The sequence below is a fragment of the Anopheles marshallii genome, chromosome 2, assembly GCF_943734725.1.
Source record: "Anopheles marshallii chromosome 2, idAnoMarsDA_429_01, whole genome shotgun sequence".
Taxonomy (NCBI): Eukaryota; Metazoa; Arthropoda; class Insecta; order Diptera; family Culicidae; genus Anopheles; species Anopheles marshallii.
The window spans coordinates 43,333,545-43,405,032 of NC_071326.1; the positions used below are offsets into that span (position 1 = coordinate 43,333,545).

The window sequence follows — 71,488 nt, forward strand, 5'->3', positions numbered from 1 at the left end:
CACGGTGACAAATTAAACCACTAAACGGAGTGACAAATAGAATAACATTCACGTTTTCGCTTTATTTACATTTTTTCATTCACAACTCTTAGGGTGTTTTATGTCGTAGTGAGTTATATTTAATAGTCATTTGGTGTAGTTTGCACTAAAACATATAATTTATTAGTGAGAATGATTACCGTTGTTGCTAAAACCCTTAATCTGAATCCGGTTTTAGTTTGAAAAGTTTGATTTTTTTTATTTAAACTATGCAAAGATTTGCCTCATGCGATGGCCCTTTCCTCTTCTTTGTTTATCTCATCCCTTTAACACAACTTAAACTCGGTCAAATAGTTGTATTAATTGAATAATTAAAAGCAGTCTTTTCAAGCCACCGTGCTTTACATACACTAAAAATTAATTCTACCGTCAATTACCTCTACACCACGCTGAATGCCTGTCGAGGCTAAGCAATTTCCTCGCATCTCATCCACCTGTCTTTTCAGTCCACATGCGTTACGATTTTGTTGCTTGTTCTCGTTGGTTTGTATCGCATTTGGCTTACTAACATTCCTACTTGGCCGGCCGTTCCGTTAGGTTGTATGTCTTTGACCCATTCGCTATCACCCCGCTATCTCCTAACAGGCGCTATACGCATTCTACGAATGAAAGGATGAAAGTGCTGGTCGTACTGAAAGGATAGGTCGGTTTATTGCATTTTTGTTTGCTCCTCTTTTTTGGCGGCTTCTTTGTCTCTCACGTGCGGAAGATGTAGTTCTGCTTTTCTGCTGCATGTTCGAGAGGAATAAATTTTGATAGTTGCGTGCAATTGTCCAACCAATTGTAATAGGTTATCCATTGCGATGGGTTCTATTCAGGCGACCATTGTCCACTGATTCGTTTGCTGTGGTGGAATGCTTTAAATGGTTACAGTACCACTTCACTATAATTCTCCTACTAGTTCGCATTCTAGTTTGTTTCAGGTATAAACTAGATATGAAAAACCTTGCAAAGCATAGTGTCGCCATAATTAATTAAATTTTATTTAATTACATATAATTAAAGTTTTTTCGATGGATTGGAATGGGTTTATGTGGATATGCTACAAATATTAGTCTTAGTGTACGATATGTTAACTACTGGGCCGGTCTAGTTGTAGTGACGTCGATATTAACAAGATAGTACTGGTACCATCCTTTTCGGACCAATCATCTGAAAGAATGAATGATGAAGTAGAGTGAGAGAGAGTTGCAAGAACGTTTAAAAGTTTGCAAAAATTAGGAAATTGTTCAATTTTCTTTACATGAAGCATGTGAAAGAGTTATTTATTGTGTTTAGCAATTTGTGATAAAACACAAAAAAACCCAACTAACTAGTGAAACATTTTCTCTCGTGGTCTTCACCACTTCACTGCTTATTGTCAGAGCGAAACGAACCATTTTTACTGATTTTAAAAAGCGAGAACAATTGAACTCTGGCAATATTATCCATGCAGATATAAACCGCTATTGCCCGATGGAACATGAAGCATATAACAAGCGGATATTCATCCATGAACCCTCGCCATCAGATGGAAAGAGTATTTATTCGCGCCTCAAGTGCAGTGCTCTTAACTCGGCGCAGTTCACATTCCGCGATGTCATTTGCGATGCTCGACGACATATAACGTTTTATGTCGTACTCACGCCTTACCGTCGTTCGGGAAAAAAGATGCGTGTCGTTGGAGCGCCAAGTGTTTGATTACAGTCGCCATATAGCGTTATCCCGATGTATGCGGCGCACAAGCATTCGGGACGACTGAAGGCCTGGAACCCGTTTGACGAGACACGATGACGGTGCTCCACGTGTGTGTGTGCGTGTACAGGAGTAGAATGGGCCATTCAGCGATTGAAAAGTTTATGTGCTGTAATGTGAATTCGTTGATTCGCAGAGTTGCGGGGCGACATAAACGAATGCGTTTCTTTACAATGCAAAGCTATTTGAAAAAAAAAATCATATAAGTTGACAGTTGACTACATAAACATTTGTTTTATAGCTAAATCATAAAACAGCTTAAATTGAAACAGAGGTTAGACCAAAGTCACAATGGTTATCAATACGTTTTTGTTTAAATGTTTCGTTTTTAATATTTATTTTATTTAACGAACTTAAAAAAAAATTATAACTTTTTTTATAATAATTGCAACTAACACTCTTCAAACTAACCGAGGAGTACGGTGCTTTTCCTTCAACTTATCATTTATTCCAACGTCATCCTTCAGATTACTTGGTATCGAGGCCCTTTCATCGTACTTCCGACAAGGGAACAATTTTTGGCTTGCCACTTATTCACGTTGTACGTTGGCCAAATGCCTGTGGGAAGCGAAAAGAAGGGTCGAAGGAGTACCGGGTGATGGAATGCGTCTCGTTCACCAAGTTTACCGAGCACTAGACGAGCGCCGAAACAGATACAGGCGGGACCAGCAGGTGGTTGGTGGTGGAGTTCAAGTCTGTTCGAAAAATCTCGACATTTCGGAAATGGAGTCGTCCTAGAAATAGCCCTTTTCGATGGGCTCTGGAAGCGTACGGGGGGCCTTGGGCCAACATGTATCCAGACGGACGCGCGTCCGTGTGCCTGTGTGTTTTTCAAATATGTTTCCCATACGTCCCCGTAGAAGGTGGAAACCATTCATGTGGGTGGGTGTTTTGTGAGTATGTGTGTTTTGTGTAGGATTTGATATGACTACCGTCCGTACAAAGGTAGAGGGAAACAGCCCCATTGATAGGGGGTGACTTTGGTGGTCCTCGGAGTCTACCCGTCGCTCTCTCCCGGCACCGCTCGGAACCCCTCTTCTTGCGGGAATGGGGGTTTGGAAATTAGATTTTCCAAACGGCACTTTTTGGACAGTTTAGCAAAATATTTACATTTCCTGGCACCGGGCAAACTGGATAACCGGTGGCAGTGTCCGTTGATGAATATCCTGTGCGCTCATCACAGTGAATGCTTTGGTTCTGACTGCATGAATATCGTTCGTCTGTGGCGAATGTAATAAAACTCTAACCACCCGTGCACACCTTTCGTAGTTGGGGAGGTAGATATTTCCAACTGGTTCGTTTAAAATAGTAGACTACGGCATACTAAATATTCTCGTAAAGCTACAATAATTTTAGAAGTTTTCAGTTCAGTTAAAAATGTTTACAAAGTTATGCGACTCTAAAAAATCTGAGTCAGCTTTTGAAAGTGTCGTTTATATTCAACTCATATTACAATATTCTCCTGTTATCCAACTCATATACATCCATCTGAAAAGCATATTTAAAAAAAATCTACCGTTCACGGAAGAAAGGCGCAACGTTCGCAAAAGAGAGAAGAAAAAAAACACAAACAAACGTATAAACACTTTTCATGCTACTGCGAACAACAAGATCACTCTACCGGTCAAACACACAGTGACAACGAAATCGACACGATAAGTCTCGGTAATTAATCAAGTGTCACTGCACGAACGCGTATCGTGCGGTACGGTACGGTACGGGACGAATGGCAGGGAAGAACGGCAGCAGGCTTTACGTCATAAATCATCAAACCGTTGCCCGGCCCGGTGCCGATGGAGAGTGTTAGTGGCGTAAACGAGGCGCTAGCAAGCGCTTCAGGAGCTTTCACACGATACGTTCGTTCCTTCGGAGGATGTGCAACTGCTTGTGTATGTGTGTGTTTGTGTGTAACTGTTTGTGTGTTGAGCTCAGCTAGACAAATGAGAATGTGTTTTTCCACACAAACACACTTACACGCATGGGGGATCGCTTGTGGATTAATGGGGATCCAATTTGGCTCGGTTTGAAGTTCATGTTTTACAGTTACGCTTGCGACCATATTAACTCTTGCGTGCCTTTCCACTTAAATGTATATGTGTATGTAAAATTAGCTACCTTTGATTTTTGAATCCATACCGCACTGCCAAATGATATTCGCTAATTGTTTTTTTTCTGTACGCGTCATTTACCATTTTCAATGGATTTGATGGAGACGCCTGGTTGTTGGTGAAAAATACTTGACAGTCAAGATAAACAATTCACCTTTTACGATTACCAGTGCTTTCGCTACACAAAGCAAAGCTCACACTATTCGTAAGCCTATTTAACACCTGAAGTATGCTACTATACACACCCGGTTCGGTTCAGCTTCCGTGTTTTTCGCACTTTTCGCAATGGGTTTAAAAGTGGGTGCGCTTCATTTATCGCTGGCTCCATGGGAAAGGATCAAACGCTATTGCTTCACAGAACGAGAGAAAGAGTGGGAGAGTCACGTTCTCTCTCGGTCTAACAAACGCCGCTGAAACGATCGGGAATCGTTGGGTGTGCGGCGGGGAAAACACGACGGATTGCGGATAATAAATCATTGATTTTTGCCCCCCTCCATTCAGTTCTCGCTCGCTTTGTGACGGCGTGTGGCTATTGCGTGCGGGAGTAAGTGGAAGTTAGGCTGGGAGGTGGGTGGTGGTCTTTCCCGTCTGTGAAACCCGTACCGGTAATGTCCGGTGACTAGCCTTGATGCTTGATGCTGGGAGATTGATCCCCGAGCGTACGACGGGACACGCTGTACATATCATCGACGAGTCAGATCGATTTTGTAGCAATTTGAACTGCACTTGATGAGGTTTTATTATTTTTTTTTGTGTGCTATTCATTGTGAGTTTGTTTTTTTTCGTTCTCGTACGAATATTACGTTTACAGCAGTTCGGTAATCTTCAACTTCTACCCACCAGCAATACGGAAAAAACACACAGTTCGCTCTATTTTCAGCTCAACTCGTTTGTATATGTTTCGTTTTTTTTTTGTATGTTACACCGTTCGTTTCAATATTTTTCATCGATAAAGTAAGGTGCTCGAGAAAATGGAACACCAAACGTGTGTCCCTTGGGTGGGCGGATGGCGCGTGTGTGTGTGGGTTCGAAGCGCATAAACCGAACCGGAATGAATATGTAATGCAGCAGCACTTGGAAAAGTGTATGAAATGGAAATTGCTTTTTTTTACTGCTATTGCTCCTGTCCGTCGCTTTCCGTCTGTGTCGTGCCGTTTCTGTGTGTTTCTCGCCCTAATCGCTATCCACAATTTGCATTCCGTTGAAGGTGTGCACACCGGGTACGATGGTTCCTTTCTGACGGCTTGGCTACGGTCACGGTTTAGCTTTGACAAACTTTTCCCATACGGCTACTGTCCCGTGCTGTGTGGGAGCAGTGAACGTAAAGTTGACCGTGTCCTTATTGAGTTGATATTCGATGACTTTATAATCGGATAAAATCAATATTCAATATAAACTAAGTAGCAACAAGTCATGGAGTATTAGTGTGCTCTACTCTGAACTGTAATTAAGTACGTGCAGATAACAATAATATTTCTTTTTTTTCATGTATCAATCGAAGCTTTAGGTTCGATTCTTCATAAAATGCATGAGTTCCGTAGTCTGCTGTGTTGCACATTCACATATATTGTTGGAGTACCACGACATAATTAAAACCCATTAATCGGAACTCGGCTAACACCACCAATAGCATCTACAACCGTCAGTCGAACCCGTCAGATCCCAATAAAACCTGCAAAGTTAAACTAGTTTCCATCTGGCTGGTAATGGTGTTGATAAAACTCTACTTATTAGCGTCCTTCTGTTCAGGGTGGCTACTACTCGTTCCCAGCTGGAAGGACCAAATAGCCAAAATGGCACAAGCAAGCAAGCAAGCAGAAAAAAAAGTCCCAAACACGTACGAACGAACGATAAAAGATCATCTCTAGCTGCTGCCCCAGCGCCTACGGTACGGTTTGAGTTTTCCCACTTTCCATGCAGCGACCAAACCACAATCACATTTCACAAAGCTTTTCTCTCTCATTTTTCATCTCTTTTCATTAATCTCTTTCTCTTTTACGCGTTCTCTATCACTCTCTTTCTTTGTACTAACATAATCTATCCTTCTCGGTTAGCCTCAGGCAAACTTTCTTCTCGTCGGATTCTTTCCATGTCACACTCTCACTCACCTTCTACCGCTCGTCGTACCCGCTGTATCCCTTATTTCCTTAGCTTTATGGTGAAAAGTTTTCCCTATTTCCCCCCCTACTCCCCCATGCATTTCCCATTCTGTACCTTCGTCGTTTACACCGGCAAACGTTCTCCCGCGCGGCGGCGATCGTCTCTTCAACTGATTTGTATAATTTCATCGGCCCATTCTCGGCTTGTTCTCGGCAAATTTTGCATCCTTTTGCGCCGTCCTTCGAGTGGGAAAATGGAACGCTGTGCCACCGGGACGCCACCGGATCCTTTGTGTGCGGAAACGGAACACAACACGCAATACCTTTCCTCTTGACGGTGTCTGTGTGCCGCTTCGCTTCGGGTATGCGTGTTTGTGTGCATGCCGTGTATCAATCCGTACTTGGAGCATTCTTCGAACCCGTAACACGAGACGGTTGCCTTGCCGTTGCAGGTGGTTCAATATTTGTTTGAAGTTGGCTTTCCATTTGGTGGCTGTACCGTCGTTTCAATCAGTTGTATGTCAGGGTTTGTTATTTTAGTATCACCTAATGTGATTGGTTAAAATACTAAAATAAAGTTAGTGAGTTTGTCTCTGCACTTGTCATCATGATTTATAGAAAACAAAAATACATGCAAAATAATCAAATCAAACGTTAATAAAAAGAAAGTGTCAGTCTCATAATCGGGTGCGAATACATTTGCTTCTTCCAACGATGTATGTAATTCCTAATTATTCAGCGTCGAAATTGGATCATGATTGATTACTTGATTTTAATCACTAAATTACGCTGAGCAAACCGAATATGCCCGGGATATGGCAATATGCAAGGAGGAAATGCCGTGTAAAATTTGTAAAAACTCAATACTATGTTGATAATACGGCAAATGCCGTCATATTAGAGTAAATAAATAAATAAATGAATAATGAATAAATAAATTACGCTGAACGGTTTCTTCGGGGCGGGACGGTCGCATGATAGTAGTGGCGCCGGTCTTCACACGAACGGACCGGATCAAAATCCCATCCCCCGTACGTAGGACTTGACTATTCAGCTTACGGGTAAATAAAGTCACCGAAAGTAAAAAATGACAGGACTTAGATCCCTTGCGGGTTGTTGTGTCGATAAAGAAGAAGGTTTCTTCGGGTAAACATCCGGGGACGGTCATTGTTTAATTATTGCCTTCGGCTCCAAACTTGTTACGATGTTTCCTCAGTTCTACTGCCAATGCGAAGCGTTTAGGTATTTTTTCGTTCAGTAAGAGGTATTTAATTTCTTTAAGCAGGTTACTATTACCTTTGTCTGTATTTTTTAATACGTGTAAAAGTATCATCTTGTGACATAAAGTAGTTATATCGAGAAACGATATCTATGTATGGATAGTGCTACACCTGAAGTGCTCCATTCAACTCTGGCATACACAATTTTGAGGCGGATTAGGGCACATGATCTAAAGCAAAGAGAATCAAAGCATTCCGTTGAAAAGCCGTTTGATGAATGCTAGAGACTGTGGCAAGGGACTCAGAAACAGGTTTGCAGTTCAGACTCACGCTCAGACCACGAACTAAATAGATTCGTCCAATCGGGCACCCATTAATGGTAGAGTTGAAGTTCCAGGAAGGAACGATTAAAAGAAAAGAAGGAAGGAAGATAAAAGTAGTGCGCTGTTTCTTAACAATTCAGAGCATTGCTACACTGCGCCCGCTATTAAATTAGCCAGTCTTGCATGAGAAACATTCCATTTCAAGTGAAGATGATCCCAACAACCTAAGCCTTTCCCATATAGGCTGACCGTGGTCTAAAATCCGCCGGTCCAAGAAATTGTGCAATTTGAAAACAGTCTGGTACTCAGGCCATTACTCCATACTTCGGCCTGTAACGCCATCAGGAAAGCAAAGCTTTTCACGGAGAGCATCAGGAATACGCACTTTAAAAGATAACGATCGTTGAGAGGCTGCATCAATTCGTTCTTGAAGCAAACATTAGGCGAACATCTTTGCTTGTGTTTGATCATTTGTTTGTGAAAAAGTTAAGCAAAAATGGGGATAAATGTTTGAACTAACAATACAACTCACACATAGTAAACAATTTGGTTTGAAGCAAAAACGCAGGGAGATCCCTGTTAAGCTTGCAATTAATTAACGAATTATTCTGTTTGATTGGAAATACGAAGCCAACTGACAGTTTAATCACAGAAAGATGTCCTAGGCCGGGTTTCTAATGATCAAATACTAAAACCCCATGTATATTTTACTGGGTTGGCACTTTTTTCTTTATTCCAACCAACATGACATGACGGTACATATCGTCTTTCTTAGCCTGAAGTGAACGAATTGCTATTATTGGGACACATTTGGGTAATTTTTATTACAACTTTCCACTTAGCAAATACCAAAACGGTACCGATTTTCCGATCGTCTTTCGTACACGCTTCGTACGTTCACGGAACGCGTTTTTCATCCCAACTGACTGAAGCTATGGGTCATGAATGGAAGTTTGCTTAAACGTGTGTTTTTGTGAAGGAGAATTGTTTTTATTATGCTGGCGTTATACCACCAACGCGCGTCTCAGGAGGGTGGAAAATAACGCAAGGTAAAGCGAGAAAAACTCATTTTGTGGGAAAGCTTTCCAACCAAATGTCATGCCGGAGCGCGCGCGCGTGTGTGTGTGTGGGTGGTAAAGGGTGAACCGAAACAAAAAGTAAAATAAAAAAAAATAACAGTCGGGCGAGCTTTTCGTGCCAGTATCGTGTCCGGCAAAAGGGTCACAAAGTTGCTGACAAAGTAACTTCACCTATCTCTCTCTGTCTCCCTCAGTTTTGCGGGGTACCGTTCTCGGTTTCGCTGTTATATATCTGTTCACAGTATCTTTATGCCCACGTTGAAGTGGCGTACCGTGCCAAGCATAGTTAAATTATGTTCTATGCTCTCTTTCCACCGAGCGAAAATAGAAAACCGAACAACCAATATACTATTATGTTTCAGTGCTTTCGTTTTCCTTCATCATTTGCTGCAGAAGGTGGCTGCGTTGGCTTGCGCCTACCTTCTTACAGTCTGTGGTGGGTGGCCAACCTATTGAAGCATGGAAAAGAAATAGCGAACCCCATTTAGGTATCGCGTTAAATTTGCTTCGTAGGCGTTTATTAGGCAGCGATCGCTCTGGTGGTAATTTTTCAGCAAAAAACGTTTCATTAGACGAGAAATGGTTATTTATATTTAGCTTTAGTATCTTCATTCCGCCTTTATTAACCAGGAAGAAAATCTATGGAATGATGAACCACGTAATTACACCTACTGCCGTCTGTATTGAAATTGGCTACATTTTAGATGTGTGTATACTATTTATAGTAATGTTAGATAAATACAAATATATCGACACATGTTTGGAAATGTTAAATGTGTGTTAGTGTTTTTAGTTCAGTTGGTTTGAATAAAATAGGTTTTAAGAATCAACGTCAACGCTTGCCATTTGATTTCTTTCGCACTGGATAATTGGATGTGTCCTTTTCTAAGTGTATGTGCCTCAAAGCATTTGATACCGATTACCACCAATACAAGAATCATACGAACAAATCACATCCCCTTAAAAAAAGGGTCAAACGGGAATCCGTCTCCACCGGTCACCTACCATTTACTGCCTGCCTTAAACATCCTACCATACCAACGTTATGCTTCGGTGGTCATCTTGCCCACATTTCATGGCTTGTGGAATAGAATAGTGAAAAACAAACCTCGTTTCCACACACACACACACACACACTAGACGATAGGAATGGAAAACTTCCTCCGTCTGTAAAAGATTGCCTTCGCACTCGGACGGGGCTTAGGTTCGGTTCGTATAGCCGCTTGTCGAATGTTCGAATAGTGTGTATGGTCCCGCTTCACACGCTTTCCCGGCCAAAACAGTCCACCACAAGCGGGAAGCAGGAAGCAAAATTGGATTCCAAGATGTCCTTTACGAGGGATAACTGGCGAAGAAGGAGCACGCGCAAAAAAAACCGAGGAGGAAAACGCAATGAAATAAGACATATGACGCCACAGAACTGAGTTCACCTCTCGAGGGGAATAACGGTTGGAAATAGGGTTCACGTAGAAAATCGAAGTGACTGTTTTCTGGTTTTTTTTTGTGTGCTCTCGCTCCTATCGATGGTAATGGTATGCCATAGGGTTTCTGCAAGGGGAAAGATGAAACTAGTAAAATCACCCCTCCCGCGCTCTGCCTCCATTGCCGCGTTCCGCCCCAGCCTGTATGGTGATCTTGTGTGTGCCCACGAAGGTAATGAAGATTTATGATGCCTAGTAGTGCAGGCCTTATTGGGTTGGAGTTTTCAGTATAGGCCGCAAGAATTGTAGCCATTTGTTTGTACTCCACTCGGCAGAAAAAAACAACCTCGTGGACCTAGCGCGATGATAGTGTCGAGCGCCGCGGTAGTGTAATGGTTGGCACACGCGACCACATACACGTGCGGGGAGAGAAAAAGAACTGTTTGTGGTCATATTTTTTACCACCACTTTGCCCGCCTCAAAATGATATGGGTCGGATGGGTTTTCTCTTTTGGGATCTCTGCGTTAAACGTGATGATTTCCTCTAGAGCGTGGGGAATTCGTTTCTAATGGAAGTTTACTGCTGTAAACTTGTTCAAGTTTACAATGAGTGGTAATGTTTCGGGATGTAAAGTTATACTGATTAGCAGTCACTTTCTGTTACTGTAAACCTTTCTTTTGGCTTCTTGATGCACTAAGCTGCAATCTACATACTTCCCTGTCATAAGTAACTTATATAAGTGTGGCATATGGAAGGAGCAGCTCGGCGGTATATGTCGTAGCGGCGCCGGTCTCACACCGCCGGACCGAGGCACAATCCCATCCGAACCGTTCCCCCCTGCAGCAAGGAGTGACTATTCGGCTACGTGATAAAATAATTCTAGTAAAGTCAGATATGACAGGCTCGTCCATCTAGTAGCTCGTTGCGTCAAAAAAAGAGAAGCGAAATAACTGACGAGAACTCTTAATTGTACCACGTAGTACCGATTCGTAATGGGAGTTTGTATCCGTCCTGTCTTGTGAATGATCAGTGATGCTACTAACTTGACCTAAACTGACAACTTTACTCTTAAAAGCTTATTTGAGTTGCAGGTGTAAGATGTATGATTCACAAAAATCAACAATCATGCAACACTTGCAATCATACGTACAAAATGGACTTCCCACATATAATACAACCACTTATGGGTCTAGTTAAGTGAAGAAATATTTCCCCCCGGGCAACAAGTTCGCTGCCCAGACAGCACCGTCTCAATCGGGTGCAACTAGCTGGATACAAACTGTAGAAGGGTGTAGGGCAGAATGCTTCGGCCCCAAGATGTTCACGTCCGTCTCGGTAGCGAACCATAGCAAGTGGACAAAGAAAAGACTTCAGATTCAATTTTGCACGACGGTTCAAAAGGGCACAAACTCGTTCGCATGGAGTGGCGGGAAAATCTATCGACCGAAGAGTTTCTAACTACCAACACACACTGTGGGTAAGCTTACAAGGAAAGGTTGGTCTAAAAATAACACAAAACATAATTTTATATCTGTTCGTGTCTGTTGCACGTAGGAGTTGTAAAATGAAGCTGCTTTCTAATTAATGTTATGTTTTTCATTCCTTTGGAGTTAAATGATTTCTGCTCGGTCGAGTCTGTCCATAAAACTTTGAAATTCTCATTCTTGATGAATAAATTTCGGCTACCTGCGATCCACGTGAGATTTGATCTACAATCTTCGATGTATTAGACTTTGGAGAGAGACTCGACCTCAAAGGGCATCAATAAACGTAATGTTTATTTCTACTTTAAACACCTCTGCATTACAAGAGCGACATTATTAAAGTTAAATCATTTTGTATCGAATGCTAGAAAATGATAGGAACAATCATCACCTAATTTGACACCATTGCACTCTCACAAATGTGCAAAATATCCTCTCTTTTTCTTCGAGGAAACTGACTAGCTCACTGTGCTTGTCTATTCAACCCGCAAGGCATACCAGTTTGCAATTCCTTTTCTTCGCTGTTTCCCATTGCAAAGAGTAGCTAATGCTTTTCCCCATGCGATTTGACACCGAGTTTCAAGCTCTTTTGTGTTTTGGTGAAGAGATTTTTAGTTTTCCCTTGGCGTGGTATCAGTGGGTGTGTTTCTTCACCCCCATTGCATTGTATCTAATCGATCGGTTTTTTTTTGTTTTCCTATCATTTTTCCGGTTTCGTATATTGTGATTCGATTAGAAGAGGAAAGCAGACGGCTTTCATTTCGCCACAGCAACGCAAAGTTGCTGATGGTGATGCATGATTTTAATCGAAGCAATTCTGATGGACCTGTGAAGCACCCTTATGAATGGTTGCTAAACTACTTGTGAGTTTACTTACAGCTTTCATAATTAATTTATTGTTGATAAATTAATGTGATTGGGAGAAGGAGTGGTTGCTATAACAATTATTCGATTGATAGCTATTGCTATTCTTAACCGAGCATGCTCGGGATAAAACAAAAGGCAAGGAGGAAATGCCTTGAGGAATTTATATTCTCCAGAGTCAATATATGGTTGATAATATTGCTAAGAGCCGTCATGAGTTTAATAAATAAACAAATGAATAAATAAATTGTAATTAACACAGTTATTCTTTTATCTTGTGCTTTAATTAATTAATCATAGATTTAATCTTTATTTAGCTACAATATTTATTATTATTATCTTTATGTTGCTAGTAATTCTATTATTTTTCTTGATTTGTTAAGTAAGTTTTACTTGCCTGTACTTACGTACTTCGGAAGCTTGTATTCCTCTGGAGATTAAATCAACTTTCTTCTTCGTAAAAAAGCAATAAATATTATAAGTTTGGACCTAAAATTATCTGTTTTTCTGCATTGCAATAGATGTCTTACACCGAAAAACTATCTTATCCTTAACTTCTTCGCCATCAACCGTTCCATCAACGACCGGGCGCCTCCATGGTTCCACTGTCTCGCAAGCACCTAGCTGATGTCTGTGCTTAAATAAATGTAGCATTTTTAACGTTACAGTAATCATAATTAATTATAATGAAAGTTCAGCGACTGTTTACAAGCCCGACTGTTAGAAAGCTCCAAACACGAACATCAACGATACGTTACTAATTTGATTTATTTCAGGGACTTTTTCTGAAGGTATTCCTTGGAAGTAAAAGCGCACCGACGGACGGGAACGGGCCCGTTTGCAGCGGGCGCGCTAGGTACCTACACGCACATCCGTGCTTTACTGCCAGCAGCACGCTACGTTAACGTGAAACCATAATCAACAAGCCGATATCGGACAAGGACTCCCCTGTCGGGGTTGCTGCTGCTGCTGCTGTCGCCCCGTACACTGCCGGACGTAGAGGGCGTAAACGTGCTCGTGAAATAAGCGAGCAATATTGGCACGGAACAAGAAAGGATCACACGCAAAAAACGCTTTCAGAATGTTACACTGCTGCTCTATCTTCGCGCCTGTTCTTTCATTCTCTTTCTCTCTCTATCCCTATCTCCCTCTCTCGCTCTCTGTTTGTGATATCCTTCTCGTTTCGTCCACCTGTAAGATGCTCACGCGCTGTTACGGGATCCATTCATTGTCGGCTGTTGTATCGCATCCTCAAAACCCTCCACTGCTTTGTTGCGTAAACTTCCCTCCATGCAGCAGCGTAATGGGGAGAGTGGAGAGTGAAGTTAGGGGGGGGGGGGGGGGTGTACGGATGGTGAAGTGTGGAAATTTTGTACGGTTCCTTTGTCGTTCTGGTCGGAGCAGGAATCTCTCAATATGATGAAAATGATTTTCTCAGCCCCCCCCCGTAAACTTGTGTATAGCAATAGCTTATTTTCTCGCTCTCTTTCACTCACTACAGGTGGTGGGAGCATCGATTGTGCTTCCCTTTTCTGTTTCTCACGTTGGCGCCCATTTGTAGCTCTCTTTCTTTCTCACCTGCAGAACGATAATACGCGGTTCATTCGTTCGTTTTTGTGTGCCTATGTGCCGGGTTAGCCATTTCGGGTGAACTTCCTGATTTCGGGGAAAGGGGTAGTACGGTGCTTTTCATGTGTGTTAACAAAATCAAGCTCATTTCCGCAAATTGACGCTTCTGGTTGTGTGGTGTTTTGGATACTGTTGTCCAAAGCATACCAGTGTGCGAAAGAGAGCGGTTTTAAAGCACTACTCGTCAGGCGAATACAGACAGGATCACGAAGAAACGACCGACTTGCTTGTTTTCGCTTCTCTTTTTATTGCCCACCTTGCCTGGCATACCCCAACAAAATGTTTGGGTGTGTGTGTGTTTGTGTGTGCATATTTAATGTTCCTAAAACATTCTTGCCAGCTCTTTGTGTCGGGTCCGTGCTGCACCACTGTATGGTGCTTACACTTTTGGAGCTTGCCCGACCGTACGGATAACTCTTTGCTCCACGAGCTAACCACCCGTAGTCGCCATTTTGTGTCCAAAATCTTCTTGTGACCTTCTTCAAACGACTTTCAATCCCATGAGCTTGCGGTTCCTGGTATATGCGGGCACCGGGGTGTAGCTCCCTTTACGAGGGAAGAGCTTGTGCTTCGAGTTCCGAAGGGTGTTATGATCCACCTTGCAAGAGCAGGCGACCCGTGCTGACGCTCGATGGGTGAAAGCAGGGAAAAAGCGCGAGGAGCAAGCGAGTCAAGTAATTTATTTTGCACGAGAAATGGAAGTCAATCTTTGTTGGGATGGCCCAGGTTGTCTTTCCATGGTTTGTGTCCGTTTGTTTGTTTGTTTTTGTTTTTTGTACAAAAAGGATTCAACACGCTACGGGTAAACCGCAGAGAGTGCATGAACCAAGTGAACGATGCGGAAGGATGCGACGGTTTGTTGGGTTGTTCCCATGAAATGGAACCGACGGGAGGGGAGGTCAATGTCAATGTGTGAGCATCATTCAACCGTAGGAGTTTAAAGTACTTGGTGACTAAGTCGTGCTGTCATTGATTAATTAATGATCATTTGTTGAGTTTGGACCTTGTTGGGCTTGTTTGATTTCAACGATCTTTTGCTTGCTTATTGGCAGTTGGGTGTAATTACAAGAGAATGGTAATGTTTTCCAGCACTTCTCCAGGTTGATTTTCAAAGAAAATATTGTATTAACACGGCAATAAGAACAACTAAAGGACTATTAATTTGTTAAATTGAAATGGAAATATTTATTTAATGATGATTGATGAATACGGTGATATGATTAATTTGGGAACAAGTTAAAGTAATTAATTAGAGGATTTCTTTGCTTTTTTTTACTTTTTAGTCTTTAAATACTTACAAGGTTTAACAACAAGATTAAATTATCTCTCATGTTGGTTGATAACGATACCATAACGATAACCAGAGGTATTATAATTTAGGCCATACAATACTTAGCCGAAATGCCTAACCAAATATGTAAAAATCAGCCTTAGCCAGTTGCTCAAAGCACTAGATAAAGTAGTTGTGCCGTTATGGTATTTAATCCTTCTAATACTAAACATGTTAATATATTACAACAAAATGAAGCGTTCTTTGAACCTGATTATAGTCAAAGGGGATTTATTACAATAGAGAATAGTCAAAGGGGTTAATAAAGTAAAAGAAAGTCAAAATTGACAGGCCTAACCATCTTGAGGTTGTTGTTCATAGCCAGAAGGAGAATTACTAGACCACAAGTCAATGCACAAGGCCACGAAACCGCCTCTGAATCATTGTGTTGGGAACATTAGTTTAGGCACTAATCTAGAATAAAAAAATAACAGTAATTGTTTACAGTTAACGATTAGTATAGCATTTGAAATCGTTTGCTTAGTCTTTTCCATTTTCTATAACTTGCCATCAATATAGAAAGCAAACACTTTGAACTATTTTAATATGTTAAAAAATAAAAGAGTATGCAATGGAAAAATACATGGTACTTTAACAATTGTTAATGCAAATAAACCATTTCTCGTTCGCCTAGCAGTGCGTGCTTCAAAAGCTCATCCGCCATTCCGCTGCAAATCCATCTCTTTCTTATTATGCTAATCTTGTGCTCCGGGAAAGTGCACGTATCACGTTGTCAAATAATAGACTGCAGCATTTGCTAGCGGGAGCGAAAGCTTCATCTAAACTTCTGCAACTACAGTACAGCGCAAAACGTGTTGTGTATGCATTGTGATTCCTTCGGTTTCCAGCAGTGAACCCAAAATAGGAACCTCCCAGTGGACATCGGCGGCTCCTTCGGTTAGCGCATGAGTTCGGCGAGGTAATTGTGCAATGTGCAACCATGTGTCGTGGGTTATTTTAGTCGCCAGAACATTAGCAGCAGGATCTGACGGGTTTTCCGTTTACCTGCGCCCCACCCAGCGGCGCCACGGCTGCGGTTTGCTGCTGCTCAGTAATGGCCCCGATGGCCTTCTAATTTGTGTCCATGCGTATGGTGTTCACTTGTGTCTGCCTCTTTGCTTCGAACCGCTTAGCACTAATCCTTTTCGGCTTCATTGTTCGATCTGGCGATCCGTACGGTCCCGTGCACACGGTGCGCTGTATGACATGAAGCCAGCATCTGGCGGATTTGGTGCTTGGCACATTCGCACACCCGGGTTCAGAGGAGATGGTCTAGAGCTGGGAAGCTTGTTAATTCCCCATCGTTGCGGAATGCTGCAATGGTTGGATTTGAGGTGTTAACGTATGTAGCTGGCGCTCGACCGTGTGTGTGTTTTCATGTTGTCGTCCTATTGATAGTGTTCGGACATCGGCTTTTCGATATCAAATGATATATTTGTAGAACTCTGGAACGTAGATTTTAATATTGTACATAGATCTTGAAATAGTCGCAATGATGCAATCATTTGCCTCTTTCTTTCCACTCTGTTAAAATATTTTCGGCAATGGTGAACTGTGCAATGCTTCGAATTAAAATGAATGTCAATATTAAATTCCTGACATCACGCATCGCTAACCAAATCGTGCTCTGTGGTGAGAAAATGTATGCCCCTTTACAAAGCCCTCCCTTGCTTGTTCCCTGCTTGTGTGTTGAGCCACTGAGAGTGAGAATTATTGAGAAGCCGATGCCGGTTGACTATTTAGCACAATAGTGGCGCTTCCGACAGGGGTGTGTCTATATTTTCTTTTCCAATTAGCATAGAGGTGGTGTTGGATTTTGAGTTTGGGACAGGCCCCTTCGAAATATTAGTCTATTAATGTTGCTCACGTCAACCGTGAATTGATTGTTCCAAAATTTAGTTAGAAATGTTAGTTGTACAGTCGTTTATTGAGAATTTTTTGAAAATGAAAAAGATTATATATTTCATATCTAAGTTCCTATTTCAAGTTACAACTTAATTTAAACAAGTTGAATAAAATTGAGTTAAACCAGAATGTAACAAGAAATTGGGTTGGCTACAATTAGTTTGTAAATTAGAAAACACTGCAAAATAATCCAGCAAACCTGTCGATTACATGGGCATTAACGACGCCACCACTTTCCGCTGCCAAAGGACACATTCCGAAACGAATTCTAAAATGCTTTTATTCACCTTCCGTTCGCGGTGTGTTTGAAGCGGATGATAAAAAAAAAACAGTTAATCACAGTAATCTACCACCACTGGGCGGCAGAAAAACCATCGAGCGTTGGAATCGTACAGAAGGAAAGGGAGAATGGTCGCGGTGAACCACCGCCAACTGTAGTGGTGGTGCACATCATCATTATCATCATCATCTGGTCGCGCGTTGTACATCTTCGCGTGTGAGCTTTTTTCTTTAGCCTGTTTTGCTGTCCTTCTTTCTCTCTCTCTCTCTCTCTCTCTGTCTCATTCGTGTGGATATTAGCTCTCTCTTTCTCGGGCAAGTTAAAAAAAAACCCCGGTAGCGTGCGGTAACTATGACGACATTCATTGAAGGTAGCGCGACGCGAAATGCGGAACAACACACAAAAGGCGGCAACAAATGGGAATGTGAGTCCGCACGGTTAACATCTTCGCCGGGGTTAAAGTCATCTGTCAGATAGGAAAAGAGCGGAAAAGAGAAGACAAAGAGTGAGCGAGAAAGCGAATGTGTATGAAAGGGTTGAATAGAGAAAGAGGGGAAAAACAAGGCTAGAAAAGAAAGGTAATCATGGAGAGTTATTACATCGCAAGCATTAAGTACAGTTAGCATTATATTTTTTATTATTATTTAGTTTTCCGCAGTCCCCTTGCACTACCGTATTTATGTTGGGGTGTGTGTTTGTACGAATGTTGCTCTTATCCCCCCGGTAGAGTTTGGTAGATCTTTTACCACCCCCCCCCCCCCCCCCCCCCTCCGTACCCTCTAGCAAGTAAACAAGATAGTGTGGATCACAACGTGAGAGATTGTTACGTTTGGGGTTTGGGATTTTGCTTTGCGAAGATCGAAATTCCTCTCTGCACGATCTTCGCGATCGGTTCAACACTCAACGCGCGCGCCTTCACATGTTGCGGTCCCGTTTTTTCCCCGTTCGGACGATATTTGGATTCGTTTGCATATTTTTGCTCGTGTTTTTTTTTTGTGTTCGCTGCTGGACACTTTTTATCAAGACACGAACAACAACAACACCCAAACACGGCTCAACGCGACAAGGGTGAATTTCATCACGGCATTAAACTTAGCTCAGAGTGGTGCCAAAACGCCCGTTACTGCAAATTAGCAAGATGCTAAATGATGAAGGCCTTGCTCGATGGTTAAAAAAAGCCACGCTTTATTAAAGCAATCGATTGTTATTTTGTTTGTTTACATCCGGCCAGAAATGGGAGGAATGCTGCTTAATTCGTTCTTTTACAGTTTATGGAAACCTGCAAAAAGGGTGCACACAGTTAAATTACAGTGAGCATGTAGGACAATTCTTTGACGCTTTCAGGTGTGGGCCAAGTCAGATGGATGCGAGGCATGTGTCACGTATATGTTTCTTTTTATACTTATGTTTTTTTTATGTTTTTTTGATACGACAGATGTTTCTACTATAAAGATAATTTTATTGGAAATTTACATTTATTTTACAGTTAAGAAATTGCCAATTTACAGTTGTTGCGTTGACATGTTGCCAGATAGAATGGATGAAATGTCAGACCCCTGTTGGGGGTATTTTTTGTTGCAAGAGTAATAAATCAATTTGTTTTAAGTCCACATGTTGCCAGATATTTAGATATTTAAACATCGGGGCATTTATTCTCGTGCTTTTGGCTTATTTTTTGACATAACAATGTTCTAATTTTGATAACCGTAGAACATGTCAGTCAGTAGCCATGAAACAAATGTAGCCGCAACATTTTGAAAGACCCGAAATGAGATGTTCTTAATCCACTGCATCTTTGTTTCGTTATAATAATATTTTTATTAGCTTTCGTATTTTAAATAATACTTATCTTTCTTTTAATATTGTTTTGATTGTGTTTAGCACCTCCATATTAAATCTCAAACACAAATAACTTATCAGTAAAATTAATGTAAATTCCAATTTCAAACGATATGTTCCAGCTTTACGCGGCAAATTATATTAACGAACAATTACATGCTTTGTTCCTATTTTCTCTATGGGAACTGTGAAATAAACTTCAAACTCGCTGTGTGAATTAAAATTGATCCCGTGCTTTTTTTTATACAAACCCAGATTTCACCCAGACCTTCAAACCATTTTATGTTCTACACTCCTACATCGTCCTTTTAATCGTTTGATCCAGTTTGATATGCACAGTTTCCCGATTTCGGCAAACTGCTACAGCTTATCTCGATCAGGTTTCAATTCGCGTGATTAATATTTTCCATGCTACAAACAGTGCTCCGCTCCATTCCAACATGTTGGCGTGGAAACATGGCAAAACTAATTTTTCATCACCACCTCAACGGAACGGGATCGTGCATCCTTCCGGGAAAGGTGGTTCCCAAAGTTGAAAAGAGAACTACCGCCGCACGATGAGCACGGGTGAAGACTCCGTGCTCCGTTTGTCAAAATGTTAAACCAAAATTAATGAGTTTCACTTCACAAATCAAAATTAACTCCCCGAACGAAAATGGTGTGGCCGATCGGTGGCTGGGTGGTTGTTGGAAGATTGCGAAGCGCACTCGTACAGCGTCTGCACAACCTACCGTTGCGAACGCCAGCATCAGCAACGGCATCATCATCATCATGGAATATCGTTGGCTTCCACACGGAAGGAAGCGTAAAGTTTTGAAAAAGGGGGAAAAAAAACCCCGGTGAAATATCAATTCTCCACTGCTGCTACTGCTTTAGCCGGTCGTGCGCTTGCTCTCCCATGCGTCCCTTCATTTGCGCCGAGGCTACGCTCATGGATGCCTTGTGCGAAGGGTCAATTCAGTGCATAAAAAATGGTGCCCTCATTTCCGTCGAATATGCTTGCTGCGCTGCGAGAGAAATTCCAACCCTCCAATCCAGAGTGGCCAGTAACGGCGGCGCGCTGATGGGATGCGCTAACATGAAGACGATGTTGTACAATTCTTGCCGATGTTGAAACCAAAGAACGAACGTATGAACGAACGAAATACGTTCCACCGGTCCATTCCTTTCGGTCCCCGCACCCGGTCGTGGCATGTGTACGTGCTGCTGCGAGCATCAACAGCTCCTATATGCCGTTGAGAGCGCGCACCAACACGACGCGCGTCTCGGCCGATATGAGATGTGAGTGAGACGCCATTTGATGGGGACCGTATATAGGGGTGGGCACTGCAAGGAGAAGGACGCTGCCGATTCCAGATCAGCATGGAAAAAGATGCGAGCCCGAAAGTAGAGTGGGATTTGTGTGCCCTGCTCTTCACTCTTTGCCTATTTTTCCACCTCACCGTATTTCACCACCGTCAACGGTGCCTCCGTGTACAAGTACGATGAACCTCTCCGAGTCTTTTCCCTTCTGCCCTTATCCGCTTCTCACCAGGTGGTGTGGTGATGGTGGTAGTCGGTGTCTTTTATCGCTTCATCGGTACATCGGTGGGTGAAGGAGGATTGCCACGCAAGGGGGTAGCGGAGAACCGTGCACTACAGCTGCTGATAAACGGTAAATATGCTTAGGTTTGGTCGGTGGGTGGTTAAAGTAATGTTTAATGTAAAAAGCCGACGCCAGAGTACATGAGTACAGCACTGGTACATGAGTACATGGAGCAAGGTTTTATAGGACGTGAATACGGCGGGCAAGAGACATGGGGATGTAGCTCAGATGGTAGAGCGCTCGCTTAGCATGTGAGAGGTACCGGGATCGATACCCGGCATCTCCAGAGAGGTTTTTTTTGGTGGGTGGGCAGCACCTCTCATATCAATGGAAGAGTTTTTGATTGCTATCAAGGTACTTGGCCATTTTGAGATATTTGATATTACTACATTTTTATCTATTCAAACGTCATCAAATCGCAGGTAAATACAAACATGTATTCATAGCGTGCACGGTTTTGTCATCTATAAATATAGTTTTGCAAGAATGGTAAAATTCTAAAATGTAACAAACATTACAGTGAATCATTTATTCTGCTCCTATTTATTGAATACCTGAACGACTGAGATAAATTCACTTTATTTATCAACCCGCTTTAAATCCTATAATATCCGGCATTGACATCAATTTAGCTAGTGACTAATCTGATTGGCCACCATCGATGAGATTGTGCGTGTGTCTTTTAACGTTGTGTAAGTTTGGCTTCACGGCATCACTAAGGGAGGCGGAGATTGTCCCCATTTTAAGAAATGGTTTCGCGTTAAAAAGGTGCTTGGGGTTGCTTCAGTCACGTGGCTCAATGGTCTAGGGGTATGATTCTCGCTTTGGGTGCGAGAGGTCCCGGGTTCAAATCCCGGTTGAGCCCGAAATAGTTTTTTGCTAACCATAATTTGCGAAGAGTACCGGTGTATTACTATTTTTTAAGGACTTGAATTGAAGTAAAATTGGTTAATATTGTAGTAGTTTTTTTTCATGTTCGTGTAGTCTTTTTAAAACGAGAAGTATGTGTTATTCCACCTAACATCTATGCGTTTCGGAAATGTATCCCTTAAATATTGCGCATATCCCTTAAATATAACCTTTGGGAAGCGACAAACATTTTCACCGCGGTGTCGTCTTTTCAAACATGTTGATACGTTCTTGTGTCTTTAATACTGTCATGATTTCCATCGACAAAATTCCGGTCAACCGAGCATTCCCGCTAATATGCAAATTGCAAGGAATTGTTAAAAATTCAGCACAAACCGTGTTGAAAATTCGGTTAATACCGTATTCAAAAAAATCATAAAATTAACATTCCCAGTAACATCAATTTGAGAGATGCTTTTCCGTCGACTGTCAACGCGCAAAGCATTAACTGTAATTGATTGGCTATGGTGTTATAGGTCACATCCCGGAAAACACGATGAACAACCCTGGTATGACGCAGTGCAGGAAATGAGATCGACTGGATGACTGCCGATTATGGTACTAGTACCTTTTTAAATAATAATTAATTGTTAACCATTAAAAGTAAGTTGTTAGTAGTAGGTTTAGTAAGATACATTAGGTAACCATGCGCGGATAAACATGAGTTAAACACATTAGTTATGTAGGGTTAGTGATATGCAAGCAATTGTGTAGATGCAATTGATCAACCAAATGTTTCAGTCGTACACAACAATATGATAATATTATATCGTACATATGCATGCAATAAAAACATTGAAGCTTTAGGTTACCTGACCAAGTTAGCAAGACGTACTTAATGTGATCCGGTTAAATGAAAAGAAGAAGTAAATTACAGATGTTTGCATTGTGCATTGGCGCTTAATTGATGAGTTTTTAATTAGGCTTGATTTATTTCTAATCAAAACATATTTAAAACACAAAGCAGAGCGTATAACACTCTGAAGTGCGATTTTCCTATGTAAAAGCGTAAGAAGAATGAACTGTTAATCTTAGCATGTGGCTCAATGGTCTAGGGGTATGATTCTCGCTTTGGGTGCGAGAGGTCCCGGGTTCAAATCCCGGTTGAGCCCGGTATGTTTTTTTTTTGAAAAAAAAAAGTTTCAGCTGGATTTCTGAATATGATATTTTCTTCTGTGGTTGGCATATCTTTCTTCTCATAAAATGCAGACATGTTCGAAATTAATCAAGAATTGGTAAGAAATAATTTAGTACAAAGTGATACAACAAGCATTATACATTATTTTTGTTCAATGAATGTAGAAATTGCCAAGATTATGAATACTTGACTGTAAAAAGATGTTTGTAAATAAATGAAAAAAGAGTTCTCTGGAGATGCCGGGTATCGATCCCGGTACCTCTCACATGCTAAGCGAGCGCTCTACCATCTGAGCTACATCCCCTTGTCGAAGAGAGTGTGCTTAACGACCTTTATAGACTGTTGTAACCCTACATAGCGTTTTCATTCGCCGTCGCAAACATATATTCCAACACTGAATGCCAACCATACCGGATGCTTCTGCTTTAATCCGTCATTTAACTCAACCGTCCCTGCGCCCCCAAAGGATGGGGGAAGACGACACAAAATACAGACTGATTGCATGCTGTACACCGGTAGCGCGAGTAGTAGTGCTATTACGTATGATCCGTTTGATGCGCTGTCGACAATTCTGCTACACGATCTGTTAATTAATGTATTCAACCAGACGGGCGCGGGTTGTTGTGTTGTGATTACTGTCATTTGAAAATGAGACTGTCATAAGAAGACTTTGTGCAAATGCAGACAACACCGGGAGACGACAAACAGTGGTTTCCTTCGCATGGCCACCGCTGTGCTTGCAACCGTGTCCACGGGCTACGTACTCCCCGCCTCCCGCATTATAGCAATCGCGCATACTTATTTATGCTTCACATTGTCTATTTTTGCCCATTATTAGTTCCTCCCGTTCGGTGGCTGTTATTCTCACGGTGAGAAGAATGTCCGGGGCACAACGCATCGTCGATAACGGCACAGTAATGGAAGCAAGTGTGTATCGTGCAAGAATTGAAGCATCATTATCGATGCCGCCCAGCGTGCGTGTGTGTGCGGCGTACCGGAAGGCCAGAAGGTACAGATCCATCGAATAGCTGAAGGAATAAAGTCAATCTTTACCCGGCACTTCTTCCATGCCCTGGCGAACTAGTACGCGCGGTCAACAGCATTTGGCTTCCCGCTTCTCATCATCACGGTCCAAAAACGGCCAATTCGAGGCATCTTCATCGATTGGTATAAAAGAAATAAATTACAAACAGAGAAATCCCACCGATTTTGTGCGCATTCCTTCTGTTTCTGCCGCCGCGGCATGTATATGCGGAAGAGGCCAGAGGGTAAGCGCCGTAAGTCGTAAGTTGAACGTTGAAATATTTCATTGAACCTGTTTGAAGCGGGGGCCTGCTTCGTGTGTGTGTGTGTGGTGCTATGGCGAAATATACTTGCTACTTCTTCGCTACCCTTGAATTGAGCCCCAAACCACCACCACCTGAGCCAAACGGTAAATGGGACTCTCGCGCTGTTGCTGGGGATGATGGGCCACAATTTTTCGGAGCGCTTCTTCAACGCTTTTCCGACACGGTCAAAGTGAAAAGAACGAAACCGCGTAAAAAAAAAGTAACAGCCACACGATGGGGATGGAATGAAATTAAGGTTCTTTTGGCGGGCGAGAGCTTTGGAGTTGCTCTCAAGATTTAAGCAAGCTTCTGTTCTGTGGATTTTTTTTTTCCAGCGGATGGAAGATGGTAAAGACTTTTTTCCCGTTAACGGACCCACTTTGCAGGGTTGCGGTAGGAAGTGGTTTTTGTGTTTATTCTTGTGTGTGTTTTTTGTGTTCCATTTTGGTGAAGGTGTTCAAGGTGTAGAGGGTGCCATGCCGATGAACACTAATCAAACGCACTTAATGAAGAATCCGATATGGTGAAGCTATGTGGCACCTTAAAAGTGTTTTTTTTTCTCATATTTCGTTAGAAATAATTATTTACTCATTTATTTTTGTTATGTTTTAGTTTACTATTATCTTTATCTGTTTATTATATGTTTTAATTAATTGTATTTAATGAGTATTGCTTGCTCACTGTAAGTTAGAGCATAAAAAATGAATCCTACAGCATTCTATTGGACGCTTCCTTGCGATATCCGTCCCGTGCAGCGAAGTGACCTTTTCAATGTCCCCGCTTTGTTTTGCATATTTCTATCCGACGGCTGTGCCATTTGCTTCCTTTTGATCTAATCATAATTACAGAAAATCGCTAAATGGCAGAGAAGAATAGTAACAATAAAAGAAACACATTCCCCCGAAGCGTCCGGGGCCTTACATACACGCACCCACACAATGTATGTGGGCTGTGTGGTGTCGCAAAACCACATTCAGTCGCCCACTCAATTTCCGGAGTTTTCCATCACACCCCCGTTCCACATGCCGTGGGTCCGCTGCCAACAATCCGCTTCACTTAGTGTCCGATTATGGCCCATAATCAGTTGATAAGATCCGTGAGCGTTTGGGAAAATGTCACTTCCCACACACACACACTCGCACACACATAATTGTGGTACGTACTGTTCCACAACGCATGTGTTTCTACTCCGGTCGAAGGGGATCAATAAATTAACGCCCAATCGAAACGGATTCACATTTCAACGGCATTCGGTGGCGCGGTATTGTGAGGCAAGGATGCAAGAGGAACGGAATGGACGCAAAAGCGGTAAAGTATCCTTAAAACCGGAAAACCCGCCTGGATTACCAGGCAGCAGAGCACACTGCCGCGCGTTGTACTACAAGCATAAGCAGTGGAAAAGCTAATAAAACGATACTGTGCGAGAGACAGAGAAGGAGCGATAGTGGGAGACAAAAAGAGAGAGAGTGAGCGTGAGTGTTAGTGAGAGCGGGAACACCGAACAAAGAAAGAATGAGATAAATGTGGTTGGTGCTTTGTCGCTGGCGCTTGAAGCTAAAGCCATACGCACACACGAAGCAACACGCCACGGATGGGAGTATGAATTTTCACACCGTAATGGAGCCGCCTGGTGGTGGTCGTTTCGGAACAGGGAGGGACCGAAACTGCCGCCGAATGGGGGGCGGCACGGTGTGACGTTTGGATAACTTGATTTTCTTCTCTTCCGGTTCGGTAGGTCAAACGGGGACTACTACGATGTACACCGGAAGCATCACCAATTTTTATGGATGTGTGTGAATGTGATTCGAGTGGCTGTTTCATTTACGGGTGAAATGTGTGAAGAGGTTCATTTTTCGATGTTGCGTATTTTACAACCATTAACTCAGCATTTGTTAAGTTGTCTGCTACCATTGATTTGTTGCCCATTGTTTAAAACATTATGTAAATGTTTCGTGTGTAATTTTTTAATTTTTTAACATTTTTTCACAATTTACGAGAAGCATCGAAATTGTTTTAGTGTTTATAATATTTCTTGTAGCATTGTAACACGGAAGCTCTTTTGACAATTCTTCTGTGTTCACTTGCTGATTAACAGTAGCTGTATGCTTTTTTACGTTCAACATAATTTTCGTTAGCTGTTATGTTGTGTAGACATAATTTGTCGGATGACTTGATAACAATCAATCAATATTACTTTACTTTTCTTAATGATCAATAAAATAAATAAAATTTAAAAGTATTCTTACAAATATTTTAGTATTTCTCTTACATTTCATTTGTTTGAAAACAAATAAATCCTATGTTCTATTGTTTCGTAAGAGAAATGTAATTTAGTGAAACCATTAAAGGATGCAATAAATTTCATTAAAATTTTAAACAAAACATAACTGCCATAGCATTGGACCGCTAAGCGGAAAATAATTTTATATTTATTTGTTAACTAACTAAATTGTTGGCAACAGCAATGCTACAATCTATGTAGATATTCTTCGTTTATTTTGCTTTAACCAATTGCAGCCAGTTCTCAAGATACACGGTACCTCATGCTGATTTGGAGACACGTGGTTTTTCAGATTTAACAACTGGGTAAGTTTATAGCACAAAACTGAAGTTAAATGAAAAAAATGGGTCAATATGGGCTTATAGTTATATCAAAACTTTGTGTTATCGTTGAAGGTTAGTAGATGTTATCTTTCCTTGGATGAATGGATGAATAAATAAGGAACCAAGAAGAATGTTGACTCTGTACCAATAAAATATGAGCGATATTGTTCCAGGATTGGACATACGCGAAAATCCGACACATGTTCCTTGCGGATTATTGCGGTGTATGTATGTAGTAGTGTTGTGTATTCTATTACTTGTATATTGGTACATTCCTGAGTGTGAAATTTCACACGCAGAAATACTCCATTTATAAGTTTTGGTTATCAAACTAAGTTGTATGGCGTGTTTTAAACTTTACTCGCTGATAAATTAAGAGTGCCTTTAGCGCTAGTAAGAGTTATTGGGTGACTTTTGCTCGTTTTTGTTGTGTTTTGTAGTGTACAAAGTACGAATAAAATCGTGTTTAAAAAGTGAGCATGAAAAAAATTATAAACTAGCAACGAGAAGGATTTGATATTGTTTTATTTTATTTGTTACTTGATTGAGATTTTTCCAAGCGATGTTTCTGTGGTATTCACCACATGATATAACTCTAGATTTACAGGACAAGTCATTTTTAACGCAATACTTATTGAAGTACAATCCAGCTTTTCGATATAGATCGTAAAATAACGTTCAATTAAACATCACTTTTTTGTTTTCAATGTGTTAGTTACGAAACTTAATTGGTATACATACAATCACAGCCTTTGTTTCAAACCACATGGTCAAATGCAAGGATGAAAGAAGCTTTTATATTTTATGTAATTCATGAAATAAATAACCTTGAAATATTAGCTATGAATTTATCAAGTTATGAATGATGATTGATACCCAACCCACTAGTAAAGTCGACAACAATGAATGATGCCAAACCCCTCAACAATAGAGATATATTTTCCTCCAAGGGGTGGTGAGAAGAAGCTGGGGCGCGATTCGAGACGTGAAATTTGCATTTTCTCCGCGTTTTTACTTAAAAATTAAGTGTTTACTGGGCTCAACCGGGATTTGAACCCGGGACCTCTCGCACCCAAAGCGAGAATCATACCCCTAGACCATTGAGCCGCTTGCAGTGAAGAAACAATAGACCCCAACAGATACTGATTTTCGATCACATGTTGACACACTTTCACCATGACCAGATAGTGATTTCAGCCCCACCACCGCTGGCGAGCAGAGCACCACTCAGCTTCAACCCATTGGCAAACTTTTGTGTGTTGCCATCTGGCCAATCAGTCATGGTTAAGTTAATGAGCAGCACGATAAAACAATAGACTACCCATTGCACGGTCCTCGGGCAGTAGTGAAGCATCTAATTGGAATGCCCCTGCGTCCAGAACCTATTGACACTGTTGTGCTCGGTGCTCACTCTGAACTTTGCCGTTCAAAAGTGAACGAGGGTGGCAATGGTTAATTTAAATGAAGCAATAGTACGGCAGCAGCTTACCACGGCCAAAGAAATTGACGGAAGCTGCGATGTGCCGTATCGCACCTAATCTCTCCACCCGCGATGACGTTTCCCGGCCGTGTCGTGTTCGTTAATTTTCCGTTAAATAAAATTACCCTTCGCGCTCGATGTTGACGCCGGTGATGTTCTGGCTGCTGTGTGGCAGAAACGTGCAGCAAAAAATCGTTTTGCTTGGAACCGTGTGGAAGTGGAAGATGCGCGTAGGTACGCAAAAGAAGGGAACGGAAAATATTGTTGTTGTGCTACAACTGAAGACGATTCATGCCCCGGAACAAGTACAAGACAGGGCAAAGATAAACGATAAAATGAGATCGTACGGCAAGGGTGGAATGACGACGACGGGGAACGACGAAACGCGATGCTGGTGTTGTGTTGTGTTGGTTGGTTGCTTATACGGTGGGTCACCGTAGAAAGCCGTAGCAGCAGTACTAGCCGGCCGCGCGCCTGGTGGTGGTGAAATAGATAACTCGAGAAAGTGGCGTCTGGTACGGTCGTTTTGGAGCCACGGCCTCCCCCCGCCGTTTGTGTGTTGGTGCCCTTCGAATCGAAACAGAGAAACGACCAAAATGAAGGAAAAGATATTATTAAACACGTTTGCAAGAAAAAGCTTCTCCCCGCCAAATGGTACACGGTAGCGGTTTATTTATTGTGGAATTGGGGTGAATCTGTGTTGCGGGAGAGATTTGTCTTGTTTTCGGTAAATCACAATATGATTGGAATCGTAAGCCTGTTGGTTTTCCGCCGAATGGTGTTGTTTTGCATTCTATGCGTAAAATAGCATTAGTAAAAATGCTTACATTAAATAAAGTTGCAGTATTATTTAATAAATGGGAAAATGTTCTCAACTAGTTTTTTTATTTTAAACAATTGAATCAGAATAACTACTCAGCTGACACTTTTAAGAGTCTTGCAACACGGTTATGATTAATTTGGTTGTTGTTTCTCTACACTAACTCAAAACGAAAAATGTATGAAAAATGTAGCTCATAATTCGCATGCCAATAAACAATATTGTCTTTGTTTGTAGAACTAAAATATTGATTAACCGGGTCCTGACTAACCAGTGTCTGAATTACAGGGTTACGCAATAGATACCGAGCACACTGCACTGAATCGTGCAAACGAATAAGATAAATGCGGTAATTGAAATTGAAAGGGGAGCAGAGTTTTGTTTTTATGAAATTCATAAATTAACAAATGATACACAACATAAAAAATTCAAAATAATATTCAATTTTAACAAACAACAAATAAGTATTCTTCTGCCGTTTGTTAAAAAATGAAGTAAACCAGCAATCAAACAAACAAACGCACAACAACAATGGTTCGAGTCTTTGACATTCACTAAGCTGTGCACGCGATTCTATATGAATTGTTGCGTTAAACTTTTTCCAACATAGCTGCTTAATATCTGGTGCTTTCTTAATAATGGTAATATTCTTGTCCTAAACACTAATAATTCCTTATATATTATGCTATATTATTTATCCTTAATTCACATATCTAATGTATGCAAGGCTATGCAACATATTCGGAAATAATTTGGGAAATAGTTTTTTTATGTTGGGAAATGTTTCCTTCCGCAAAGCTTGAATTGGATACTGATTCTTGCATGTATTGAAATTTATTGCTTTCTTTTCCCTGTTGTATGGAAGGTTCCCTGATAAATGGATTATAATGCCAGTTTAAATGTATTTGTGATTTTGTTTATTATTGAATCATATATAAGCACTGAGCTCGTATAAGATAACCTTATTAAACATGCAAGCATTGGAAGCTTATTAACATAAATAAATGAACAATATAAATTAACAGTTTTTGCTCTGTCTGTTATGATCCATATCAAGCCTTGTTTAAAGCCCAGCATCCTTCTCAATCTCAACCACCAACTGTTTATTTATCGCTGCTTTCAATGCCCAGTCAGCGGTCCAGTACCAACATTGCGCAACTGTCTGAACGGAACAGAGTCGTGTGCTCTTCGTACATTCTTCTCAAGCTGCAAATATTAATTACACCAAGCGCAGTGAACGAAACTGCAAGAAGCATACACGACCAGGCTGATCTACCACTGTTTCACCACTAAATCACCCACCCACCCACGGTCGGGTTGCATCATCTGTACCAGTGCGATCTAAAGTGTGATCTCTCACCTACTTTCACCGGCCGGCCGGTTGGAATTCATTTTCATTTCTACGTTTTCATTCCCGTTACGTTGCGCACTACAGTGCTGCTCTTCGTTGGAAAGCGAAAACAACTCCTTAAAGAGGGTAGTAGCATGTTTAGTGTGGCATACTGCTACGGAAGTGTGAGTGTATTAGATAGAAGATGGTAACCGTACACGCGAAATGGGAAAACAAAGCCGTATAAAAAAAATGTTTAAAATTGTTGCTTCTTTTTATTGTGCTCCAGTGGAGGATGAAAATGATTAATATTTCCCCTTTGTCGATGCACTTGCTGATGCACACATTCACAACATGTGGCTCCAACTGTGCGACACTGCAACGGACACGCAACCGACAGTGGCAGTTGCATTCGAACATGTTGTTTATCATGCACGGAAGTATGATATTTTCCAAACAAACCTGATCGCGGGTAGTCCGGCATAGGAAAGCGCTCGATCTATCATTATTAGCGGGGGTCATGTCTTCGCGTGTTTCATAAAGAAATATCAAACACCTCATGCGGGGTAACTGTTTGATTTGTTGCCGCTGCACGCGTTAAAAGTAGGCCAACCAAAGTGTACACCCCACGCTAAGTAAGTTGTGTGGTGTTGGTGTATAGTGTGCTGTGCATGAGAGAGAGACGATGGCGACAGTCACCGAATGACATGCATTGTGTTGTTTTTTAGCCACATTTATATCGGGCTGGGTTGGTGAAAGGACAACAACTGTGTGGTTGGTTTGCAAAAGATGAAGGTTTCTGGGAGATTTTTCGGGATAAATATGTGTTTCTCACATGTGTAAGGCGCCGTGGCTTAGTTGGTTAAAGCGCCTGTCTAGTAAACAGGAGATCGTGAGTTCGAATCTCGCCGGAGCCTAGGAAACTCGTCCTTGTTGTTCTTCAGAGAGAGAAGTTCAGGAAGTTTCTGTGTAGATACATTTTTATATACATAAAGAGTAATTAAGGTTTATATACGCGCTTAGTGCAATTACGATGTGTTTGCTACCTTCGTACCTTGGAATGCAGAATTTAATTTTTATATATTCAAACCACTCATGTTTACTGATTTTACTGTCAGACTGTTAAAATTGATTGCTTTAAACATCAACCTGACGACCCCGATTTCACTCCAGACGTAGTACGTCATAATAGCTGTGGTGTCCGAGCGGTTAAGGAGATGGACTTGAAATCCATTGGGTTCTACCCGCACAGGTTCGAATCCTGTCTACAGCGTTCCTAACTAAGCTATGCCTTGCACTTGACTTGTGAAAGAGCAATCGGTATGAAGCTTTTTTTATAAGAAAATAATCTTTTCCAGAATGTCCACATACAAAATATGAGGTAATCCTCCTACGCTAATGATAATTAATGAATAAACTGGAATGTAACACGAATGTTTTTTCGACACTTTAATCCTATTGATAAGAAGTATGATTAACGCTCTCACCTACACCACTATGCAAATCAATCAAAATCTCCTCAAAGTACACTCGATAACTTCAAGACGAGAGAGCATCCATGGTGTTCATTCAATCGTCCTCAAGGCGACCCAATTTCCACAAGTAATAAAAAGTTGAAGACACAACCGTATTGACATTTCCGGAAGGTTCATCCTTCCCGTGCTGAAACAACCTACGCGTACCTTCTACCCTGACTCCTGACAACGGCGCCATCGCACCGTAATGCTGACGCCCAACCAGCGTTACAACGACAGTGAGCCTCGTTCATGTTGTTTTTTGCACATTGGCCAAACTTCTGCACCATAAGTCTATCATCCCACGCACATCCCACCATAATTCGCACGAAATCGTAGCAGTTTGGAAGAATATTTGAAGAGTCCATGATTCGCTAGTAACACGTTGCTTGCGGGTTCCAGCGTGGGCTAAATGGGTTCATAGATCCTTACGCATCGGGTGTCCCGTTCTTAATAAGGTGGTCTTTGAAGGTCTTTGAACAAACCAGCGTATGATAGCGAGCTATTTCCCCTGATGCACTAAGATTCACTGGAACACGAATACGCGGAACCGAAAGGCCTGGGAATCACCGGGAATGGCTTCAGCTATCTCGAAGTGAAGAAACTGTGATGAACGAATCGCTGGAACAATCACCATTAAAAAGTTTCGGTGAAGTCTATCAAGGGCAAGCTATCGAATGCAATGCAATTTTGTTTTTTGACAGCTTCGTGTTAAATGGCTACTCTGCTGGAACAAAATTACGGTGTCGGAAAACAGTCCCAGGAATTCGACGGAATGGTGTTTTAGATGGCCGGGTTTCCTTACTCATCTACATTGGTGTGTTAGCCTTTTTGGGGGAAATTTCATGATGGAAGCTTACTAGAATTTTTTAGAAATTCTGTGAACTCTGATCACGGCACCGAGCCTTTTCCGAAAGTCTTGTGGGAATTTTACAATTTCTCATAGATTTTGATGTCTTTCAAAGATATTTTAAAATGTTGATTATCTATTGTTTGTTTGTTAGTGTCGTGCAATATATTTCAGTGCAGCAGTCAAAGCTGCAAAGTCGACAAAAAACGCACACAAAGCGCAAGGATTTAACTCCTGCTTATCACAGTATCAGGTTCTGGTGTTTTCAGATTCTGATCCGATGTTTAAGAAACATTTAATGGGTTTGACCGTGAATAAGATAAGTAAAAATGCATCTGCATCTCGGTGAGGTCTTCTCACCAACCATCCAACGCGGAGAAAAAGGTCAACGAACGGGAAAGCGATAAACAGAAGGAAAAAGTGTATGGGCCCGTTTGAAAACGGGACCCCTCCTGGCAGAGAGGATGTCTTTTTTCTTCCAACCCCGTACCGTACTTATAATGTTGAGCTGTGTGTCCCCTACCGTGTCATCGCATTCGCATATGTTTATTTGTGTGTAGATACATTTTGTGGCCTCGGTGCGCATCCGTCGACGTCGTCGGGTAGTTCTTGTGGGTGCATCCGCTTGGTCATGTGAGCACAGGCGGAGGATGGACGGTAGAAATCTGCTTAGAGTGAGAATCCAACAAGCCGATACGGTTACTACCACCTGCTACAGTTCCCTGCACACCGCGCTTGCCTCTGTGGCTCTTTACCTATCGAGTCCTTCAGTCCTTAATTTCTGGTGGTGTACGTGCTTTAGAACGAGAGAGAGAAAGTGAAAGGTGTGATGGAGATAGTATGCGAGTGTACATTTTACTCTGTGCGTCAGGAAGGCTTCTCGACTCGTCGGCATGCTGCGAAAGGATGACATCGAAGCGTCCTTTGCATAACGTAAAGAAGAGAGAGAGATGGAGAGAAGGAACACAGTATAGTGAGAGCGAGAGAAGTAGCGAAAGAGTGAGAAAAAGAGGCCACTGTTTCTCACTCATGCAACGATCCAATACGGGTAGACATTAAAGAATGAAGTTTATTGAAAAATCGCTCGTCCGTTGTACAAGTACGACAATGAAAGGGAAAATGAATGAACAGCGGAGGGTGAAAAGTCTCTCTATGCCCGTCATCAGCACACGGCAGTGGGCCGTAGCAGCATATGGATCGATGTGAAACGAATGAAAGAGAAGCAAACAGAATCTATCATGCGCTCTTTATCGCTCGCTTATTTTCCTCCTCATCCGCCGAACCATTCTCCACTCACCGTGGAAGATTGTTGAAATGCAATGCAAACGTGATTTCCATCACGTACGAGCATAAATGCCGCATATACCGACCAGCAGAGGACACACAGCCCGGCTTGGAAATGATGGCATATTATGTTGTGTTTTATTGTGGGTCGATTTTCTAAAGCCGCTTGAAACTGCTGGTGGTTTTCGGTACGTTTTCGTGCCCGGACGGACCATCTCGTGGATGGTGTGGTAGTTTTGGGATTTTCGGTATTCATTACACTTTTTCCAATTAAAGCTAAAAGCACCCTTACACACTACCCCGCGGGTGGTGAAGGGCTCTCGTTGGGAAGCTCTGGGGGCAATTTGTTGCCACCGCGATGGATTTAAACGGTGCGATTGTGACGGCCTTTGGGGTGGGTTTCGGTACCGTTCGAACGAGCTTTACAAATGATTGCCTGACTATTTGCCCTAACGTCTAATAAGTCTATTATTATTGTTTTATTAATTATTTGTGCATGAGAAAGTCGAAAACACGCGTGCTCTGTGGAGTTTACTGTCCTTTCGTTATGCATACAGCATTAGACTAACATTATAGAATATATGTGGTTGCTCTATTCAACTTTAAACATTCGTTCAACAAGTTTAGAAGCCATGAGCACACCTTTCTGGCCAGTGACAACGTGTCAAGTGACTACCGGTGAGGTGCATTTGCTGAAGTATACAATCAATTCGACACCTTATGGAGAGTCACCGTCATCGCAATCCTCACCATCATCATCATCAAGAGGCTGCCCATTAACAAGGGAGGAGGTTGTTTAACATACCACCGAATGGCCTCTGATACATTCGCTTTTATGTTTTTTTTTTGCTTGGTGGCAGCGTTAGTACTCGCTTCGATCCCTTCACACTTTTCGTACACGCTCGCCGTGTTGGTTTACATACGTCGACCCGGGAGGATAAACTCGATTATAGCAGCCGGATTTTATGGTATTTGCCATCGTCGGCATCGTCACAGTGCCGATTCGGTGCACCTTTACCAAAACTGTACCTTCCATTGATAAAGGACGAAACGGGGCCCCTTTTTCACCGTGATTCTTCGAAACAGTTCCCAGCGAAAAGGAGGAGAAAGAATGGTTCCTTCACGTGTCGGTTTTGTTTTGTTTTTTTTTTGGTTTGGTTTGAATTGTCGACGGTGTTATCCGCTTGTGCATGATTGTTAAATTCGGGCGAATGTTGTAGAAATTATTTTTTTAAACGTATTTTTTTTTTGCTTCTTGCTTAACTTACTTTTACAAGGGTAACGCTGTGTTTAGTGTTAGGGTGTATGAATTCTCCTAATTCAACTGCATATTTAGCGGAAATCGCACTGTATACATTTTTCAATTAATCTTGAATATGTGACCTTCCGGACCACTTTTAAAAGATTCCGACTGTAAGTCTCTAAATAATAATGTTTACTCAGGTCTTGCGTTACTGGATTATGATCATTTTTATCGCGTAATCGATCATACTTTAATCATGTTAATGAAAAGTTATCGTCTTTAGTTAAGCTAATTAGTGGAAGCATTCATTTGTTTTAATATTCCTTACTTGACCCTGCCATTAGTACCCAGTTTTACTTCAACCCTTGTATTGCTTTATACGACTCTATTTTATCGCGTGTTTCGATGCGAAAACTGTTTAATCAACAATCTACACGGTGGAACAACGAAACAACTGTAGCAATTGGTGCACTTTGATAAATTGAGTTGCGCTGCGTTTACGTGTGCAATGGGGGCCATTGTTTGTATCAACAGGTGCTGGAAGATTCCGAACGCTGGAAAGATCGAACGGGTTCCATGGTGTAATGGTTAGCACTCAGGACTTTGAATCCTGCGATCCGAGTTCAAATCTCGGTGGAACCTTTGCGGTTGCGCATCTCTCTCCCTTGTAGTATCTCTCTCATTGCTGAGAAACAACAGAGGTTTTTGATTTGTGCGTGAATGGAACGATTTTGCTGCTGTTGTACTCGAATGTGCCTATTTTATTAACTATGGTCGCAGTAGTAGTGGGGCAATTTAGTTTGTTCGTGCGAGAGGGATAAAAAGAAGGAAGAGGACGGGAGGGAGGGAAGAGTTGTTATTGATGGAAAAGCGCAACCAAAACCCGTCGCACTTAAACCTCTCAATATATTATTGCTTTCTTTCTGTATGTTTCGCTTTTTTATGAGATGTAATTATAACTTCGCTGCGATTATGTTGTAAAAATTATCACTGAAAATTAGTTTGAAATCATCATGAATTCAATTAAACAAAGTTTAGCTGTGCTCTACACTGGTTGATCTAACAATACACAAACAAACAAATGATAAGTATTGGTTGCTTCTGTGATAATATTTTATGTACAATTTTAAATGTTTTAAATGTTTTTATCATTGGTTGATAGTGACGGTAGAATTGGATCATGCATTAATGACAGTGTTTTTTTAAATTGTTTGGATTATTCTGCGTTTCTTGTTATTTATTTCATGGAGTACTATATCTGAGATGGATTAGAGCGAACCGGTAAAGTATATTGAGTGTCAATGTCTGTCATCATGTTTTGAAGGCTTATAAACAAATGTATTATTGATTATACTGATTATTTAGCTCATGAGTTTACCGTCAAATTTTAACTTCATAAGCAACATGATATCCGTAGCCATTGGGTCAACCACACTCACACATAATAGCCAGTATCGTACTCATCGGTCGATCACATCTCCCGGCACACGGCTTCTTCTACATACGAATTCCTGGGACAATTAATCTCCCGCCAGTCCTTTTCAAAAAAAAAAAAACGGAACCCAGGTCGTGCATTTTTTCATTCCTATCGACCATTCGAAAAGTTTGTTCACATCAAGCAACAGAGCTTTTTTGAAGAACTGCTCTCACATCTCGCCCCTGGTGTAGAGCACAACCTTGCCTCAACACGGTGCTGCCGGCCACTCACAATCGTCATTCGATACTTCCCTTCTTGAAGTTTGGGCCCCGCGCTGACATCCGTACCGTGTTGCTGTGCTGCTGCTGCTACATGCAGTCAGAGGACGGCATCGATGGCAGATGCGCCAGGGCAGTGTTTCTCCTCCTTCGTCCCTCGGAGTGTGTCTGGCGTGGCAACAACAACCCCAGCAGCGAAAAACTTTCCTCTCACTGCACCTTTCAAGATGAAGACGCAAACCTTACCTCACCCAAAAGAGTACCGTAGCAACAAACAAAAAACATCCACAACTCAACCAAAACCAAACTAAATTTCGTCCTCTCCCATCAGGGCACTGGCAGAAGGGACCCTCATGTTCCTGTCGGTAGGTCTGAGTAGAGTCCAAAACATCAACAAAAAATCCTCCCCTCCTGTGTTCTTTCCTTTTCGCTTTATGCTGTAGTCTTTAATCGCTGCAAGAAGGACCCAAGAAGGACGTGCAGTGCAACGACAGGATCACACCGTCTCCGAATCCAACGGGGTCATTCACATCGCCGTCATCCCCTATGGCATATGTGTGCACGCTTTGGGCGCGCGATCTTTTAATCTTCTCTCCCTACTCGTCCCATTCGTTCGTTCTTTGGGCACCTTTTTTTTTCTTTCCGGCCAGTCCGTCGGCGGCGTTTCCATCCATCTTTCGATTAGTTCGAAGAAATTAATCTTGCTCCGACGAAGGAAGGAACGAAGAAGGCAACAACTGCCCCCTTGTACCCTTTCTGTCCTGCGTCTGCTGAGATCTCGATCTGGATCGTTTCACGCACCCATCGAGATTCACGCAACTCACCTTCAGCTCACGCTCACCTCACACTCGCTCACCAGCCTACGCAGCCTACGCTAAACGCTTCATTCTCTAATCGAATGTATTCGTCCTCTTTTCAAACATTTGTTTCGCCTTTGTTTTCGCCTTTGCTTGTACGTTACTTCGTTCCCACTTTTGTTGATTCCTCTGCGCTCAAAACGTTTCTATATGCTTTTGGTTTTATTACTTTTTCGGCTCCATTTCTTAATGCCATTTTACATGCTGTTGCTGTTCCGTTTGCTTATTACGCGCCGTTTTTAGTCAGCTTCGATACGTTTGTGTGTGTGTTTTTTTTTCAGTTGTTTTCTGTCGCTTGATTGTAGGCTTTTTTCATCTTCTCTTTCTTCCAGCGACGTTAATATCCCCCTTTATGTATTAGGTTTTATTGCCATTTGTTCGATCCCTATTGCTGTTTTTGGCGGGCGAACTCCGTTTTGTCGACGATGAAAGCCGAGGTTGAATTTTTTTTTCGGCCAATCGGTAAGGTATGGAAAAGACAAAAGATTTTATCGCCATTTAGCACTGTTTTCCAGCTAGCACCAGCTAGCAGCGGGGCAATCGGATACCTTTACCCATTCGGAACGGTTCTGGTGATGTGAGTCGTGCACACGCATCCTTCCATATTGAATCCCTGCTTCGTTGGGTGGTCCAGTGCATCAAGTAAAGCGTGTATTTGTGTGTGTGTGTGTGTGCAGTAGAATCCCTTTAACACATGGTCATTACACCAGCCTTTAATGAATGGGATTAGGGCAGAGAATTCAGTAGAAAGGGTTGAACTAGAGTGATGACGAAATGATTTTGAATTTGCTCATCGAAAATGTGAATTAATGTGCGTAAATGAGGTAATTGGAATATTAAAAACGAGATTTGTATTTGATATGTGAGTTGTACAAGAGGTATTATTGTCATATTTGTTTAAAACTTATGTTAAAATAGCATTACATTATTAAATTGACTTACAAATGTATTTCAAGCAATGTCGAAAGAGTATGGAATTAAAAACCTCAAAAATCGTCATAAAAATATTAACAACATCCCTCAATTTTCTGTTTTATTTACTAATAATTACAAAAACAGTCTCGAACAATCTACCCTGAATGACAGGTTATCATGTAAATCGTACATGCAATTTCTTAGTAATTTATGTATGTAAGGCATTCTTCCCAAGGCTTTCCGAATCGTAATAAACAAACCAAACCAAAACCAAATTCGTAGATCTAATTTGGAAAACAAGTCTGCCATTAAAACAGGGCTCTTAAAATTAAACCCAGCAAAATAATTAATCTTCTCCAGTGGGCTCACATTTTCACGACCCTTGGATGAACGGAAAGTGAAAAAGTAATCAGCAAGAATGTGTTTCAATCGTGTGTGTTTGTAACATCCGATTCCAGAATTTGATGTGCGTCCCATGCGGACGGACGAAGGTGGTTGGTCGGGAAAATTCCTGGAACCATCCGGGCTGTGTTAAGCCGAAACCAAAGCGCACGTACGTGTGTGCGTTTGCGTGGATGAAGGTGTAACATAGAGTAAGATCAATGAAATTCTTGAACCATGTACCAACCCTGGACCCTGCCTGGACCATGTCTGTAGCCTTCTGGAAGCCCAACAAAGCCGTGCGGCATACTTGAGATGTTTTTCCCATCGATGTTAGCTGGCCGTTGATCGTTGATCATTTTTCAACACTCACCCCTCCCCCTGGGGGAACACCAACCCAACGCGCGCACCTGCCATCGGTCGATTGGATCGTGGGATCGTTCACCGTGTGTGGTTGGGGCTGGGTGGATGAGCCAAACATTCCTTAATGTCTGTCCACACAATCGGAACGGAATCGATCGTTCGATGGGGTGATGGGGTTTGAATTGGGATTTTATTCGTTGTGGTGCAATAAAGCAAAAGCCTTCCAAAGCAACAAGAAATGACTTCTTACTTTGGCTTTTCGGTTTGCCTCTTGCCAGACATTCGTCACGCATTCGTCCTCCCAATAAGGCGGCAGTGTGTATACTGGCGTACGCTTAAGATGGAAGCGCTTTCCACCCCAAGAACTGTTTGTGGAACTGGAACAACAATTTTTCATCACTAATCTTCCCATAAGGTTTTCTTTCCCGCATTCCCCCCCCCGCCCGGCGGGTTCCATGTGCCGGTAAGTTGGTCCACCGTTGAAGGAAAGCGTACAAAATTGCGTCGATCAATGAGACTGCGTGTGTATCATTCATCCCCAGCTTTGCTATGCTCACTGTGCGCTGCACTGTAGCTCTCTCCGGTGAGCAGATGAGCCCAAATGGAGGTCACTCTTGTCCATCAAAGTGTTGTGTTATTGTTCCCACTGTTGATTGTTGTTTGCTTGGCGTTCTTTTCGGGTGTTCCGTTCTGTTCGGATCGTGTAATCGTGACGGTTCCGTTCCGAAAAAGGCCTCATGAATATTATCCATCGTACACAACCGTAAGCGGGGCGAGATGTAGGAAAGCAAACTGCTTTGCATCTGAACCGTGGCTAAGCAAACAAGCATGATGATTGGGATGTTAGAAATGCTGAATGGAGCGTATTTTTGGGGAGATTAAATATGGTTTCGGTGGAATATATTTGTAAGGCCGTCCAACAGTAAGGCAAGGTGTCAAGACGGGGGAAAATAATCCTTTCCAGCCACTATTGAGGCTTTACAGATCAAAAAGGATATTACCCCTAATGTGGGTGTTTATCTTAAAGATAATTAATTAAATCTCTTTTTCATGATTATGCTTAATGTAGTTTGTACTGTTCTACGAAATGTTTTATTCCCAATAGGTAAGGTTCAGGCTTACTAATGGGATCCACTTTTTTGTAGTACACAAGAAGAACTATCTTCGATCATAGAATCTATTGTGAACTGGATCTCTTACAAGTGGAATCTGGCTACAATTTAGTTACAATATACTAACACGAATAGTTGCACATCATGCATAGTTCCATTCTGGAATATTTAGATCCGAAGATATTCTTCAATAATTTCGACAAAGCGCCCACTTTTAGAACAGTTCACTCTATCGTGTGTGTGACAAAGTCGGGTTTTATAAGTCTCAAATTTAAGATAAACTGTAGAATAATTAGAATTTGTGGGTCTATGCATCCATCCCTTTTCTACAGTTCCAGTATTCCTTTTTAAATAAAGTCGGACTTCAAAGCTACTGTCGATATCTTGTCCACATCAATAGTTCGTAGATTGGGGCAGATCATACTCTACGCTAGAAAGTTTAAGCTTTAAGCCTGTATCTGTCAAAAATCCAGGTACCGGGCTGTATCATTCTGTACAGATTCGTAAAGGACGTAGCATTTTGACATAAAGAATGACACAAGGGATCATTTTTGTTAACTACAATATGAGAAAAATCGATTAAAGTTTAGAAATTTTATTTTAATTTCAATTCATTTAAAATAATATACAAGTCTGATTATTAATATAATCCTTTTTCAGTTGTTTATTGTTAAAAAAAATTGTTTACATTTTTCGCACACGGGAAACATGGCCTAACTTGGCTCAGAGCAGCTAGCAAAATTCTTCGTTATGACATTTGTCGAGCTTGGGTTAGCTGCTTTCATTAGGGCGGATAAACCTGGAAACGTCAAAATGTAAGCAAAAAAAAAAGAAGCTTAGCTTAGAGTATGATTCCGGCCAATGTTGGTTTTAGAATGAGCGAATGAAAAACCTGTAGCAATACTCTTCCCTTCTATTATGAATAGATGTTGTTTAAGTGTTCTATCTATAAACAGTGACTTAAAACGCATCCTCTATTTTTGATTAACATTGTAATTGTAAATATTTTATATTTAGATACATGGAAAAATCACCAAGTTGTTACATAAATCTAATTTAAAGCGCTATTGTTCGATGCTGACGCTTTACAATAAAACCGTCATGGCGATGAAATCAAAAATGTCTTCAATTTTTAAGCGGTTCTGGCAGATTGAATTATGTTTGATAAACCCGTTTCCTTGCTATCTTAATCAAAGCCTTGTAATGGCGAGTCTCATTAGTTTATTTTAGCAAAGCAGTGAAAATATTCGCCAGCCCAGCAGGGCTGGCACTCTTTGTACGGGGTTGAGAAAAAGCATTTCGAATATTAATCACTTCTATACCCATTAGAACCGATTTGTTTTAATTATCTACAGACGAAGAAGGTGAAGTTGTTTGATACAGTGAAAGATTTCAACCATCGCCAGGTTGGGCGCTCGGGTCCGCGGACGGTGTGTTGGCCGGTGTGTCCGTGAAGAGCAGCGATATAAAAGTGCGATGAAAATCGTAAAATCATACTCGCGTGCACCGTTACGCTTTATGGTGTCTTTCTGTGCCGTTTTACGATGGGAAAAGCCGGCGGTGGCTTCCGATGATGATGATGATGGGCCCTTGTCAGCGTTTATGAAGTTACTGCTGTGCTTTGGTGCGTCTTAGGTTTTTGACGGGTGCGTGAATCGTCCGCTAGAACAGTTGATTCCGGCTCCTATAAAGCGTTAAAGGCAAAACGGGGGGTTTTTTTATACATCGATAGTCTTGTGTGTTGTACGGGGTGAACATCGTGTAATATTGTGAACATTTATTTTGAATAAAATTACCCGGCATATTACATAAAATATCTCCGTTTGACGCCGTGGAGCGATTCTTACTCACTACTACAACTGTCAATTGCTTCACAGTCTACTACGGTTAAGCAGTAACTCGCACTGCACACGAAAGATAGCGCGACATGTTCAGCGCGATTGCTAACCGAAACTCCGAAGCGAAGGTAAACCAAACAAGACGCCTTTTTGCCGCACTTTACAACGTTTTGCAATCGCCATCGACCCTTGAAACGAATTTTTCCTTTTCCGAAGGGCAATTCCGTCACCATCACCTCCTGTTGCCGTTGCCGTGCCGTGTGTTTACCGCTACAGCTACTACCGGGGCTGGTGTTAGTGGTGATAGCAGTAGTAGTAGTAACAATGTGTGCAGTAGTAATAGAAACGGAATCTATCTCCGCACGGCCAAGATTAATGCGGAGAGTGTAGTGAACGGTGGGGACGAAAATTAATGAAAATTTTCTGAAACCTACTCACCGCATCCATCGTTTCCACCCCACTGCCATCCATGCGCCTTCGTGATCCGTTATTTGTCATCGTCACCTCCCCGCAAAACGACGGTTCCTTATACACCGCAGCTCCTACTTACGAACCCCCCCCCCCCCCCCCCCTCTCCCCCTTCCCCCTTGCAATGCGCCCTTCAAGTGGGGAGACACGCAGCCTTAGTATCAGTGTGTGCGCGCGACCGAAGAACAACGAGGTGAAGGTGAAAGTTACAAAGTTACGGTGACACCGGGGGTAAACGAGGCTGTTGTTGTAGCGGGGAGGGATGCGAATGGGGGTGATTTGTAACTAAGAAAAGAGGGTTGTATGAGAATGTCAGAGCAAGAGAGAGCGAGAGAGAAGCTATTAAAAGTGCGCACCACGCTGTGTGCTCTTGGATGCACGAAACGAGAGCGAAATGCTATGAATGAAGAGAAGTGAGTGAGAAAGAGCGAAACCCACTGCACAGGGTGTGAAAGAGATGAGGAAAACGGTAAAGGTAGAGCAATAGGGGAAAGACAGCACAATTGAAAACGGTGTCATTTGACGGGAGGGAAGGCAAAAAGAGAACGACGATTGGAGTAAACGAAACAATAGAAAGAAGGGAGCGAATACCGGCGTCTAACTTATCTTACCACCCACCACCCTTTGCAAACCGCTTGAACCACCCACCCACCCATTATGAAGCGTTTTTTGATGGGGTAAATTTGTTTGGCGTTGTTTTTCCTCTTTTTCTCACACATCCTTCCGTTATCTGCGACCCAACCATCAAGGCAAAGGGGTAGGAAGCAGTGCGAGAGGGGGAGGGTTTTCCCTATCAGAAAAAGGGTGTTTAGGTGCTGTGTTAATAAGCACAACTTCATAACCCAATCATTTCTGCCAATTTCATCATCTGTATCAATTGGGCCGTTGTTTTGCTTGCTCTACTGAGGTTAGTTTGCGGTTTGTCGCGATTTATGCCGTCTGGTAGATGTTTGGCAGCACACATACACACACATACACACACACACGCACGGTGGAATCGAAGGTGAATGCTGGTACAGTGGCGGTTGCAACAGCAACGGATCGGTTGTCGGTGGCCCTCGACGCGCACGTTGCATTAGACGAACACCAAAAGCAGCACAGACAGTGTGAAAGAGAGTGAAGCGTTTAAGAGAGAGAGACAAAAAAACCTTCCTTGCATGAAAAGGAAATAGGCTTGCACGGTAGAAGAGGGTGTTACAAGGGCGTGTAGGGGGATGAAACAGGGTGGTGATAAATACTCGTAAATCGTGCTGTTGCTACTGCTGCTGTTGCTATTGCTACTTGCGTTGCTCGGACAACACAGTCTCGCACTGCGAGAAGCCACTCAGCGAAATCCCATGAGCGACTCACGAAGGGAAATCAGCTGAGCGCACCGCTCGTGCACGCACACACCGTGCGAGGCGAGGGCACTCACCACGCACACAGCGAAACGGCTGCCGGTGGTTATGAAAGTGTGTGTGTGCGTGCGTGAAACACTAACACAAGCAGCGCTCGCAGTGAAACCGAAACCAGCTGAGCGATTTTCTTCGACACCTCGTTTTGCTTCCTCTTGCGGGCCCGGTTCCTTCTTCTCGCGTGCAGGTGATTCGAGGCTGATCCGAGCGCGCGCGTGTGTTTGTGTGTGCGTGAAGGGGAATTCCTGCTCGTGGGTGACGGAATTCGCGTGCTCCATCCCGCACACCTTCCCGTCCCGCAAGCACCACACTTGTTTCGTTTCGCTGCATTTCGGGACCGTGCAGAAATGGGAAACCCGTACACAAGTTGTCGAATGCAGCAGGTAAGCGGGTGTGTGTGTGTGTGTGTGGGAGACGCGACCGTTCATTGCTGAACGCGCGCGATGCCCTTGTGTGTGCTTCGCCCCGAGAGAGCTTATGCTTTTGTGTGTGCCGTCTGTTTCGTCTGGCCGTCCGGTTTCTCTCCTCATTGCCCTACCACCCGCCGACTTCCACCGTCCAGCCGGGTGTTTCGCGTTAGTGCGCGCTGCTTATGCTTGCTGGCAGTTGCGCTAAGTTTGGGTTTTAATCACGCAAAACAAGCAGGCACAGCAAATGATAGTAATGGTCCCCATCGACACAAAAGGGGCACACAAAGGGCTTGACGCGATACCGGCAACTCTTGGTGCAACTCTTTCGGGTGACAGCAGCACCGAAAGACGTTGGATTATGATGGGCGAGCGAGGTGTACGAGAAGTGTGCGAAAAGTAGTCCACCTGTGTCTGACCGACCACAACCGCGACACTCGCAAATGTGTGGTTTCTTTGTCCCCGTTACTTTTTTGATAATAACTACAGGCTACAGTTTTTGGAATAAATCGTAATGGTTGAACGTGTGTTTGTTCGATAAGAATTGTGAAAAGAGCTCCTGCACATGCTTAACAGCTGACAATTGGTTTGGTTGTGTAGTTGTACAGCAATCAAATCAAGAAAATTTATTGAGTGTTCTAATGACATAAAATTGGAGGGATAATAAAATCCTGAAGAATGAATGCATATATTGCACGTGGTGACGTGGAAAAAAAGGAGTAAAAAAGTGCGCAGCCGGTAGGATTCGAACCTACGCTCCCAGAGGGAATCTGATTTCTAGTCAGACGCCTTAACCGCTCGGCCACGACTGCTCTTGCCGGGGTGCGGTACAAACGTTTACAAAACCTATTGGCCGATACTTTGCCCAAAACTTTTCCTGCTTTATGTTTTTCTTCGCTTCACTTCACACCGTGTCACCCATGGCAACAAACCACCCAACCGCACCCCTTCCAACATCCCCCTGAACCGTTCCTGTGTGTGCGTTGTTGTTTTTTCCTCAGTTCGCTAAATCTTCCACGGCATGTTGTTGAACACGGCCTTTCCGCTGTGTGCGCGATGTTTTGCGAACCGAACAACGATGACGCGCCCGATGAAGGTGACGTTGATGTTACGTCAACGCGGCATAACGACGCTCCGCAGTGTGGTATATACACACACAAAGGACAGAGCCTGGCTTTTAAGTGTGGAAGAATACGCACGAACCAAAGAAGTTCCTGTACGCGCTCTGCGTTCTATACTCGATGCTGCGTAATTAAATCACCATAAAGGGAAGAAGTGTCTTGGGGAATGGAAAAAACCGAATTTGCCTTAGGTTTTTTTTTTTCAGATGTCCATGCAAAGTGTTCGTATTTTCCTTCTCCGGTTATACAATCTTTTAAAATGTCATCAATTGCAGTGGCGGTGAAAATGGGGCCAGATTCTAGTCCGCTTCTTAACATATCGGTATTTTGATTTGTTCTCACCCATTTTCTGTTCCGGACTGAAACCTTCAATCGATAATCGATAATTGCTTCAATTCATAAAAAAAGCATCTTTGATTCGCCGAACGGTTTCATGCTAGACAGTCAAATCTTTAGCTAATGAAACCAAGCAAGTCGTATTAAACATAATTTCATTCAATGTATTCAACTGTAGCAGTACGAATATCTTAATTTTCTAGAATGTTGAAGTGATATAATTTTATTTTAATTTATCTTCTTTTGCAGGTTTTAGAAACAAAAGATACAATTCTTGACTCCGTGTTATTGCAAAATTCATCAAGCTTTGTAATGAAAGGTATTGTCGAGCTTTATCATGTACCTAAATATAGTATGCGATATTGTAGTTCAAGGTTTTCTTTATCTGTAGTCTTCACATTTCTACAGTTTATGAATGGGGTTGAAAATGGGGTCAGTGAAAAATTTTACCTGTTAGTAATCAACAAACTACCTCAGTTACTCAAAAGTTTTGACTTGTTACTGAAAAAAAAAACAACTGAACCCAGACACGAATACTCAGGGCCATTAATACTCAATCTTCTAGTTAGAAAAGTGATTGGAAAGACTCATAGATCTAGCAAGCACAGCCCCATAAACTATGAAAAGCGTACAAAATGTTCAAAAAACGACTAAAATATGCAGTGGATCCCCACATCACACTGTCCGTTCGAAGGGAAAGTTTGGATGAAGAAGCGCATTCGCCAAGATAAGACAACAAACCCCACGGAGGTAGCCTGCTTTGTATGTGGCAAAAGTCGTTCATAAAGTGTGCGTGTGTATGCGTGTTTATGCACCACCCGTACTCAGGGGGTTCAAGTGCGTACGGAACGTCGCGTCAAGTCGGAACGTCTAGCAGCAGCAACAGCAGGTGGTGATGCCCTTCCGGAGACATCGAGATAAAGGACGGTCGGCGAGTACTGGCTGCGTACGGTGGTGGTGTGCGAAGCGGGTGCCTGTGGCTCAGTGTTGGACGCTACACTCGCTGCAAATTAAGTTCCAATAAAACACACCACCGCTTGATAATCAGCCAAAACAACTACGGGAAGGGGAAACTTCGATGATGATCTGTGCGCATCTGAGACACACTTCCGTCTCGTTTACTGCTCTCCGTTTAGGAGCAGTGGCAAATGTTGATTGGAACGCTGCAACGTTCCGGCATTATGCTACTTCTACTACACAACCGCCGAGCGAAACCAACGAAATCGACACAAACTTTCGCTTGCTTCATTTCCATTTTGGATGGCGAAAAACTGTACTCTGAAGAAGCGCGCCGCCCCGCACAGGTGTGTAAGCTAATCACTTGAAAATCAAACCACGAAAAGGCGCATTATCAGAAGAACTGACTTACGTAGATGAAGCGCTAGCAGGGGATGATGTAGTGTGTCTTTTTTGCTGTTCCTCCGTTCTCCATAGTCGGGGAAGCAAAACAGATCCAACCGAAAAACGGGGCACAAACACCACGCAAACACCATTTATTGCCACGAAGTCACATAATTTCGGTAGGTCACGTAATCGTTAAGCAAATGAGAAGGAGAAAAGTGTCCGGGCAGGGGTGTGTTGTGGAGGGTTTTCTTGACGGCACTGTTGCGAGTGGTTCGTTCCATTGCTTCGTGACTACGTTCAGCACAACAACAGCGGTGTGGTGTGTGTGTGCGTGATTATGGGCATGTGCTGCCAAGCAAAAGTAAGCAACGCCGCTTTTTGCGCCTACTATGACTTTATGCTGCTCCGTTTTTTTCCTTTCAACAGCGAAGCAAAATAACACCACCACTACCCGCACTGTTTAATGGAAGAGATTCAGACAGAGAGCCACCGAGAGAAGTCGAAAAAGAGAGAGAAAGTTTAAGGGTATTTTTTCTGAATTTTCCTTATTTTATTTCGATCGCATCGAAGAAGGCAGGCGAGCGGAGTTGGCCACCACACTACACAACGCGCGGACGCATGTGTTTGTTTTGGCAAGGGACATGTCTTTCAGGAAGAGTAGTTTTCTTCTGGACAGGGGGTAGAAGAAGCAGGCGTAGTTGGGTGTATGTCGTTGTGGAGGGGTTGTTTATAATTGAACACGATGTGAAATTATGAAAAGTTGATAATGATTTTTGAGCAAAATACTTCTTTTTCTTTTATAATCTCACACATTTCACAGTTCAGTTAAAGGAAGGGAAGGAGTAGAAAACAAGAAACTACCGGAGAGGTTCATCCCTCTGATACACATAAAAACGCAGTCGGTAGGATTCGAACCTACGCTCCCAGAGGGAATCTGATTTCTAGTCAGACGCCTTAACCGCTCGGCCACGACTGCATGTCGAATTTCGATCTCGCAGATTTGTACAGGTGTGGGAAGCTGCAGCCTTTAAAATTGGCAATTAGTAATTTTAATGCGTATATTATTATATTGTTTTCAGTATTACATGAGCTTACTTGCGAGTAAACGTCTGGCATTGCAAAATGGAATAGAAATAATTATTTTGAATCCTACCTTATTAATATTAAATAACTTTAATATTGCTCTGACGTGCTAATCGTTAGCGTGTTTGTGTGAATCTGTTGATGGTTGGTTTGCTGCTGCACTCACTACACTCTTCTCGTGGTATTTATGTAACTATATCAGCAAAAACCTACACTTTTCAATCCCTTCTACCACAACCGCCGCCTTGCCAGTTTTTACTCTCGAAAGCAAACGTGTGATAGCCGAATAGATGTTCCAGGAAAAAGGTGTATCTGGTTAGGAAGTGGACGGATACGCATTGGTTCGGGATGTGGAAGATATTCAGAGAAGAAGACATGGGGCCTGAACTTGGTTAGGTCGGCAGGTCGGCCGGTCGGTCGTTGGCCAAAACGCGTCGTTCTTGCAGTCGTACAGGCAGAGCAAGAACATCGATTCTCTTGCTCGAATCGCTTCGATTTACCGTCGTGTGGCGTAAGTGTGAGGAGAGAGTGAGATTGTGAATGGTTGTGTGTTTCGTTCGCACCCATGGCACACGGCAAGCAAACAAACGCGCAAGTGGCAGCCAGCGCACAACGTTCCGGGGTACTAGGGGTGTTTGTTTCGGATTGAAAACCACCCTTAAATGAAACGAGAGAGAGAAAGAGAAAGAGAGAGAGAGCGAGAAAGGGAGTGAAAGAGAGATTGGTGGGTTACTAAGGGATCCCTAACGGAAGGGATGCAGAAGGGTGGGCAGTAAAATTGGAAGTGATTACGTTACGGTCACCCGAATGCCACAGGCTTCCCTATTTTCCGCACCGAAAAGGTTGAATGGGCAGAGGAATGAGAAGGAGGAATGGTGAATAATGTGCACAGTGCTACAGCAGCAACCGAGCGAGCGACCCGCGATAGCGTTGAAGTTTTCGATGTTTGGTAGAACGTTGGGGTCCATAAGTTTACACTTTGGCGCTTAGAATTGATAAATTAATGCGAACGGCGCGGATATGGTTGACCGAACAAAAGACAATTTCGGCACACAATATGCGTGTGCGGGTACGATTGAGTAAATCGGTTCCGAACCGAAAGCGGACCAATGTTCGCTTCTCACTGATGAACTGTTTGAAGAGGCGATCCGAGTGGATGCGAACTGTGTGAATGGCTCTTTTGAAGTTACTCGGAGGGGTATTATTGATGTAACACAGATTGTTATCTCGGTTTTGACAGAAGATTCCACAGGATTAAAAACGAATTGTTGAGGTGGCTACAATGGCTCTCCGCTTCTTTGTACATTGTAGCGACAAATACCCGTTTTGGCGTGATATCCTTTACTCGGTTAATCAAACCAAAGCAATGAAGACACTTAATCAATAAATCACTTATTGATTTTGTTAAACCAAAATACCATATCGGTAAATTTGATTTAAAAGCACAGGGCCGGAAAAATTGTTCTTCGTCTAGTTCCGGCGGTTGTATCTGCTCCGGCCCGTTGTCCATTCGCTTATCCTTTTCGCTCTCACCATTTACGCTGTCCTTGCAATAGAATGCTTGGAACGAACTTTCGGCTTGTCAGTGTGTGTGTGTGAGAGAGATATAAAAAGCGAGAGAAAGAGGACGCGTATAATCGGCTCATTTTCCTTGGGTTTGCCCTGCCAAGTAGGCGCCCTGTGTTTTATTATGATATTTTTTTTCTGTTTTTTGGAAGGTGGGTAATTATTTATATCACCCTCCGTCGGTTGATTTGGCTTTTATGTTCTACCGATCGCACATTTCTGTTTTACCGCGGCCATCTTCCGGTGAGGATTCCGATCGACCAACTCCGCAAACAAACCTCGTGGCAGCCTAGTGTGTGTTTTTTTTTGTTGTTGGCAAAGTTGCCCCATTATCCATTCCGATTGATTATTTAATTGGTTTTCTTTACGCTGTTATCGGGTTCAGACATCGTTTTAAGTGACTCGATGCTCTTGTCTCATTATCAACAGATCGAGCGGTAAATTAAGGAGATTTGTGAGCATATTAACATCAATGTTCAGTTCAGCTTCTTATTACGGTATTTGCGCTAACTTATTTTTTTCTCCTTTGTTTTGCATTTAATTACGGAATCAATTATTCTAGTCACTTTGTGTTTGCCTTAAGAAACAGCGTTTTTGACACTGTGTCCCACGTGTGCATCCGATGTGTTTGAAATGTGTAATAATTGTACAAAATATTGCTTTTTGACCTTTATGAAGGCCAAACATCAAAACACCATAATTAAACTTAAACATCTCCCCACCCCCCGCGAATGCTCATGCTAACATGACACAATTTCATAAAATCCGAAACAGAACATAAAAGAGGACAAAAAGTTGAATGAAATAATTCCAAAGCGGACAAACACTAGTACACACACACACACAAAGAGAAACGCCTACACGATTTAATGGTTCACTGTTGGCAAATTTTATGACAATTTCGGCGTCAAAAAGCCGCCAAACGACGGTACGTGGAGCTTGCGTTGCGAACGGAGTGGGTAACCGGCAAGGAAGAACAAACAAAGCACAGGATGAGATTGATTAAATTGTGTTTTATTTGCTAATGGTGAAAAGCAGCCGCGCTTATAAATGATAATATTCATCAACACGAAAACTGTGCAAACGGTGAGGTAGTTTTGTAATACAAAGTTTAATAACCATTGTAATACGCCCGGAAAGTAATACGCTGTGCTTTATTTCCCATCGATGACGAACTTTTCCATATCAGCATCCTGCTTCACCGTTCTTGCTTTTATTGCGAAGTAAAATAAATATGATTCAAAGAAGAAACTTCAAAAAGGTCCGATGAAGTACAAGGAAATGGCGCGCAGGGTTGGGAAGCAGAAGAGGGCCAAAGCCGTAAACGTGAAACGACTGCAAATCAAGTCAACTTCACTGTGCCGGATGAAATATCACACGAAGCTCGGATTTAACCTCATGTCCGCAGATATATCTACCGTAGTTCTCACTCTCGCTCGTACGCTCTCTTTTGCGCCAGCGAGATCAAATCTTCTCAGACGGGCAGCGTGGGCTGTCGGGCGATGCTGTGTGGTGAAATGAAACGTGTTCGATACGAATATTTAGCTGTTTTGAAACGATGGACCCAGCAATAGGAAAAGCGTCTGAAGTGTGTGAGGTACGCTGGAAAGATGCATATTTTCCACCGGGTACGTATTGCCAATGAAGGTAACAGTGTGAACAACCGAGTAGATTTTGGGATCATGCTCACTCACTCACGCGCTCATCCTCATCTCACGCACGTACACTCACACACTAGCCTTCCGGATGTGTTTCGTCGCCGTGAACACAAAGGACTCGCACGGGCAAACGCCACAAGGATATTATGCGGGACGGCACGGTCGTAAGTTTGTGTATGTATACGATGGGGGAAGATCCGCCGTATGCACAATCCACCGGGAAAATGCAATTCTGGACGCGTCCGCACGGGCACATGCAGGGAGGATGCAAATTTACGGTGAGCCGGAACCGGGCATGATTGTCAGCACACGGTACACGGCGGAACCAAAACCGCCAGTACATTCAGCACACACTCCGGCCAGCCGGTATTGCGCCGGTTACCTATGAAACCACTTATTTTGCCGCTTTCGAGCGTGTCATTTCTGTTCTGTTCGTTCGCTTCTCACGTATTTCCACACGCAACGTGTAAAACGGCAGAGTGGGAGGGAGCGGGGAGAGAAACGCGCGGTAAAAATGATGCTGGGCGAATGTGTGCTGGATTTAATTGACATCGGTGGATATTCTGTGTAGATTATGCTCTGTTCAAGGTGTGCAATAGGTTTGAAAATAATTTACGTGATGCGCGAGGACTGTTCTAGTGGAATCGGTTGGCAGAGTTATTTTTAAATGCGTTTAAATTTTTATAATATGCTATATATAAAAATACTGATTGTGGCACGTGACTGAGGTCTTGAAGATCTTGAATACTCCGCAATAATGTTCGGGTAGAAAAGATCTACTTTGACATAATAATTATTTCTTCGCTGCATATGGATACAGTTAATTCCCTCATTAAGAATACCTTGGCGTTGCGCAAGAGAATATATATCGAAAAAAGCAAATTGTGATACAACCATTTAGACAGTAAGCTGCTTTTACAAGATCACTTTGGACTTATGGTGTCCAAAGCCAATCGTTTGCTAGGTTCAAGTGTTCAACCAGAAGGCTCCTGATTGTGCCATTGTCCGTCCTATGTTAGAATCTCTACCAATTTCCTGGACACCATAAGTCCAAAGCCAATCGTTTGCTAGGTTCAAGTGTTCAACCAGAAGGCTCCTGATTGTGCCATTGTCCGTCCTATGTTAGAATCTCTACCAATTTCCTGGACTCTATCGCACTGCTCTGATCGTAGCCACAAAAAAGTAGACAGCTTCGAATCAATTCAGCGCGAATCGACACTCCTGCACTTGTCTTGTGTATCTGTTTGCCTTTCTTATCGTTTCAGGTGTCTCTTATTTGGACTTGAACCTCTCAGTGTTGGCGGTGTTTAGTGTTCTACAAGCGTTTTCGTGGTTTAATTCCAGATTCTAGAATTAAGACGTTTTTGGTTGTAGTCTAATTTCTAGTTTTCGAACATCGACTTCAAGAAATTTACAGAAAATATTGAGGGCATTACAAGGTTAGGCTAGGTTTCGTAGCTTGCAGAATGCTGTTTCTCACAAATAAACATACTTGTATCGATGATTTGTATTTTATAGGTTTTCTACAACCAAGTATTTACGCTATAGTTTGAAATGAATTCTTCGATTGGAAGAAAGGACCAACTGCAAACTGCAACTGTTTAAAAACAAGAATCAACGATATTTCATGAATTCGTTGAACAATTCATAATGTTGACCTGTGCCATAGTAAAAAACTTCTTAAGGCTAATGCTATAGCTACTTACATGTACTTAATTATTATATCTTAGACCTAACTTACTTCACCTAAAACAAAAACAAATAATTTCAATATTTCTAAAACAGTAATGCTTTCTGCGCTGCTGATATTTATTAGGCAATCCATACGTATCCTCTCACTAATAATCGGTATTTCCGTAAGTTTGTGGAGCTCGACGATGTTGTAAATCGTCTTAAGGAGTCTATTGTGCACCTTTTATGCAATTGTGCAATATATTAGCCGGGGAACACGATTAGAGGTGAGATGACTATCATCATTAGAATGAAGAAGCCTAACTTATAGGTGCTGAATAAGATTTTAAGGCTTAAGGTATGGACACTTTGAAGCACAACATTCCAGATCGATAAATTTCAGATATTGTGACCAGTTGATTAAAATCACAAATTTTCGCTAATCAGAATACTATGTTATCGATTGCAGTTGAGGTGCAGATTGAATTAACATATCTATTAGGATCTTTTGACTAAGTTAAGTTGGGTTTTGTTAAGTTTTTATATTAGAAAATACTTTAATTTAAGCTAATTAATTAATCAACTCACAGACTTACTTTAATTGTCTGCAAGTAAACAACTATGTAAATTTCAAGTTTAATGTAGTATTGTGATAAAAATCTTGATCGAAACAAGAATCGAAATCATCTATCCGTAAGATGTGACAATATAAACATATGTTCCTCCGCGTGTTATACTATTCCAGACGGGCGTTAGTCTTCTTTTTTATTCAGTTTTTGAACATCTTATCCCTGCCCAACTGTCGTCTGTTTTGAGTGGTTTTGTTTGATTTCCGCTCACTTGGTGAGGGTGTCTGTTTACACGTACCTTTAGCATTGAGATCGACGCGATGGAAAGAATCGGCAAAAAAAAAACGGTGGTAGGTACGATGATACATCCATGGACCTGCTGTTCAAACTTTCGGCACCATGTTGTGGGTCGTATTATTTGTCTTGATTGTTTCTTTTCCGTAGCCACCCGTTCCGCTCGTGTCATCCAATGAACCCCGTTTTATGTGTAGGCGCGCGTGTACCGGTAGTTCGTGGCCCGTGTCAGCTCCATATGGCTTTCAAATTCTGGTAGGGACGTTTTGTGTCTTAAAATTGTTCCCATTGCATCTCCTTGCTTAGCAAGTGCGGGGCAAAAGCTTTATTGTTTCGATTAGCTTCCTGGCCCGGCCCTGGAAGCAAAGCATAATTAATCATTAGGCCGCCACCAGGGAGAGCATTGCCATGCGGTGATGGTTTAAACCAGAAACGAAGGATATCACAAAACACAGCAAAAAAGTTTTATCTAATGGTTAATATTACTTAAACAGTTTTTTTTTCTTTCTGCATTACATTTTCCACCCAACAACAACATTATTTTTGCTCCGAAGCGAAAGTTCATTCAACCGTTTCGGTGTGCAGGAGCAGAACTTACGGAAGGCTGCAAATAAAAAAAGCCAACGGACTGCTGCTTACTTCTCCTACACATCATTGCTCCCCACATCCTTCATCGGAACAACACGGTGCACGGAACAACCCTTACGGCAGGGTTGACTTTTCCATCGGCTGTGACTTAATTGCGTTTATAAGTTCTTCGCGAATCCCAACCGGTTGCTTGCTGGTCAAAAGCTGACCGTCGACGACGATGACGATGAAGGTGAAGGCGAAAGAAGCTTTGGATTCGTCTCTTTTCTGACCAAGATCGGACGATCATTAATCAAAAAAGAAAAGAAAAAAAAAACAATAACAACTAGAAGGTAAGGATAGCAACACCTCCTCCTACACAACACAAGGCAGGTTAGCACGCACGCGAGACAAGATTAAGCCGACAGCACCGGAGAACACAGCGAACTCTTTGCGCAGAGGGTAATAAACCGGATCTCCTGTGAGTGATGATGGAGTGTCCTCACAGGTGCACACGCACATCCTCAATCCCCTCCTTTACCGTCTGTGACGCAATTGTCCCGGTTTTGGATGTGTTGCTTCAATGGTGGTGGTAAAAAAGAGCGACTACTTGGAGATACCGGGGATCGAACCCGGGGCCTTTCACATGCAAAGCGAACGCTCTACCACTGAGCTATATCCCCACTGGTGAAGGTTAATGGGTTTATTGCGTACGGGTGAGCTTTTCAAGGAGGGGTAGATATATAGAAGATATGACAAACTCGCTCTTTGGGTCGCGTAATTCGTTCACTTCGCAATCGGAATTGTATTTTTATTTTGCAAATAACTCCACCGGTTCAAGTGCGTCGAACGCAGCTTGTGCGCGTCTCCAGCAAACGTACGAAGTAAAATAGCGAGAGAGAGAGAGAGAGAGAGAGAGAGAGAGAGAGAGAGATAGAGGGAGAGCGAGAGCGAAAAGTAAGGGTGGTTAAAGTCGTTCGTCGCCAACTAGACTGACCCTCGCAGATGTTGTTGATCTTTTAACACATTTTTTTGTTCGTGCTGTTGCTGCTCCTGCTGGTTGCCTGGTGTGTGTTTTTGTGTATTTGTATTCCTGGTTCAGTTGTTTCGCTGGCCGTAGGCATCAATCGTCTTCCAGACCGTTGCAGCCGTTGCAAAACGCGCTGCATTCGCATTTCGGGCTCTCGGGAATGGAAGGGGGTTGAAAAATGGTCGAATCAGACGGCTAAAAAGAACTAGCTCGTTACAAAAAAAGTCGGAACCGGAATCGATCGATGCAACGAGGCCACGATTTACGAACTTCTGATGAAACAAGCACACATCCCCGCTGTAGGTAATATCGTTTTCTCGACAGCTTTGGTGAAGTTCTTTCGACAACGATTTCTCGAGGGTCACAGATTTGGGCTTTTGGAGATTTTCATGACCTATCCCATCGTCTCAGAACTATACCAAAAAGAAAACCCAACTTCAAACCCGGAGTTTGCACCGGATTCACCAGCCCAAAGGTCGAAGTGAGAGAGGTTTTTGTACGCCCGGAAATTCCTTCGACCCTGCACGACCGTCGAGGGACGATGTGGCAACATTGATCCATGCTTTAGTGCCCTTCACCCTCTGCGGCGCCCCTTCTTCTGTGTGCACGTGTGTGTGCGTCCTTCGGCGGACCCTCTTCAAACTACGCTTCAAACGAACGCAGTACGGCGCTGTTCGATGTGTGTTCGGATCCGGAGTGAGTATCATTTGGTTTGCGCCTTTGAAGATGCGTTTTCTTTGATTCCTTCTTGTGGCACCCTCCACTCTTTCGATTTGGTTTTATTTTATTACTTTTCATTCATTTTTCATCGCTCCATTTCGACACATACCTCAAGTGTGTGTATTTTTGTATATGTGTGTGAGTTTGTGTTTTCCCCTACCGGCCGGGTTTATTATATTATTCCATACAATCATCATCATCATCCCTCGTATAGCTATACTCCTAGTCAAACGCAGCAACCGCTGAAGCGCGGCAAGGCGTGAGCAAAAAAGGAGATGAGCGTTCACTCTCATCTCGAACACAATCGCACAGAGATTCCGCTCACACGCGGTTGCTGCTCATACGCGTGTTTTTATCCTCTCTAGCGCAGTGCGTTGCCTTTGTACACTGGTTCCCAGCGTGTTCCCGATGTCGATTATCCACCGAAAAAACATGAGCTTATCTCATGGTGCGCTTTTGTGTGTCCCCTAAAAAAGGTGAATGTGGCCTGTTTGGTAGGAAGAGGCACCGCACCGAAGAGGGAAACAAATACACGGTGTCTCTCGTTTTAACCGGTGGCCGGTGAATGCGCAACAGTGCTGGGCAAAGCAGCAGCACTCTTAGTAAACGATGACGGGCGGTACAAACAAATAAAAAACCATCAATCCAGCGCGATAGGTGCTGGTGTGCGTGTGGTGCCTTACGTGCCTGGTAAGACGATAAGCATGACAGCATAATTTAAATCACTTCACTAACGATTGCCTTATTGGCTCTTTTTCCGTAAAGGCACTGAACTCATGGAACTTGCTAAGCCAACTTAATGAAATAAAGAAATGAAAAAATAATGAAAAAGAAAGAACAATTTACACACATGCTTAACAGTTTGCAAGATTTGAAGGTTATGGTAATCTTATAAATCTTTTAAAACACCCCTAGGCCACCGTGTTTCATGCTGATTTGCTTTTGGTGCGAATCGATGAGAAGAAATGAGATAAATTGCTCACGAGGTTGGATTATGGTTTTATTTTTTTCTCTCTTTTGCATATCAGTCTCAAACGAAGCATCGTCGTAAAGCCAAACAAAAACAGTTCCTTTAAGGAGTAAAGAACACTATGAACTACGCAACGAAAGGATAGATCTTTTTTTTCTCTCTTTGATTTAACATGTTGTGTTTTTGTTCGAATAAGATACAATACAGTGATGCTGCTAAAGTATCAAACCACCTACCATCAAAAAAGGCAGAAAATTAAGTCGGTGTTCATCCTCAACCAAGAACGTGACGCAGGTGATAGATAACAAATAACAAATAAAGAATAGGATGATAAAAATAAGCATACAGAACAGAGAGGCTAAAAAAGAGCACAGAAAAGGATAAAAAAATAAGGAGAACTCGAGATGAAATGAGGAAATTATCTGGAAGACCTGGCTTCTTGGGAAGCTTTCACCGCGTGAGCCGGGTAGGATTACTTGCCATTACGATGGTAATCACATCGGGACGGGTTGTTGAAGCAGTGTGCGTAAAGCGATGATTGAGCAGTGCCAGATTTGGAAATCCAGAAATGGGAAACATATAAGAGCTTTGTTGGAAGGAACCGTACCGTTCCGAGGGTTTCTTGCTTACGGGCGACTATCGGAAAACAAATCAATAGAGACGTTTGTTCGCTGCAACAATGTATGCCGGTCACACGAAAAATGTATACCACTTCCAGTACCGTTTACCGATAAGAAACACATGCATGTGTCGGTTTGATTTGTTGGCGTGCAAGACGCGAAATCTTGACTCCGTTAACCGCTGCCAAGGAAGGAGTTTCTAACTAGAGAGGACTGTGTGGGAATTACGGGATCGTTTAGTGTGTTTTTGCTCATAAATACACAAAAATAAATACACATAAATATATCCCAAATTTATATACGTTCGTTACTTTTTTGAGAACAAACAATTATAAAAAAAGATTTTTAAAGTTTTTTTTTAAAGAGCCTTAATCATGCGTGTAACATGCTTCACTCGCTGCAAATGAGAAGCCTTATAATTGAATAATGCTTGAGTTTTTTCTGCCTATCAATCTCAACTCACCGAATGCATTTGAGAGTAAAACAAACACAACCAATTAAGGAAAACACCCCAAATTGCGTTCATTGAATGCTTTGTTTGCATTTGTTTCATTCTTCTTACCTTTAACATATTGAATTAACCGTTTTAAACATTTTTTTATTTCTTTTTTCATCCAGCACGTCGCAAGTGATCGGCAATCAATTTTTGATTCCCTTCTGCACACTGCCAATTGCGAAACTCAAGCGATGTTCGATCCCTACGCGTTCGTGATGTATTTAGTGGTTGTGTCCACAATAATGGTGGAAAACCTTTTCTTAACCAAAACGGTCCCAACACTAACATAATTAAACAATAACGCTAACGCTGCCCCTGTGAAAATACTAAACATCTCAATGACTACAGATAGTCCGGTTCGGAGTTTCGGAATCGTGGGTTCAGAGTCGTGATTTTGGAGTCGTAGCTTCGGAGCCGGAGTTCCTTAGGTTTTTGAAGCCGATCGGAGCCGGTTCCGGTTCCGGTTCCGGTCGTTTTCCCATGACTAATGTGCATACTCATGGATAATGTGGAGCGACCCGGTGGGATGATAGTAGCCGCGCCGGCCTTCACACGAACGGACCGGACCAAAGTCCCATCTGGACCAATTCCCCGTACGCAGGATTATCCAGCTACGGCCAGCAGAAATGGCCGGCCTAGACCTCTTCAGGTCGTTGTGCTAATAAAGATAAAGATTGTGCATGGTCGCAAAAACACGATACGCTTCCGATTACGCGTACGCAATATTGCACCGCAAATAGACCATGAGAACAAAAGAAAAGTAGGTCTGTTTGCTTGGCTAAGTTCGCATTTGACATATCTAATGAAGTCCGGAACGTTATCAATTATAAATGGCTATAAAAAGGCGATCCTCTATCTCAGATCGGTACAGTATTGCTTCAACAGAACCAGCAACATGTCGTTCAAGACTTTCTTCCTATCGCTGTGCGTGCTAGCGGTCGCATTCAATTGCATCGAAGGTGAGTGATTTGATTGCAGTGGGTTCTAGGGAAATTGAGACATTTTCTAACGTCACCACTATTTTGCACAGCCAACAAAAGCTTCGTCGCTTTCAACAAAAAATCCACGTTTTTCGAAGCGTGGCAAGATTGCCATTCTTTCGATGGGTATTTGGCATCTATTGAGTCTGCACATGAACAATCGCTTGTGGAAGAAGCAATGGCCAAAAACGGCAATCCTAAGGCCGAGTACTTCATCGGAGGAACTGACATTGGCCGTCAAGGTCGATGGATATGGATTGGCTTGAACAAGCAGATGAAGGACATGGACTACCGGAACTTCTATCCAGGACAACCTGATAATTTCGGAGGCAACCAGCACTGTCTGACGATCGGACACTTTAAAGCAGAGAACCGTGGTAAATGGGATGACGGGAATTGCATGAAACCACTAGATGGATATGTGTGTGCCTTCAAATAACTTTATAGAAATATAATAACGACTTGTTTTTATTTCAAAACTCAGAGAACCTCTCTGCCTGAAATTTTTGGTTCTGTTGTTGAGTCCAATGCACCATGGACTACGCCGCCGTTGTCTATTCTTCCCAATGCTTGTTCGCGATGGTTAGACTGAAGAAAGTGCAGCGAATATTCACTAGAACTACTGTTTGTCGTCGGTCAACCGTTGATGTGCAGAGAAAGAAAGAAGTTGCAGAAGCTGTTCGTCGATTCTGAGCAGGTTAGCAACTGGCTCCTACTATATTTAAAATCGCTCATCATGATTAATGATTGATTGATCAGGAGTTTCTTATGAGATTCATGAGTTAAATCGCAAAAGAATTATGAATACTTTACTTGGAGATTTGTATTCATGCATTCCCTAGAAAGATTTAAATCATTCGTTCATTCTGAATCATTCTTACTGAAGATCTTTCATATCATCAGGAAGTAACCCCTTTTTGTCGGAAGAGGTCAGGGTTCGAGGCTTTGGAGTAGTGACAGTCCTACAAGTGCCCGGGAAAGGATTAGAGGGTCCAAGACCCTATTGTAGTTATTGCTTCATCAAAGCGGCATTCGTAAGGCATTCCTAGTGAAGGGTCACATGCGCAATCGAGTGATCAGTGATAAACGGATGTGCAGTTTGAGGAGTTGTCATAGGTTGTTCAACCTGCGCATTATCAATGTGAATAGTTCGCACCTTCGGAAGCACCGAAGTCGAGTAGAGCAGCTTCCTTACACTTATGGAGAGGGAGTAGGACAGTGGAATACAACATCATATCAAAACTGTCATCGGGGACTCTGGTCTGACGGGAGAAGGCTAATCACCGATAGGAAAAATGTACCAGGCTTCTCTAAGCACATTACTACTCAGCTTCAGCTACTCCTGGATCACCACAGTAGTTATATTCCCAGGTTTTATCCGTTTAACGTGTGTTTTAAATTCATTTTTGGCTATTATGGAGTTGACGGTTTGGTTTTTGACCTTTTCTTTACTCTTGTGGATTTTTAACAGTGTATTTATGTTTACATTTGTCGCGACCGATCCCTACGCGTTTGTAATGTATTTAGTGGTTGTGTCCACAATAATGGTGGAAAATCTTTTCTTAACCAAAACGGTCCCAACACTAACATAATTAAACAATTACGCTAACGCTGGCCCTGTGAAAATACTAAACATGTCAATGACTACAGATAGTCCGGTTCGGAGTTTCGGAATCGTGGGTTCAGAGTCGTGATTTTGGAGTCGTAGCTTCGGAGCCGGAGTTCCTTAGGTTTTTGAAGCCGATCGGAGCCGGTTCCGGTTCCGGTTCCGGTCGTTTTCCCATGACTAATGTGCATACTCATGGATAATGTGGAGCGACCCGGTGGGATGATAGTAGCCGCGCCGGCCTTCACACGAACGGACCGGACCAAAGTCCCATCTGGACCAATTCCCCGTACGCAGGATTATCCAGCTACGGCCAGCAGAAATGGCCGGCCTAGACCTCTTCAGGTCGTTGTGCTGATAAAGATAAAGATTGTGCATGGTCGCAAAAACACGATACGCTTCCGATTACGCGTACGCAATATTGCACCGCAAATAGACCATGAGAACAAAAGAAAAGTAGGTCTGTTTGCTTGGCTAAGTTCGCATTTGACATATCTAATGAAGTCCGGAACGTTATCAATTATAAATGGCTATAAAAAGGCGATCCTCTATCTCAGATCGGTACAGTATTGCTTCAACAGAACCAGCAACATGTCGTTCAAGACTTTCTTCCTATCGCTGTGCGTGCTAGCAGTCGCATTCAATTGCATCGAAGGTGAGTGATTTGATTGCAGTGGGTTCTAGGGAAATTGAGACATTTTCTAACGTCACCACTGTTTTGCACAGCCAACAAAAGCTTCGTCGCTTTCAGCAAAAAATCCACGTTTTTCGAAGCGTGGCAAGATTGCCATTCTTTCGATGGGTATTTGGCATCTATTGAGTCTGCACATGAACAATCGCTTGTGGAAGAAGCAATGGCCAAAAACGGCAATCCTAAGGCCGAGTACTTCATCGGAGGAACTGACATTGGCCGTCAAGGTCGATGGATATGGATTGGCTTGAACAAGCAGATGAAGGACATGGACTACCGGAACTTCTATCCAGGACAACCTGATAATTTCGGAGGCAACCAGCACTGTCTGACGATCGGACACTTTAAAGCAGAGAACCGTGGTAAATGGGATGACGGGAATTGCATGAAACCACTAGATGGATATGTGTGTGCCTTCAAATAGCTTAATAGAAATATAATAACGACTTTTTTTTTCAAAACTCAGAGAAACTCTCTGCCTTAAATTTTTGGTTTTGTTGTTGAGTCCAATGCACCTTGGACTACGCCGTCGTTGTCTATCCTTCCCAATTCTTGTTCGCGATGGTTAGACTGAAGAAAGTGCAGCGGATATTCACTAGAACTACTGTTTGTCGTCGGACTCTTTAGGTTGATGTGCAGAGAAAGAAAGAAGTAGGAGAAGCTGTTGTAATTGTTACTGCAGATCTTTCATATCATGAGGAAATTTTCGTTCACATCTACGTGAGTATGCGCCTTTTCCTCCCTCGGTAGCGTTTTATATGATTTGTTAACTTCCTTACTTGACCACTTCCCTTAGTTAATAGGACATATTTGCAAAACCCTTGCGGCAGACCAATTAATTTGAAATAAATAATTACCCTCTTACTATGCTTATACGCGTATACATCGGCAATTGGAATTTTGCATCCGCCTTCGCCAAGCACATTACTACTTAGCTGCAGCTACTGCTGGGACCACCTTAGTAGTTATATTCCCATATTGGAAGGAACTGCTCGGATGGCTTCCATTGCCGTACGAATCTACAGAGGAGCAAACTTCGATGACCATTTCCTAGTTATGGTAAAGCTACAAAAGAAACTTGCCGGGCTGTACACTTGCAAGCATGTTGTATATTTTCCGTTCGACTTCGGCAATTGGCATATTAATCTGTGTCACTGTTTTCACGAAGCTTAAAATACCGCGTGCTTGTTTGTGTTGCAATTTAGTGGCAAACAAAACCGGGAGGCACAACGCACGGACACTGACATGCAATATTCCTTTTTTTTTTGCTTAAACATTGCCTGATGCCTTCAGGAGCGCGGTGGCTTGTTTGCTCCTTTGTTTTGTTTCGATTCGGTCCGTTGATCTGTTGCTGCGCGCTCCCTATCGTCCGTGGCCAGGAACAGGTGTGCACACGGGGCAACGGTTTTTATTACATGCGAAAGGTTGCTGGCCCTTGGCGATTGTTTTATCCGTTTAACGTGTGTTTTAAATTCATTTTTGGCTATTACGGAGTTGACGGTTTGATTTTTGAGCTTTTCTTTACTCTTGTGGATTTTTAACAGCGTATTTATGTTTACATTTGTATAATTAATGTATAAAATATGTTTGTTTATGTAGATTTAAGTGTGAAGATTTGTTTAAGTAGAAATATACAGCTTACGGTTCCGGGAAAATGTGGCAAAAAATTGAAAATCATTGTTCCGACACATAATTAAGTTACGGCTCAAACAGTTAACGCATTGCCATGCCGTTCATGTTCAAAGCTCAACAACGTTAAAAACCATTTTGCATATTGGTATCCTTAATTTCTTTGGGATTTAATAAATGATCAGGAACAAATTGTTAAGAAATGTACAAATTTGAATAACTTTCAAATAGATTTGCTAAAATAATTTTTCACTAATCCTTTACAGATGTAAACCCATTTTCGGAGGTCACGTTCTTTTCGCGCTAAGTGAAGCTGCTGCAATTGTTAAAAGTCTTCATTCGTGAAACGTTACGCTGCTACGATGTGAAGTTTCCAGCTGTTACATCGCTGTAAGACGCTGTTCCTTACTTCCATCTTTAAGGTGAGCAAAAATTGCAATCAAACCAAATGTGGAAAAACAACAAAAACAACCTTGTTCGCATACAATCGAAGTGAATGCGCGCAGCATGGTAGCCGAAAGGGAACGAAACCTTTCCCTTTAACCACAGGCTCGCACCGTACCAGGACCTCCGTAAGGAACTGTAACCGTTCTGCCTTCCACGTCTGTCAGCTGGGACGAAGGACGAACATGAACAGATGTGGCATGCCTGGCTATTGGAGACACGGCACGGCACATTGTCGGTGTGTAAGTGTTTCGTGTTGCTGTCGCTGTTTTTTTTCTTCTTGTGCCGCTTTCTGTTGTTTGTTTCATTATTCATTTCATAACGATATGTCAGCGTCTGGGTTGGTGATGTGTGTTGTGTAGCGTCTCGCAGACCCACAACAGCAACCAACTTACATCGATCGTTACCTGAGTGTGCGTGTGTGTGTGTGCATTGGCTTTTTACTGCAAGGGAGCGAATTATTAACTCCTCCGGCTTCTTGGGGTGTTGTTCTGTCTTCGATTCTGGTGCCGTTTAAGCTGGAACCCAGCGCCAGGTGTTGCTGCAAGGGAATATTGGGCCATACCATGGGAAAACCCTCCTGCATAAGATCGAAGTGTTTTTAATTTTCGTCGATAAAATGATGGACAGTTAAATGGCATGGAGTGAATGTCGGAAGGGACGGGAATAAAACGTAGTCGCGGTAGTTTTGAATACTGAAGCAAAACGTTACCTTCCATTTTGTTTAGCACTGTTTGTAAACCACGCTGAAGGTAGTGCCTTTCATTCTTTCGAACCAAAAATTTGAATCAGGTCATGGTCAAGATGAAATATTTGCACTGTTGGCTGTTGAAGAGCTTTTGAAGATGCTTATATTAGGCATCTTCATCGCTGGGAGGTTAAGAAGATCTATCAAAGAACTTAACTCTTCCTCTACCTGTGGAGGCAACCTTTGCCGAGAGAGATCCGTTGCAGTCGATAAGGTTCCAATGGAAGAATGGCAATGCTTCCCTGCGGGGTTTTGCAAGTGACCCCAATAACGCTTCTGTTTGTTTCTGCACATCAACACCTTGACCACGGTTCGGTACAACCCGGTTGTGGATCTTCCTTGTGGGATGAGATTTTCCACCATCGAGGTCACCTTTCACGCGTTCCCTGCGTCTGGAGCAACAGAAGAAGAAGGTGACCACTTTTTGGCGTTTGGCCCTGGCACACTAACAAGCGGGTGTAATATCTGCTTGCTTGTACCCTTGGTACACCCGCACACTCACACTCACCGATCATCCGTGCATTGGCCACGTGCAACAAAACGAACGGCGACGACCCACACTCTACCGAAAAGGCCGTGGCATTCGGTTTTGTGTGGCGCGCTCCAACACCACCGATTGACCGTCAAGGACAACCTTTTTGGCCCGATGACGGCGGTAACGGCGTCGCAATATAGGTTGACCTTTTTTTTTGCTTCTTCTTCGTCTTGCTTCTCACGATGAGAAGGGAATGGAAACAAGTCGTGCGTGCGGTGAGGAGGCGGGAGCGCAGCTCAGTTCAATGCAGTTCATTTCGTGCAGCCTTCACCACGTACACTCACTTCATCACCAACGCCGCATCGGAGCGATCGGATGTGTGAGTTCCACAGCGCAAAGAGCGCTATATAGGTGTTGGGGGCAGATAATGGCGCGGACCAGCGCGCGTAATGCGACGAAAACAAAAAGTCCAGTGACGAGACGCACAAACCGGAACTACCGCGATGACTACGCGACGGCTACGAGGATGACGATGATGATGACGATGATGGCCACGAAGGAACGACATCGACCGGCCTAGACCTGGAAAAGGAAACAGTCGCAACAGTATCGCGAGGTGCGCTTTTATGTTCACCATCATTCTTTCCTGCTCAAAGGGAACGCTCACATCGCTCGGTGAACTGCTGCTGCTCACCTGTCAAAGCGGCGACCACTCTGCTCACCATAGCGACGTACGCATCTCACACGGAACCGAACAACTCGCCCTTTAATTGTGTACCTTTCGCGAACGGGAAAAGCCCTTCAATTACCCCTGTTTTGGAATTTGCACGCTGAAAAACCCCGTTCAAAACTTTTACGTTTCGTACGTGGTGGTTGTGCTCGGCGCTTAGCTAATGTTCAGAAATGGCTGACAGTTTAATATATGTTTAAAACACACCGTAAAGTTAGGTTTTATAGCTATGAACTGACACTTTTCGCAATTTATAAACGGTTATAATAGTTTACTGTAAAGCTATTTTAGATATGTTTGCCAAATAGGTATTGATAGTGAATTAGTTTAGTTTTTTTTCCTTTAGTAACTTCTATTTTATTACCGTCTGTAGTAGTTTAAATACTAGTATTATAATTACATTAGTTTCTAATATTACTATTTACGTAACTATACTACTAATTGCATTTATTTTACATTGATCTTTGTATGTACATTATTTAGCTTGTTGCTAAATAAACAAAAATTTTATTGCATTTCATTGTTAAAATTAGTTAACATGATATATCATTGTCAAAATTAATTTATTAAACATTATAATTATGAAGAGTGTATGAAAAAAAAATTTTGTTGCCAATGTAACAATTATCGAGTTAGTAGAATTATAGAAAATAAAAAAAACTTCTATCAGAAATAAAAATAGAAAGTAGTGTTTTCAATGAAACAAAGTTCATAAAACATTGCAGTTATACAAAGGGTAACAAACAATTTTCAATTACCTGAAAAAAAATGGCTGAAATGGGTTAAACAGTAAGCAAAGTAAGTACCAATCTTTATAGTGTTTTATTATTGATGGTTACGTTCATGAACGTTTTCAAAGAGCTTGTTTATATTTTATTTTATTTTCTGAAGGTCGTTTTATTAATTATTATTTATTATTATTAATTTTCTACATAATTCATTCGTCAACTACGATAATATTATTGAAACTCACAAATTAATTACCACATAACAAAAATGTTTAAAAGAAAAAAAAAGTCTTAAATGATTTAATGAATAAACACTAGTCTGAGTTTTTTATTATCTCTCTCCGTGTCTCTCTCTCACTCTCGTTTAGCCCATACTGCTGCACACGTAAAGGGATGCGAACTCGATTGGCCCGATTGAGAATTGTGGGGTATTATGTCGGATTTCCTTTAAAAGATAGTGACCGCGTGCGCGGTGTCCACTCCGTTATCGTGGAAACGAATTTCGCGGTTACGCTTGCTATCGGTCAACCAGCAACGTGCACCGGTCGGGGGTTGAGATAAGCTCATTCGGCGACAATGTGAATGACACTGGTGTAGACTGTTGGAAGGGTTGTTTTTGTTGCTGTTTTGGTTTATGGTTCACGATATCTTAGTTACCTCTTCTGCAAAACGGAAGTAAGGTGAAAAGATGGCAAAGAGTGTGCCTGAGTGACGCTTTTCGCAATCATATGGTTCTGTTCGCATCGAAGTGTGGGCAGCTGATGTGTGGTGTGTGAGGCGAACGTACGTACGTTGTCTTCCGTTTCACCCGTACGCGTTTGGCGTCTCGCTTTCGCGGGAGCGCGCTCTCGCCAGCTTGCTACACGGGCGCTTCTCGCACGGGTTTATTGGTCAGGGTGAAGGTCGTACAAATCAAAACGTTGGACAGTCGCAGCAGGCAACAGCAGCAGTAAGCGATCGTGTCTCACGCTCACCTTACATACTCACTCCACTCACCACACTCACGCGTATGCTGGTATGATTGTTCGTTAGCTAATTTCTGTTTCATTTGACAACAGTAGCCCATTCTATCGAAAAGGGATACATTCACCATTACCCACAGCAAGAAGGGCAGTTGTGGCGAAATTTAGTAAAAAGAAAAACATAGAACAGACCAAAAACCAAACCAGGTCATCTCTGACCCACACATACCGTTTTGCCGAAATTCTTCGCTGTTTGCACTCTGGCTCTGTCCCATTTTACTTTCCTTTGTTGTCGTCGTCGTGGTCGTGGCGCGTTTTCGTCGTCCACACAGTACCGTAAAGACAAAGCTCTACCAACAACAACAACAGCAGCCCCCGCCTCCCCCATTCGGATTTGAGGTGGTGAACGGTTTTTCTCTCAATGATCATGGTTTGCGTTTTCTCTTACCACCACCAGCCTCGGGTCCGTTCGACACATGATCCACTTTAGGTTACTTCAGATTCATGCTGCCACGTTTTTGGGTGGTGCACTCGGTTTTCCCACTTTTCAATCTCCTGTACGTGTGCACGTGTATGTGTGTGTGTGAAGTGTGTTTCAATTTGATTGCATTTTCCTTGGCGGTGGTTATGGTTTGTTGTATCTCTCGTAAGCGCTCAACCCCCTGTGGTGTGCTGTAAGCTTTCCCATTCGCAATGCGACACAACATGATGGTTTACCTTTGAAAAGGAAATTAATACCATTTTGTTTAAGTTGACGTTCTGGCCGAATGCTTTCGTGTGTATGTTGCCCTGGGTTCATATGTTGAAAGGAAAAGCTTCCGTTTGAAAATTCCCACACTGGGACATCCCTTAAAATCACACCAACAAGATTTTTTGTTGCTGTGTACCTGCGTTGGTTACCTGGTTGTTGTGTATCGGTTTTAATTGTACTGGTCCCCGATGAAGCCCTTTATCATCCTGACCGTAACCACCCCGTAACCGCCGCTAGTGACGTAATTGAATCGCAACAATACAAACGAAAGAACATACGCCATCTCCCTGCTGGCAGAGCGAAAGAGAGAGAGAGAGAGAAAGGGCCCAAGAAAGAGAACCCTTTTCGATCCAATTCGCTTGCAAGCGCTGGTGCTGGTCTCTGTTATCAGGTATGGTTGGGTATTATGTCGCCTATCATACCACATGTCCCACCCCACCCCACCTTGCACCCCACCGTTAAACTTGTCCAACGTCCAATAGACCGGGAAGCCGAAGTGAACCGAAAATTCGAAACAACCACTTGTCGACGTACGCTGCTTTCCCTTTGATCCACCAGAACGGGGGAGCTTTGCACGGTGAACCTGAAGGTTGTACAGAAAAAAATCGAAAAAAAAAGGCTAAAACATGAGCTTTACCATTCTTTTGCATTTTTAAGGGTTTAATTTGAGGTTTGAAGAGTGAAGTTGCACCAGAACGTAATAGTGGCGTAGTGGAGGGTGTTTTCTTGCCGTGTTTCGTTTGTTTTACATCGCTATGTGCGCGCAAACGGGAAGATTATGCAAAGAAACATACGTACGATGTTGATGGTTGGTTGTTAGCAAAATGTTTTATTTTGGTAAACTGTTTGTTTGTTTCGCTGTGGCTGACACTTACTGCAAGCAGTATAAAAATGGTGAGCATAGGCAATTTGTTTACTTAGCGTACAGCATAATGATTTCGGGGCGAACCACTTAAGAATGGTTGTAAGGTTTCTTTGAAAGCAAGAAAATGATTAGTTTGTTGTGGAACCTAGTCAGCACATTTTGCATTTTCAGCTTTTGTAGAAATTTTATTCAAAAAATCTTCTAGTACGTCAACGCCATCTGCTGTAAAATTTAACAACTCACAGAAACGATCGGAAACGGAACGAACGGAAACAATGTGCTCGAACAAAACAACATTTCGCAGAACATGGCGCTATAATCATGGCAAACAGTGTATTGTTTAAGATATCATACGATTTTTTTTAAATTGAAAACACAATAACAAACTTTTTGACAACAGTCGTGTATTCAACTTTAATCGTTCTCAATTAGGTTTATCAACAGAAATTATCAAAATCTCTTTTATTTAACATTATGTTCTTATTTGTGTGAGATGTGTTTTGAAACCGTTATTTAGAAATTCTTCTAATTTTTTTAAAAGAAAGATTAAGAGAAACAATAACTCACTTAAAGTTCCTTAACCTTAAATACTTTGTTTCAAATACTTCCTTACAGAATTTTTAATTTTCCATTTAAAAACAACCCATTAAAATGACCTTTTAACGAACATTTAAATATTTATTTCCCTTGAAAGACACTGTAAATGGGAGCACTCAGTCTCTCTTAAAAAAGAGTCGAACAACTGACGGTACATTAATAAAATTATTTATTACCCTTACCGACGATCGTTCGATCCTTTGCGCACTGTTCCACCTTCGTGTGTGCGCCAGTGTGCGCGCCGCCCTTCGATAAAGATTTCCTTCTTCTAACTCCCTTTATCGAACGGATTTTCCCACTACCACCCACCCACCGGGTCCGTCCAAAAGCGGTGCAAGGGGGGGTTTTGTTTTTTACTGCCGCCATCGTCAGACACAAAGCGTTCCTTTGTTTTAGCAGCGTACCGTCCGCCGTCGCGAATGTGGCTATTTGGTATACAGCGGCATTTTCCTCCTTTGCTGTTGTTTGGTGTATCGGTGTGCGTTCAAAGACAGCCGAGGGCCATTCGTTGCTTGTTGCGCGAGGTTGCCACCTCCTCCCTTCCCGCCAACCTCCATCAACTGAATAGGGGTTGATCGTGCAAAGAGGGGTGGTTGTGAGTTTGTACTCACATTGCCATCATCAGGCACTCGATCTGCGCTCATGAGACCGGAATCGAGAGCTACACATGATCTGCTCGCACCGAATGGTTGATCGCGAATTTGAAGGTGCTCTTTATCGCTCGGTTGATTCGACAGCGTTTGTGTGTGTGTGTGTGTGGGTAATGGGAAGAGAGAATTGGAACAGCTGTAGGGGGATGATGAAGCTCGCGCCACAATCGAAATTGAGCTCGTTTTGGACGCTTGGTGTCGTTGGGAAGGCGTTAATAAAGTGGCGTAATCGGCAGCATAATTGTCACGCACATGGGCCGAAATGGATCTTTTATCTTTGTACAATGAGTAAACGTTTCTATTCTATCTTCCAATAAAGTTTCGAAAAAAAATCCCTATTGCTTGTTTAATCTGCAGAGTCGTTTCAATATGATCTTGTTTCGTTTTAGTAAAACCATTGTTGTAGATAATAAACCTGGTGGCTGTTGTTGCTGCTTCCCTACTTCCCAGCAAATTGAGCTGTGTTGGGTTTGATTTAAAACAAAAATTGAATATTGATGAGCGTGAGCATCACTTGACTCACGCCGCTCAGCTCACCGCCGAAGCTCGCGAGCGTCTAGTGAGCGCAACGACTTCCTTCCCACTTGTGTTGTGGATTTTTTTCGTCTTCTACCGTTGGCCTTTCTTCAACAACGTTGCGCTCGTTAGTTTTGCGCTGCCAAAGGTTTTGTTGTTGCTGGTTTTTGTGCGGCTGCCTCACGGTTCGACGGTCACGTG

General features: G+C 42.5%; 2 protein-coding genes and 11 non-coding genes across 13 annotated transcripts; 8 read left to right on the forward strand and 5 right to left on the reverse strand.

Annotated features, from left to right (window-relative positions):
• The first annotated feature begins 21,153 nt into the window (after positions 1-21,153).
• On the forward strand, positions 21,154-21,226 carry Trnaa-agc (transfer RNA alanine (anticodon AGC)). Its single transcript has one exon. It is a non-coding gene; the product is annotated as a tRNA-Ala (tRNA).
• A 507-nt stretch (positions 21,227-21,733) lies between these two features.
• On the forward strand, positions 21,734-21,805 carry Trnap-ugg (transfer RNA proline (anticodon UGG)). The gene has a single exon. It is a non-coding gene; the product is annotated as a tRNA-Pro (tRNA).
• A 1,084-nt stretch (positions 21,806-22,889) lies between these two features.
• Positions 22,890-22,961, forward strand: Trnap-ugg (transfer RNA proline (anticodon UGG)). The gene has a single exon. It is a non-coding gene; the product is annotated as a tRNA-Pro (tRNA).
• A 257-nt stretch (positions 22,962-23,218) lies between these two features.
• On the reverse strand, positions 23,219-23,291 carry Trnaa-agc (transfer RNA alanine (anticodon AGC)). The gene has a single exon. It is a non-coding gene; the product is annotated as a tRNA-Ala (tRNA).
• Positions 23,292-27,954: 4,663 nt separating this feature from the next.
• Positions 27,955-28,026, reverse strand: Trnap-ugg (transfer RNA proline (anticodon UGG)). The gene has a single exon. It is a non-coding gene; the product is annotated as a tRNA-Pro (tRNA).
• Positions 28,027-31,392: 3,366 nt separating this feature from the next.
• Positions 31,393-31,466, forward strand: Trnat-agu (transfer RNA threonine (anticodon AGU)). Its single transcript has one exon. It is a non-coding gene; the product is annotated as a tRNA-Thr (tRNA).
• A 274-nt stretch (positions 31,467-31,740) lies between these two features.
• Trnas-uga (transfer RNA serine (anticodon UGA)) lies at positions 31,741-31,822 on the forward strand. The gene has a single exon. It is a non-coding gene; the product is annotated as a tRNA-Ser (tRNA).
• A 4,188-nt stretch (positions 31,823-36,010) lies between these two features.
• On the forward strand, positions 36,011-36,082 carry Trnaq-uug (transfer RNA glutamine (anticodon UUG)). The gene has a single exon. It is a non-coding gene; the product is annotated as a tRNA-Gln (tRNA).
• Positions 36,083-45,600: 9,518 nt separating this feature from the next.
• Positions 45,601-45,682, reverse strand: Trnas-aga (transfer RNA serine (anticodon AGA)). The gene has a single exon. It is a non-coding gene; the product is annotated as a tRNA-Ser (tRNA).
• A 2,883-nt stretch (positions 45,683-48,565) lies between these two features.
• Trnas-aga (transfer RNA serine (anticodon AGA)) lies at positions 48,566-48,647 on the reverse strand. Its single transcript has one exon. It is a non-coding gene; the product is annotated as a tRNA-Ser (tRNA).
• A 7,043-nt stretch (positions 48,648-55,690) lies between these two features.
• Trnaa-ugc (transfer RNA alanine (anticodon UGC)) lies at positions 55,691-55,762 on the reverse strand. The gene has a single exon. It is a non-coding gene; the product is annotated as a tRNA-Ala (tRNA).
• A 4,039-nt stretch (positions 55,763-59,801) lies between these two features.
• LOC128708779 (perlucin-like) lies at positions 59,802-60,334 on the forward strand. Its single transcript, XM_053803759.1, has 2 exons — positions 59,802-59,874; positions 59,946-60,334. The coding sequence occupies exons 1-2, from the start codon at positions 59,811-59,813 to the stop codon at positions 60,332-60,334; spliced, it is 453 nt and encodes a 150-aa protein (XP_053659734.1). The 5' UTR covers positions 59,802-59,810.
• Positions 60,335-62,083: 1,749 nt separating this feature from the next.
• LOC128708781 (perlucin-like) lies at positions 62,084-62,616 on the forward strand. Its single transcript, XM_053803761.1, has 2 exons — positions 62,084-62,156; positions 62,228-62,616. Exons 1-2 carry the CDS (start codon positions 62,093-62,095, stop codon positions 62,614-62,616), a joined length of 453 nt encoding a protein of 150 aa, XP_053659736.1. The 5' UTR covers positions 62,084-62,092.
• The last annotated feature ends 8,872 nt before the right edge of the window (positions 62,617-71,488 follow it).

Coding starts and splice junctions, on each gene's coding strand:
- LOC128708779 (XM_053803759.1), top strand. CDS start 59,811: ATGTCGTTCAAGACTTTCTTCCTATCGCTGTGCGTGCTAGCGGTCGCA. Junction 59,875..59,945: donor CGCATTCAATTGCATCGAAG/GTGAGTGATTTG, acceptor TATTTTGCACAG/CCAACAAAAGCTTCGTCGCT.
- LOC128708781 (XM_053803761.1), top strand. CDS start 62,093: ATGTCGTTCAAGACTTTCTTCCTATCGCTGTGCGTGCTAGCAGTCGCA. Junction 62,157..62,227: donor CGCATTCAATTGCATCGAAG/GTGAGTGATTTG, acceptor TGTTTTGCACAG/CCAACAAAAGCTTCGTCGCT.